The sequence below is a fragment of the Ipomoea triloba genome, chromosome 5 (assembly GCF_003576645.1).
Source record: "Ipomoea triloba cultivar NCNSP0323 chromosome 5, ASM357664v1".
Taxonomy (NCBI): domain Eukaryota; kingdom Viridiplantae; phylum Streptophyta; class Magnoliopsida; order Solanales; family Convolvulaceae; genus Ipomoea; species Ipomoea triloba.
This window is the reverse complement of record NC_044920.1, coordinates 22,509,360-22,581,448: the sequence shown is the minus strand read 5'-3', so window position 1 is coordinate 22,581,448 and position 72,089 is coordinate 22,509,360. Positions and strand designations below refer to the sequence as shown.

The following is a 72,089-nucleotide window of genomic DNA, read 5'->3' as shown; positions in this document are numbered from 1 at the left end:
CCAGCAATAGTGATGATGCCTTCTACAGGTATAAGATGCCCAGAATGATTACCAACATGGTTGATATTGCAAAGGCTTTGGCAAGACCAGCTTCGTATACTACTAAGTATTTTGGTTGTGAGCTTGGGGCTCAATCCAAATTTGATGAGAAGAATGGAACTTCACTTGTGAATGGCGCTCATGAAACTGCCAAACTTGCTGGTCTTCTTGAGAACTTCATTAAGAAGTATGTTCAGTGCTACGGTTGTGGGAACCCTGAAACAGAGATTATTATTACTAAAAGCCAAATGCTGCAACTGAAATGTGCTGCCTGTGGTTTTATTTCTGATGTGGATATGAGAGACAAACTGACTACTTTTATTTTGAAGAACCCACCTGAGGCTAAAAAGAGCTCAAAGGATAAGAAGGCTATGAGGAGGGCAGAGAAGGAGAGGCTGAAGGAAGGTCAAGCTGCTGATGAGGAGCAGAAAAAACTGAAGAAAGAAACAAAAAAGAAGGGCCCTGCTAAGGATGCCAGCACAAAACCTAACTCTAAAAAGAAATCAAGCAGTTCGGATGAGGATCGTTCCTCACCACCTCGCACTTTTACTAATAAGAAAGATGAAGAAGATGATGACGACGATGACATTCAGTGGCAAACTGACACATCAATGGAAGCTGCACAACAACGTATTAAAGAGCAACTGAATGCTGTAACTGCTGACATGGTTATGCTTTCCACAGATGATACAGAGAAGAAGTCCAAGACTGCTAATAAAACACAAGGTAGTCCTAAAGCTCTTTCCCCAGCACGAGAGACGAATTCTAAGGCAGAAAATGGAAAGTCATCTCATGTGAGGCTTGTTGAGGAGATGAAAGACAATCTGCAAAAAGGGATCACTGCTAGCCAATTTCGTACAGTTCTTGGATCACTCTCTGGTACTCAACAGGAAGTCATGACTGCCTTATATGAGGCACTCTTGGATGGTGTTGACAAAGGGTTTGCTAAAGTTGTCATCAAGAAGAAGAGCTATGTTGCAGCTGCTATTTCTCTGCATGAGGGGTCACAGCTCCATTTGCTTCGCGCTATTGAGGAATTCTGCAGGAAATCCAATCCGGCAGCAGTGAAGGAAGTAGCTTTGGTTTTGAAAGCGTTATATGATGCTGATCTTCTGGATGATGAGGAATGTATAATGAAGTGGTACAGTGAGGGTCTTAGCGGAGTCAATAAAGACGCTCCAATTTGGAAGAACACCAAACCCTTTGTAGAATGGCTTCAGAGCGCTGAGTCTGAATCAGAGGAGGAATGATTTCTCTGGTTTCACAATATTTTAAGTGTCGTCATATTTCATTATAATGCTGCGTGTTTGTGGACAGTTTATTTGGTTAATTTCTTTGTGTCAGATCTTGGTTGTGTCTTGCCGTTATGGCAAAGTACTTTTAATAATATGCACTCGTCCTTTTCTTATTGTTGAGTGGCTTTATTTTCTTCTTTTGGAAATACTCATCTACATTGGAGGAAATGTCTTATGTTGTGTTATTACATACGAAGTATTAAAATGTAGGCGGTGCTAACTTAATCCACGTTTTTAAAACATTGCTTTGGTCTTATCCACTTTAATTTATAAGAAATATATTTAAATTTAATTTTTTAAAAAATTGAAGTATAAATTGCAATTTACACTTTTTGAATTTCATTTATTTAAAAATTATGCTCCGTAAAATTTTAATTTTATTAAACATTTGTGAAATCGTTAAATCGTAGGGGAAATTGCACTTTTCATCCCTAAATTAGGATGATTGCAGAATTTGTCCATTTAAGTGTTGGTCATACTCACTTTTCGTTTCTAAGTTATTATTGACGGAGGAAAAGTGAGCACGACCAACACTTAGGAACGAATTCTACAATTACCTTATAATTTAAGGACGAAAAGTGTAATTATCTCTAAATTGTATATTACATATATAATACATTTTTAAACTTTAAATTTATATTTCAAGTTAATGAAGAAACTTAATACTCGCTTATTCAAGTTAATGGAGAAATGTAAAACTCGCTCCTTATTTAGCTAGTTAGCTTAATACTCTTTTAGTTGGGCGGAGGTCGCGCGATCAGACGGTTAGGGAACATGGGGCCGTGATTGAGATTTGAGAGTATTGATTCGTGACTGTGATGTTATTTTGACAAAATTATTTATGATTATGTCATGACGTGATGCATAATTTAATTATTTTAACTGATATTTACTTGAATGTTAGAAGTGAATCATATTATATATACTAGTTTATTGAAGCATAGAAGTTGTGATTTTTTTTATGATGATAACCTCTAAGAGCTTGAGCAAATGAATTTTGGAGACCATGAATGATCTCATCATCTATGCTCCTATTTGACATTTAACATCCTTATGATTGTTGAGCACTCTTATGATTTTGTTTACTATATATGCTTTCGTTATTTGATTATATATTTACTTTTATAAGATTTCATATACTATTAAATACTCGTTATGTTGTAATACTTTTTAAAATTTATAGATCTAAATTTGTCATGAATGATTGGACAAAATATGATGAGTTAGAATTTTACTAATTTTGTAAAACAATATATATATATATATATATATATATATATATATATATATATATATATATATTGAGGATCATATGAAAACACATCTCCACATGAGAACTGAGGACTAGTTTGGGTCTTTGATCTTGGGGTCGTGTAGGGTTATGATTTTTTTTTTTTTTTATAAATTTGTTAGATTATTTATTTACATATATTTATGGTGGGGTAAATTAGTAATTTTGTGTGTATTTAGAATCCTGCTATGTTATGCATGATTTTAGGAGTTATATTTTTGGTAAGATTGTATTTTCAATTCCATTACTGTGCACTCTAGTATAGATTCGTGTGCGTATGTAAAGGTGTGCATCTAGAGGCTTCCTGAGTTGTGTCGCTTCTATTTCAGTATGCACAATTAATCCAAGTACGTCGGTTGTAGTATGCACTGATTTGGGCATCATGTGCATTGATGATCTGTTAGTCTGTATGCCGTCATTTATGACAAATCGTCTGTTGTTCTTGTCTTTGGGTTTGTATGTGCAGACCTGTGCTATTATGTGTGCACTTACGTATTGTGCAGAGTTTTAAAGGTGTACATTCATGTTAGTTTTGTTTGTGCTTTGGTGTTGGGGATTGTGATTGGGGTGGCGGGCCGGGTTTGGAGTCAGTGCATCCTGTTAGTAAGTTGGTCATGCAAATCTAATACTGATCAACTGGTGTCATTCATCACTCCCTTGCACATGAAAATGAGGCCATGGTCTTCCAGTTGAGATCACCAACTTGTGTCCATATTATAAATTTTGGCACAGTTTGCGCTCAAAATGTGAATTCATATTACTTGGGATTTGATTTTGCCAATATATGTTTAATATGAGTTATTGATCTCTTGACTTTACAATTTTTTTTTTTTTTTTTTTTTTTGAAATGTTCTTTAAAACTTAAATTAGTTCTCATATTCTCATTTTAGGAGGAGTTCTCATAGAAGCATCACATACACATTTCTTATATAAAAGAGCAAGGGGGAAAAAAAAAAAGAACGAACATTTCTTTAATAAAATAGCTGAAAATAATTTTGGGCTCAAATAAGATTATTTAAAATTTCATAATTTCTAGTCTCACACAACAACAACAACAAATTATTATTATTATTATTATTATTATTATTATTAGCAAATTAAGACATTAATAGCATTATCCAAATTCTACCAGTTGCTTATAATTTATTTTCTTTATACCTATACCATTTATATAGAAAATAGTAATTTCTAATAAAAAACTAAATGCAAAATTCAATTGATTAAACTAAATTGATACTGTATTAAATAAAGATAAATAATATATATATATAAATATACTTATCAGTTAGTAAAATTAAAAGATCAAAATAAATAAAGACATTAACAACAACAATAATAATAATAATAATTATTATTATTATTATTAGCAAATTAAGACATTAATAGCATTATCCAAATTCTACCATTTGCTTATAATTTATTTTCTTTATACCTAATACCATTTATATAGAAAATAGTAATTTCTAATAAAAAAACTAAATGCAAAATCAATTGATTAAACTAAATTGATACTCTATTAAATAAAGATAAATAATATATATAAAAATATACTTATCAGTTAGTAAAATTAAATGATCAATATAAATAAAGAAACACACAAAGATTAGATATAATTAAATGATCAAAATAATTTTATAATTTTAATTTTTATGATAAAAATAGTATTATCTAGCATAAATTTGTAAAAAATGCATTGAACTTAGTAGAATAGTAGGTATTGTTTTTGCAAAAAGATTAGATTTAGAGTTTAGCAAATGCAATTAATTTTTCTTGATAATATTTTTTTTGTGAGGTTTTCTTGATACTATTCTATTATAATTAGATTTTAACATTTAATTTACTCCATAATAAGTAAAATGAAAATATTTTATTGGCAATAAGCCAATGATACATTGATACATATATTCCACAAAAAGCATAAATCTTTTAGATAAGACTTGTACCAAAAAAAAGTTGATTTTTTTTTAAAGTTTTAAAATAAATAAAAGGTTGAATACATGCATATTTCGAATCGAATTTTATTTGAATTCAAATACGAATCAAAATATATTTGATTCGACTATATTCACACACACACATATATATATAAACTTTTAAAAAATTAGTATATTAATAGAATATTATTATAATAGTATATTAACAGAATATTTTATGCTATTTAAATTTAAATTTTTATTACATTTTATTTTAATTTATTGGAGAACTTGTAAAAATATTAAGTTAAGCATTTTGAATTCGAATATTCGAGTCAAATTGAATATATACGAATAATGTAGCCGAATCGAATATGAATAAAATTTTAGATTCGAATATTTATCGAATACGAATACAAATAGTTCTCAAAATAGTCGAATTCGAATTGAATAGTAACATATTTCACTCAATCCGATTCGTTTACAACCTATACACAACAATGTGCACTCGAGGGCAACAATGCGCACTACAAGACACAAAAATGTGCAATCGAAACAACTATGATACCCAAAATGACAGTTATTCAACTGCGTCCAATGTTATTGAAGCAATTACACTAACAAATCCTTTATACATTTTGATCTATTCAACTCACAAATTTCATTAGAAATTTCGTTATTGAAAAGACTAAATTCAATCATCCAAGGCAAAAGATAATGTGTATAATTTCTTACCTTAATGGCATTTACAAATTAAATTTTTGTGTTGCTTGGTCTTTAATTTCTTACCAATACAAGATCTTCAACACAAATCATTGACGAACTTTGCATGAGAAGAATGAAAACTTAAAACATAATGTGTTCATGAAGTTTGCACTGGTCCAAAATTGTGCACTAGAAGTCACAGCAATTTGGACTGGAAGGCAACAATGTGCACTACAAGGCACAACAATGTGCACTCGAAAAGAAAAATTGTGCTCTAGAAGAAACAAAAATATGCACTCGAAGAATGACAAATGCGCACTAAAAGAAGGAAAAAATATGCACCAAAAGACAAAAGAATATAAATTTACACAAAATTACCATAATGTCGCTGTTTTTTATTTTTTTATTTTTTTTTATAAATATTCTTCATTCTAGATGGTTGATCTGGATTGCATCAATGACTGAGATTTAACCTTATTTTTCGCCTAAGCAACTCTTCACATTTGATCCATTATATATATATATATATATATATATATATATATATATATATATATATATATATATAAAATTCCTAAATATTAAACAATAATAATTTTTATATGTATTGGTGTAATAGGTGATGTTAATTTTTATTTATAATTTTAAGGATTTAAAATTTTAATTAAAAATTCCGGTTATTTGGTTAAACAACCAATTAACTGAAAAATATATGTAGTTTAGTTAATTCGGTAATATAAATTTTGGTTCGATTAAAGATTAAAGATTTAGAAATTTTGATTAATTTGGTTCGGTTAAACGAACAATTAACCCAATGCACACCCCTGCAAATGTGTACTAACTAAAATGTACAAATTTGGTTGAAGATAAAATTTACTTGACTTAAAGCATTGCATTTGTTCCACTTTAATTTATTACTAATATTTTCTTTGCTTTGATTAATCATTTTGAAAACATTAGCTTTAAGATTATTGTTATTCGTTAAGGAGTATTTAAATGAATTTACAGAGAAAACATAGTTACTATCGAATGCTATTGACTTAATTAAAATACAATTTTCACTTATTTTAGTATAATTGAGTGACTAAAATGGTCATCATTCTCCCATACTTAAATATGTTAGTAAAACATGTAAATGTCAATTCAAATTATTACAAGATGAATGCTGCTAATTAAAATGTGACACATGTTTATGATTCAATTATTACATTTAAAAACGATTATATTTTTAAAGAATCATTTGTTCAAAAAATTTTAATGGCGAACACTGTCCCTACTTACCAAATAAGAAAGGTGTGATGACGTTGAATATATAAGTATGAATTGAACACCTTTTGAAGGCCATGAAAGGTAACAACTTCAATGTCAATGTATAATATATATATATATATATATATATATATATATATATATATATACATATATATTTACCCTATTTTGACGGCTCTTTAATCTTTTCATTGCATACTATCATTAGGCTAAATCATATGTTCCATTGTTCCAACTGATCCGTCCAAATACTTTGAACCTCAATTTATATATTAAAAAAATATGTAACATATATCATATATCGTTTAAAAGTCAATATTAGATCATAAGATTAAGATTCGTCTTGATTCTATAATATATAATATAATATTTTGAAAATGTAAGTTAATACGTGATAAACAAAATCTCTCATCTTTATATACTTCTTATAAAATTTTTTTTTTTTGAAACTTATACCTTTTATTTTATTTTATTCTTGTTGAAATTATTGGATTTGTACAGTCGATTTTTTAGATGATTCCATTTTAGACAAGTTTTTGACTTTATAAACGTCTGTGAATTGAAAAGATTGGATCCGAGGATGAATTTTTACCAATTGTTATTATTGGTGAATTGAAAATGTTTGGACCCGAGGATCCGATCATATATTAATATTATTATTATTATTATAATTATAATAATAATAATTATTATTATTACTAAAAAATAAATTCATGTCCTCGAAAATGATTTTGTATGCTTTCAACTAAACTTAATAGCTAATTTTACCAAATACTTATCTACAAACAATTACGGTTAATTAAATCAGCTAATATAATTAGCTACCCACTAACAATATTTTAACCTAAATGCTATTTTAATTCTTTTTACGGAATCAAAATTGAAGTAAATGTAGCTAGATTCTTTTTTTTTTTCTTTTGTTTTGTTTTTTTTTTTTGAAAAGGAATTTTTTTTTCTTTTGTTCTTTTTGTTTTATTTATTTATTTTTTTTGTTTTGGCTCTTTTCCTTGAAAGAATCATTGGGTTGAATCATAAACTTGAAGCAATCCGTCTAAGGCAAAAACTTGTGTGAGACCGTTTTACGGGTCTCAATCCGTGAGACGGGTCGGATTTTTAATAATATGGGTAAACCCGCGCAGTCCAGCATCATTCATTGCATTTGGAAGATCTTTTTTGTTAGCAAATATAAGCAGCACAACATCATGGAGCTCATCTCCATTCAACATCAGGTGCAATTCATCTCTTGCCTCCACAATACGATCTCTATCATTGCTATCAACAACAAAGATGAGACCGTGCTTGTTCTGGAAATAGTGCATGGACGGATCTTGTCCTGGCCACCAACATCCCAACTTGAGCTTGTACAATATGGTTGTCTTACCAGATGCATCAAGACCAACCATCAGGATATGCATCTCCTTCTTGGCAAAAAGCTTACTGAAGAACTTGGTGAATGTGACTCCATTGCTCTTTCTTCCCGATGTTCCCTGAGAGAAACTTATGAAAGAGGGATCTAATGAGCGGAAACGAGAGAAACAGAGCCGAAAGGAGAAATGAAGCCTGCGAATCTGCATGCGATCAATGCATAATATCTCATAGATTTGTTTCTCTCTCTGTTTGCCAACCAATTCTTCTTCACTCTCAAGCTCTTCGCCTCCTACGACCTAGTCTTCCAAGCTTCTCCTCCTCCTATCTTCCACTCTTATCTAATCATCTTTTATTTTCTCAACACCATCTTCCACTCTTATCTCATCCTCATCTAAATTACACTTTGCGGAGGAAGAGGAAGATGAACCACCACCCCTTAGCTGTAAAGAAGGTGGTGGTGTTGATGATGAAGAAACTAACATTATCACTATGTTATTTATAGATCTCTAATGCACAGCTCGATCAACATGCTCAATAACCTCTACTACTAGTTGCAAGGTCAGATGAAGATGTTGAAAAGCTGCATCTACTACTACTGCACACTCTCCCTCACCCTCACCCTGCTGCGGGTTCCCACCAAATGAATTTCACCAGTTTGTACTCGATTTCATCTTGTGCTCTCATTGCAATATTTTTTATTCCAAAATGCAAAACCTTTTTTCCCTCTGATTCTTAAGCTTTTTGTAGATAGGCTTGCACGAGCCATAGCTTATCATATAAATTAAAGATCGAACAATTATTGTGTGCATCAGGAAGAAGAATTAAACAATGATGTGATTTTTCAACAAGTTGTTGCTCTAAATATATAATTAACACTTTAAGCCTTAAATACCCTACTTTATAGCATAAATTTAATACTTCATAACACAAATCTAAAAAATAGTTTATATCTAAATATATTAATACCTATAAGCATTAAACACAATACTTTATAGTCTAAATGTATTACTTCATAGCACTAATCTAGTACACATGCAGTTTAAGGTAGATATATTCAACACATTAAGTCTTAAACACTGTACAATACTTTATGGTCTAAATGTAATACTTCATAGCACTAATCTAGTACGCAATTTAAGATAGATATATTTAATACTTTAAGCCTTAAACATAATACTTTATAGCCTAAACNTAAATATATTTAATACTTTAAGGCTTAAACAAAATACTTTATAGTCTAAATGTAATACTTCATAGCACAAATCTTGTATACAGTTTAAGGTGAATATATTTACTACTTTAAGCTTAAACACAATACTTTATAGTCTAAATGTAATACTTCATAGCACTAATCTAGTGCATAATTTAAGGTGGATATATTTAATACTTTAAGCCTTAAACACAGCACTATATAGTCTAAATGTAATACTTCATAGTACTAATCTAGTATACAGTTTAAGTTGAATATATTTAGTACTTTAAGCCTTAAACACAATACTTTATAGCTTAAATTTAATACTTCATAGTACAAATCTTGTGTACAGTTTAAGGTGAATACATTTAGTACTTTAAGCCTTAAACACAATACTTTATAGTCTAAATGTAATACTTCATANAAGGAAAATTCAATTTAATACTTTAAGCCTTAAACACAATACTTTATGGTCTAAATGTAATACTTCATAGCACTAATCTAGTACATATATAGTTTAAGACTTTATAGATATATTTAATACTTTAAGCCTTAAACACAATACTTTATACTCTAAACACAATACTTTATAGCCTAAATGTAATACTTTATTATAGCTCAAATCTAGTATACAGTTTAAGATAGATATATTTAATACTTTAACCCTTAAACACAATACTTTGTTCTCTAAATGTAATACTTTATAGTACAAATCTAAAACAAATATATTTAATTCATACATGAATTACTATTTTAATTTCTTTTCTGATCGTAAACATATATGATTAATTTGATGATGTTATGTTGTTGGGAATTGAAAAGCATGAAATGCTAAGGTGAGATATGCCTAAAGCAATCTAGTACGTGTTATATGCATGGAAGGGGTGTTCATAAGAAAAATTATGGGAGTATATTAATGACTTGATTGCAGAAACGTGGAAGAAACTGAATGCATAATTACGGATGAGGATAGAGTGTCGTCCCCTTCTCAAGGAGTTTAGGAGAACAGTGGCGAATCATTTTGGTATTACTCAATTTATATATCAGCACGGAGACGCATTGATGTCTGCCCAGATGAGAACAAGAATCGCATTGTGGCTCTATTCTTTGAACTCATACACTACGACCCAAATTGTATAAACCCGACCCGTTTCACAAATTGTAACTCGTGAGACGGTCTCACACAAGTGTGACCCTCCGTCTAAATACTTCGAATGAATGGCGCCTCTGAAACGTGTTGACTAAAATTTACAAAATATGTTGAGCTATAACAAGTAATGGCGGTTTGAGTTTTATCCATAAAAGGTTACATTTAACTCTCTTCCACTATTTAGAACATATTATTAAGTTTCAACCCAAACTTTAAAAATTTTCACCACTTTTGTCATGTAATCTGACTATAAAGAAATAAAATTGTGTTTTTTATGTTTAGTTATACATTTTAGCATAGTAATAAGCGTTTAATCCTAATATATATTATTTGATCAATTTATTCAAATCAACTCTATTATATGTGTGTGTGTGTGTGTGTAAACTATTAGAAAAAGGGCCCCTTAATTGAGTTGACTCGGCGTGAACGGAGATTAATTAGTCTGATTATGGTACGAGTTTAAATATGTTTCTTACCGTTAGGACATACTTAAGACATCTCGCAATCATTATTCTATGGACCATGCTCCACACATTTGTGTGAACCATAAATAAAAAGTATATTTTTAATATACTAAAAATACATTATTTGTATAAGTAAAATACATTAATTGACAATACATGATTTTTTTATATATTATCAAATAATGTATATTCAGTACACAAATAATGTATTTTTAATATATTAAAAATGTATATTACATTCATGGTCCACACCATAATTTGCCAGACACCTCGTAGTCTGACCAATAAAAAAAAATAAATTCTTAACCCTGCTAAATATACTGTACTTACCACCTCTTAAAATGTTGACATTGGCAATGACTTATTCTAAACTATTTTTAATAAGTTCACACCTAATTAACTGTTTAAAATAAATTATCTGATACTATTCTTCTCCTCTCCCAAATACTACCTACTATTCTAAACGTATCAGTGGATGCATAAAATCACTCTTTATAAAGGAAACANTTTAAGGAAAATTCAATTTAATACTTTAAGCCTTAAACACAATACTTTATGGTCTAAATGTAATACTTCATAGCACTAATCTAGTACATATATAGTTTAAGACTTTATAGATATATTTAATACTTTAAGCCTTAAACACAATACTTTATACTCTAAACACAATACTTTATAGCCTAAATGTAATACTTTATTATAGCTCAAATCTAGTATACAGTTTAAGATAGATATATTTAATACTTTAACCCTTAAACACAATACTTTGTTCTCTAAATGTAATACTTTATAGTACAAATCTAAAACAAATATATTTAATTCATACATGAATTACTATTTTAATTTCTTTTCTGATCGTAAACATATATGATTAATTTGATGATGTTATGTTGTTGGGAATTGAAAAGCATGAAATGCTAAGGTGAGATATGCCTAAAGCAATCTAGTACGTGTTATATGCATGGAAGGGGTGTTCATAAGAAAAATTATGGGAGTATATTAATGACTTGATTGCAGAAACGTGGAAGAAACTGAATGCATAATTACGGATGAGGATAGAGTGTCGTCCCCTTCTCAAGGAGTTTAGGAGAACAGTGGCGAATCATTTTGGTATTACTCAATTTATATATCAGCACGGAGACGCATTGATGTCTGCCCAGATGAGAACAAGAATCGCATTGTGGCTCTATTCTTTGAACTCATACACTACGACCCAAATTGTATAAACCCGACCCGTTTCACAAATTGTAACTCGTGAGACGGTCTCACACAAGTGTGACCCTCCGTCTAAATACTTCGAATGAATGGCGCCTCTGAAACGTGTTGACTAAAATTTACAAAATATGTTGAGCTATAACAAGTAATGGCGGTTTGAGTTTTATCCATAAAAGGTTACATTTAACTCTCTTCCACTATTTAGAACATATTATTAAGTTTCAACCCAAACTTTAAAAATTTTCACCACTTTTGTCATGTAATCTGACTATAAAGAAATAAAATTGTGTTTTTTATGTTTAGTTATACATTTTAGCATAGTAATAAGCGTTTAATCCTAATATATATTATTTGATCAATTTATTCAAATCAACTCTATTATATGTGTGTGTGTGTGTGTGTAAACTATTAGAAAAAGGGCCCCTTAATTGAGTTGACTCGGCGTGAACGGAGATTAATTAGTCTGATTATGGTACGAGTTTAAATATGTTTCTTACCGTTAGGACATACTTAAGACATCTCGCAATCATTATTCTATGGACCATGCTCCACACATTTGTGTGAACCATAAATAAAAAGTATATTTTTAATATACTAAAAATACATTATTTGTATAAGTAAAATACATTAATTGACAATACATGATTTTTTTATATATTATCAAATAATGTATATTCAGTACACAAATAATGTATTTTTAATATATTAAAAATGTATATTACATTCATGGTCCACACCATAATTTGCCAGACACCTCGTAGTCTGACCAATAAAAAAAAATAAATTCTTAACCCTGCTAAATATACTGTACTTACCACCTCTTAAAATGTTGACATTGGCAATGACTTATTCTAAACTATTTTTAATAAGTTCACACCTAATTAACTGTTTAAAATAAATTATCTGATACTATTCTTCTCCTCTCCCAAATACTACCTACTATTCTAAACGTATCAGTGGATGCATAAAATCACTCTTTATAAAGGAAACATTTTCCCCAACCTTTTGTATTTGTTTTCTCTTAGTTCTTCACACTATTGAAAATTTGAAATCATACAAAAATCAAAGCAATGACAGTTGGCTGGATTGTAGGTGGACTACACAGTATAAATTATTGTAGTTTTAAAGAGAGTCAAATGTAGTTTTTAGTGCCTTTAATGTGTACAACAGTACAAATATATATATCCCAAGTTGGTATATATCTTACTAATGTATTTTAATATGTTGTTTTCCTCAAACTTCACATGTTTACTACAGCCGATAATTTTTGGGCGGCCAATCATTTTCGCCGACGTTTTTCAGCATAATACTCTTTATTATTTTGGAATAAATTTAAGAATTTTATATCCTATGTTAATTGTATCTAAAAGCTTTTAAAGTTTAACAGTTTAGTATTAAATATTTGTATTATGAATTATGATCTAATTATACTCTCTGACCCTATTGACATTATGAGTCCCGTACGTTGGCTGTTCATTGGCAGCTATTATATTCAAACTTAAGTTTATTTACGTGAAACCTTTTTTTGAAGATTTTAATTTTAAATTTGAAAACTTTATTTGTACGAAGTAGAGCAAAACAAAACTTATATTCATTATTTGAATAAAAGAAAAAAAAATATTGTCGAAATTGTCAACTACAAAATAAATAAATAAACTTGCTATAATTGTTATAATATTATTAGACCGGAATGTGGCGTGTGGATGTTAATATGCAATTTTAAAGTAAGTTAACTAATTAATGGTAAGTATTCTGTGAGATATGTGAGACGGGTTGAGTTTAGATAATAATGTAATATTTATTATGAAATATATATTATTAATTAGGGATAAATTGATTATTATTTATGAAGAAAATTGTAATACTTATAAGCAAATATGTGATGCTTTTTGAGAAAAAAATGTAATACTTTTAAATCAAAATGTAATTATTAAGGTCTATTGAATTCACCGTAATTTTATCCCTTTTTTTTGGTGGTGCACCACACATCAACACTTAGTGCATCACCGAAATAACATGGTGTATAAAATTACAAAAATATCACTATCTTTTTTCCTTTTGATTAATTTTCATCTCCTTGGTGGCATAGAGCATTATGTAATGCACCATATAGCACTCATAAGTGCACCAAACATCAGCACTTAATGCACCACCAAAACATACAATGTCGACAAAATTACACAATTGTCCATGTGTTTTTTCTCTTCTTCATTGATTTCAATCTGTCTTATCCGAGTTCATCTTATGGTTATGATATATCTGCATGACCACATGTGACAGCAGCGCCGCATTTGATCATATGTATAAGCTTAGGATCCCATGAGAACACACTCCTAGGAGAAAACTAAGAACAAATATTAACTTTACATATGAAAAAATTTGATGGATCCGACTAGATTAAAAAAAAAAAAAAAAGGATGTCGTAGTATTTTTGTAATTATCTTCAACTTCATCATGCAAACTTTAACACTTAAATATGCAATCTTTTACAACTAAATATGCAAATTAACGTTGTAAATTTTATAAAATCAATGAAAAAGCTAAATTTAAAATCTAAACCGTAAATGCTAGACCCTAAGTAGTAAAAAGTGAACTACTAAACCTAATAAAACAAAAAAAAAAAAAAACTCAGTCATAAACTCTAAAATCGAAACTCTAAGTGCAATGCACTTTCACATTTTTGCATGTGCAATCTTTTAATACTAAATATGCAAAATGTTAATACTAAATGTGAAAAATATTAATACTAAATGTGAAAAATGTTAATACGAAATGTGCAAATCTGAAAAAGTCTAAAAATTACAGATTTTTAAGTTTAAGTTGCATAGTAAATTGATAATAATTACGAAAATACCACCATATTTTTTTAAAAGTCTAATATGCTGGTTCAATTTTTCTAGATGTAAGGTTGAGATTGGTTCTTAGTTTTCTCCTATGAACTTGTTCTCATATTATCAATACCTATATATATATATATATATATATATATATATATAGAGAGAGAGAGAGATATAAAATGTAGAGGAGGTGTCCAGGTGAAACATGTGGGTGAATGATAACCATTGATCTTGCCAAAATTAATTGTCCATATTGAACACTCATTAAAAAAAATGCAATGGCATTTTGATAATTTTATGTATTGTTGAAACTTAAGGTATGCATTTTATGTGTTTAAGATGTAGTGTTTTAACACTTATGGTGCGCCATTTTAACGCTTAAGGTGCGTCAGGTCTAAACTTGAGAGGTTAAGATGCTTTATTGTTGAAACCTAATGTGTGTCATTCTAAAGTTTAAGGTGCGTCTTTTCAAAGTTTAATGTGTGTCCTTTTAACACTTAAGGTGTGTTATTTTAACATTTAAGGTGCGTCAGTTATACACTTAAGGTACATAAGTTTTCGACTTAAGGTGCATGATTTTAGCATTTAAGGTGCGTCTTTGTAACACTAAATGTGTGCCATTTTTAACACTAAAGGTGCGCCATTTTAACACACTAAATGTGCGTCATTTTAACACTTAAGGTGCGTCATTTTTACACTTAGCTTTTGCCTTCTGGAGCGTTTTTTTTTTAATTTTCATTGATTTGAACCGTTGATCTAGATTTAATCAATGGTGGCTCATATCTCACCGCATGTTTCACCTGGGGAATTCTTCTCACCATATCCCAATGATTATTTTTTAAATAAGAATTTCAAAGTATATCAATGCAAGATTATATAGGAAATGTTCATGCATACGCAATTGAGTGTTGAATTTGTTTATTTAAATTGGTAATTCAAAATATATGAATGCAAGATAATATAGGAGTTATTGATTATAATTGTCACTAAAATAAATGTTTGCAACTTTGTAATAACGTTGGTCTAAATACTTAGTCTAAAAATGATAGTCTAAATAAAAATACTACTTTTTGTTTGACTTTCTTTAAGTCCTGACGTCCTGTTAATTATCTTTTGGGTAGCATTGTCATTGTCTTTATCTTCAATACTTGTCTTCTTCTTCATAGAGAACTACAATGTCATGCAATGAGATTATGGTGTAGGAAGTTGTGGATTTGCCTTGTTGTGTATATAACTGGAATCTTAGTTGTACTATGAACTCTTAATTTTGTAAGCTTATGTTGATATTTGGCAGTGGTAGTTTTTTCATACATGTTTTATGTGTTGTGAGATGTGTGTCGTAGATTATCATGTGAAATATTGAATAAAATATTAATATTTATTATACTTGTATAAAATAATTGGTTAATAAATAAATAAATAAATAAATATATATATATATATATATATAACATTTTGTATTATAACTTTGATATTTAATTACAAGATAGTGTAAAATGAAGACAATTGAGAATATAGTGTATATAATTAATTAATGAAGGCTCTTATTAAATTTGTATGTAGATAGATAGATTATAGATGTAGATGTAGATGTATATTTTATATATATATATATATATATATATATATATATATATATATATATATAATTTGTTTGAAGAAGTAGAAAATTCCAATTGCTTTGAAGAAATAGAAATTGTCAATTTGTTTGAACTTCATGAGGTGTCAATTGCTTTGAAGAAATAGAAATTGCCAATTTGTTTGAACTTGATGAGGTTTCGGCAATTACCATTGAATTGATGAATTAACGAATCCGTTAAATGGAAAAAGTTTGGTAAAGTTATAAAAGATTAGGATAAATTAGGAATTTAATTGGAGGTTGCACAATATGAAAGAATACAAAGTACAATTTCTTATAACAGACTATTACACCAACATTTTTTTAGTTCCAGTTAGGGGTCTAAGCTCTTATTAAAAGTGTAGATATGGTGTGTGGGCGTTTCTCTAACCCCAACCTTTTTTTCATGATAAAATTTATTACTACCATATGGAAGCTAGCTAGCAATCCTAGTTCATTCACGCACCATACCAACTCTCATTTCAACAAAATTAAGATAAGATTGTATTCAATTAAGGTTAGGCAGTACTCAATCCCTTGGCGATACCCTCATTTAAAGAAAACTAAGATATGATTGTATTCAATTAAGGTGAGACTTACAGTTGTGATCACTTGGCCATTCTCTCATTTCAAGAAATTCAAACTAAGATCAGATAAGATTGTACTGTATCTCTTCAATTAAGGTGAGACAGCAATCCCTTGGCCATCTCCATGACATGCATGATTCCAACAAAAGTTGACAATGACACACTCCCAAGAACCACTGCCATCAACCCCAAACCTAACGCCGGCCTATTCTCCATCAAAAACCTCTGCAACAAACCTATGAATTCACAAATATCCTCGTTGTAATGTTTCACGTACTCCTTTTCCCATCCCATCCAATGCATCTCCGCCGTCCGATCCCCGTCGTCGCCCTCCAACGCCTTCATCTCCTTAATCCTCAGTCTTAGCACTATCATGTTCTCGTCCACGATCTTGTTGCGCCCACTGCACCGGTGATCTTGATCATTATCCCCCCTTCTCGCCGCCGCAATAATCCTCCTCGTCATTTTCTTGTCGCCGGTGGTACGAGGTGGAGTTCCCATAAAACGCCTGGCCGCAAGCGTGTTGGGACGGCGAGAGAACGAAGTTATTGCCTCCATTATTGTTAAGAAAAGAAAATAGATTTTGTTTGCAAATTAAGCTAGCAAAGTGCAAATGAATTGATGGAAGGGAATTATGTTATATTAGGGCATATATAATATATATATAAAGGAAAATGTACAGGTTTTAACGTGTTACACATCGATGAGCCACCAAGGAGTTTCTTAGACAGAATAAAGGGTCGTCGTATTACGCGGAGCCGCAAAAATGGTCGACAGCAATCATTGATATTCTCTCATTTCTCTTAGCTTCTTCGTGGGATAGGATACGATGTTGACCTGGCATGATGACACGTCGGTTGCATTGCTTTAAAGCTTTCTTCGACAATTCCACCAAGCAAAAGATGCTGGCCTGGTGGAAGAAGTTTCTCTCAACATATCACATACATTAAATTTATTACAAAATTATTATACGGATCGGATCGGAGTAACTTTTAATTAGCTTCAAAACTTGTTCATGAATGATGGGGTATATATAGGCTGATGTTCGGTACTAGAAGTTTGGTGTCAATGAAAAGCACAACTGATGAGAAGGGGAGAGATGCGGAGAGAAGAGGGCGAGCTTGAAGGACGCGGAGGAAGGTGTGATGGTACGTGAGGGTCGGTCGATCGAGGGTTTGTTATAGAGGTGACAAGGCAGCTGAAGACATTAGACTCAGAGTCATATATTGATCTATTGAAACAATTAATTATCATGGAAGAAAGGACAAGCTAAAGGGGATAAAGGAGAGGAGTCGGTCCGGACTGACCTAGGAGCCGTGGCTGAGGTAAAGAAGGCGGTCGGTCGAGGGTTTGTTATAGAAGTGACAAGGCAGCTGAAGATCTTAGACCCAGAGTCATATATTGAGCAGTGCTATTGAATTGAAACAACTAATTATCATGGAAGAAAGGACAAGCTAAAGGTGATAAAGGAGAGGAGTCGGTCCGGACTGACCTAGGAGCTATGGCTGAGGTAAAGAAGGCGGTGTGAGAAAGGCGATTATGAGAGTTTGCTAAAAGAGTCAGGCGACGGGAAGCGGAAGATATGGAAGGAAGATTAAAGTAGATTAGAAAAGTGTCCAAATGTAATTAGGAAAGAATTCCTAACTTGAGTATATATGGTAGTTTAGAGTTTCTAAAGGGAAAAATCTCTCCTAACTTGTATAGTTTAGAGTTTCTAAAGGGAAAAATCTCTCCTAACTTGTATAAATAGGGGTGTAAGGCCTTGAAAGGACGCAAATTATATGGTGGACCATGGTCCACAATGCATTGTGGACCGTGGTCATGGCTGATACTGCAATTGTGTTGAACGGATACTGCAGTTATGTTGAAAAGATACTGCGGTTGTGTTGAAAGGAAACTGCAGTTACGCGGAACAGAGGTCGTTCATCCATTCAACACAATTGCAGTATCCATTCAACACAACTGTAGTATCCGTTCAACACAACTGCAGTATCAGTTCAACACAACTACATTTACAGACGGATGAAATGGCCTCTGTTCCGCGTAACTACAGTTTCTTTTCAACACAACTGCAGTATCCATTCAACACAACTACAGTATCAATTCAACACAACTGCAGTATCAGCCATGACCTATGGTCCACAATGTATTGTGGACCATGGTCCACGATATAACAACTGTTGAAAGGGGCACGTGGACCATGGTCCACGATATAACAACTGTTGAAAGGGGCACAAGCAATTTTCCACACTCAATAGGCAATTTACGATACAAAGAAGGTTGAGAAGTCACTCTAATTTTCGATCAAACGGTAGTCGATTTTTCAGTAAGTCACTCTAATTTTCGATCAAACGGTAGTCGATTTTTCAGTAAGTCACTCTAATTTTCGATCAAACGGTAGTGGATTTTTCGGTAGTGTTGGGCTGCCATTTGACCATTCGTGGTTGATAAAACCAACATTGGTGCCGTCTGTGGGAATCGATCAAAATGTTGTGTGGTTCCAACTAACTGAGAATGTTGAAAGTATGTAGCAATGGTGACCACCAGGAGTCGTCAAGGTCAAGGTCAAGGTAGGACGCAACCTCAGGTGCAAGTGAATGGTGCTATGAGACAAACTATTTCTTAGGAAAGGGACCTGCGAGAGCAGCTACCCCGACCCCGTACTGGTGATTTGCGAGAGCAGCTTAGTCTCCAGAATTCTCGCGCTCAAAGTGAGCAAGTGCGAGTGGAGGACCCTGTTGCTGAGGGGGTCATCCGAGCTGGGGAGGTACCTCCGCCTCCTCCACCAGTCGCACCTGAGCGACCTGGAATTCTTGAGGCACTCACCCGAATGACAGATTTGTACGAGCGAGAGTTACGTATGCGTGAAAGGGGTATTATTAGGATTATTTATTCTTGTAGCTGCTGAAATAGTTTTTTTTAATTGATTGTAGAGAGTATTTTGTATCATTCATATATATATATATATATATATATATATATATATATATATATATAAACTTCTTATGCTATTTTCATACATCTCTATTTTTTGTTTTTACTTCTTGTTCTTCGTGTTCATCAAACGAGTTAAGGCCGGCAAACAAACCTACATCACAATATGATTCAATTATTACGTTTTAGAAAGATATATTTTTAAAGAATCATTTATTCAAAAAATTTTAGTGGCGAACACTGTCCGTCTGTCCGTACTTACCAATTTAGAAAGGCGTGATGACGTTGAATTTATAAGTATGAATTGAACACCTTTTGAAAGGTAAAAACTTCAATGTCAATTGCCCCAATTTGACGGCTCTGTAATATTTTCATTGCATAGTATCATTAGGCTAAATCATATGTTCCAACTGATCCGTCCAAATACTTTAAACCTCAATTTCTATATTTAAAAAAAAAAACATATATCGTAATATCGTATATCATTTAAAAGTCAAGATTAGATTATAAGATTAAGATTCGTCTTGATTCTATGATATATAATATAATATAATATTTTGAAAATGTAAGTTAATACGTGATAGAAAAATCTCTTATGTTTATATACTTTTTATTAAAAAGAAAATAAAACTTGTACCTTTTAATTTATTTTAATCTTGTTTTTTTTTTTTTGAAAACATTTATTTTAATCTTGTTGAAATTATTTGATTTGTACAGTCGATTTTTTTTAGATGATTTCATTTTAGACAAGTTTTTGACTTTATAAAAGTTGTGAATTGAAAATATTGGATCCGATGATGAATTTTTACATTAATAAATAAATATTAATTTTTTATTTTAAAATTAAAGCCACTTTACGGTTAGAATTATGGTAAATTATACCATGGATACGGGTCTACCTTGCATTGTAGACTCTGGTCAAAAAATAATCTTTAAATTTTGTATTGTAGTTGACAGATTTTGTACTTACAGTTGACATTTTCTGTACGTGTTGTTATCATATTATGTGTCAACAATTATCAAGTTATTTATTTATATGTACAGAAACGGTTAACTGTAGGTACAAAATGTGTTAACTGAAGGTACAATTTTTTTTTGTATTTAAGCTCACAATGTAATATAAACCCTGGTCGATGGTATAACAATTGGAATGGACAATTTAATTATGCTATGGACCTGGATCCACTTTGCAGTCTATATTCACAATTTTAGATCTCAGCATACAAAATTATATTACTCAATATTCACAATTTTTAACTCTATTCACAATTTTGTTATATAAATTTAAAAAATGTGTTATACTATTGAATATAGAGTTATGAAATTGTGAATATAGAAATATGAAATTATAAATATAGAGTTCTGTAATTGTGAATATAAAGTTTTAAAATTGTAAATATAAAAAAATTGTAAATATAAATCCGAATCTACAAGGTGGACCTGGGTCATTGGCATAACAAACGCTTCGAATGAAAAGCGTCTCTGAAATGTGTTGACTAAAATTTACAAAATATGCTAAGCTATAACAAAGTAATGGCGGTTTGAGTTTTATCCATACAAAGTTACATTTAACTCTCTTCCACTATTTAGAACATATTATTAAGTTTAAAACCAAACTTTAAAAATTTTCACCACTTTTAGCATGTAGTCCGGCTATATTATAAAGAAATAAAGTTGTATTTTTATGTTTAGTCATATCTTTTAATATAGTAGTAAACGTTTAATCCTAATATATATTATATGATCAATTTATTCAAATCAACTCTATTATATATATATATCTTTTAATATAGTAGTAAACGTTTAATCCTAATATATATTATATGATCAATTTATTCAAATCAACTCTATTATATATATATATGTGTGTGTAGAATCCTAATCATATTAGAATCAATCCCCAAGTGAGAACTTGTGAATAAATTCAAACTACTATTAATATGCAAGATCTTATGGATGGGAAATCAAGTAAAAATGAGCGGAGTAATTTTCATAAATATTACAAAGATTTGTTTATTTTCATCCGTATAGTTAAATCTACTAAATAAATGATTTGAATTTTTAAGCAAGTTTTCATCTAGAGCATAGTTCTGACCTGATTATAAATTATTAACCCTACTAAATATACTTACCAGCTGTTAAAATGTTGACGTTGGCAATCACTTATTCTAAACTACTTTTAATAAGTCCACACGTAATTAACTGTTTAAAATATATTATCTGATAGTGTTCTTTTCTCCTCCCAGATACTGCTTATAATATTCTAAACGTATCCATGCGTAAAATCACATTTTTTTATATATAAAAGAAAATACATTTTTTCTTTAATTTAGTTCTTCACACTATTGAAATCATACAAAAATCAAAGCAATGACAGTGGGATGGGCAGGATTGTAGGTGGACTACACAGTATAAATTATTGTAGTTTTAAAGAGAGTCAAATGTGTTTTTTAGTGCTTTTAATGTGTACAAAAATATATTAAAATATTGATTTGTACAGATATATTTGTCATATATATATATATATATATATAATTTTTTTTTAAAATATGCTTAAATTTTGATTTAATTTTAATGATTCTAACTTTTTCTGCGTATCAAAGAGTAAATTATTAATACATATACGGAGGTAAAAAGAATAATATATATCCCAAGTTTGTCTTTTCTTACTAATGTATTTTAATCTGTTGTTTTCGTCAAACTTCACATGTTTACAGCCGATAATTTTCAAGCGGCCACTCATTTTCTTAGACGTTTTCAGCGTGATACTCTGTTTTATTATTTTGGAATAAATTTAAGAATTTTATATCTTATGTTTTTTTTTTTAAATATATCTTATGTTAATTGTATCAAAAAGGTTTAAAAAATAACACTTTAATATTAAATATTTGTATTGATGAATATATTAGAAGTGGAGCAAATCGATCCGGAAAGACGAAGCAATGAGGACTCAAGCAGACCCAAGGCCACGAGGTTGAGCCCCGGACTCGGACCTCCCTAGGGCAAGTTCTTGGCTACAAGGGGTATCGCCCAGGAGGTCTCGGCTATGGGGTATCGAGCATGAGAGCTCGGTTAGGAGGCCTCGGTGATGAGACCTCGACCACGAGGTCTCGGCCATGGGGTATCGGCCTGGAGGCCTTGGTCGGTCAAACCGCGGCTCCAGATGCGGTCAAGAAGGGTTTTAACTGCTCCCACCGTATTAGGGGGTGGTTAGAGGGTTCCTTGTGTATAAAATGCTTCCTTATTGTCTCATTAAGACATATTCATATCTATCTTTGTCCTAATCTATTCTTGTAATAGCCATTACGCAAGATCTTAATTAATACAAGAATTGTCACTGTGACACACATTTATTGTCTTTTCATAATTGTAAGTCTCCAAATGATACACATTTGGACCACCTTTAATTAGCCTAATTATTAGCCAAAAACATAAGCTTTTTTATTAGGTGGTTTTTTCAGTTCGCTGGATCAGTTCTGGATCAAAGACAGAGTTTCCTTCACACAGTCTAGATCAGCGCTTGTGAGCAATCGAGTGGGCAGTTTTATTCAAACTAATTTTAGTCTTCATGATCCACTATTTTTGCTCAGATTTATATTGATGTTTGAAGCTTATTTTGTGGAGATCTCAGCTGCAAAAATTCAGGATTTAATGGTTAATGGTTCGACTATAAATAGAGTTCAAACTCATGGGATTTATTACACGAATTATTATGCTATTCTCGTCCAGATTTTCACGAGAGCTTTAAACAGTTTCCCTCTTATTATTTTTGAGTATTAACCAACGTATATGAGTGTTTGATGTTGTTGTATTGTCCGGCGAAACCAGAGCAGCGCACCCTTTCTTTCTTTTCTTCTTTTTTTTTTTTAAAAAAAAAAATTTAGCTCTGGTTTCCGGCTGGTCCTGCCGAAAACCAGAGCCGACGGAAATCATTTTCCTTTGCCTGGGACGTCCCTCTCTTAAACAGCCTGGGCGGAAAATGACTTCTGCCAAAATGGGTCTATTTTCCCCAGTCAACGGAAATCATTTTCCTTTGACTGGGTTTTCTAGTGGTTGCCAAACACTCCAAGCCCGGAAAATGATTTCCAGAAATTATTTTTCGAGCTTCCAAACACACCCTTAATTAATTTGGCTGATATGGCAATCCTGATAGGTTCAAGACTAGCAAGTAGTATCGAACAAGTTATAGGTTCGAATAACGTAACATTGAAGGGATGTTGTGTAGCTGAAGCTAGTAAGTGTTAGGACATAGAATTTAATTTTTAGATTAAGTCTTAACATCTTGCTATTGAAAATTGCTTACACCTACCATTCAAATATTTAAAAAAAATTAAAAATATTGTGTATTTATTATTAGTTATACATTGTTGTGGCGTAGTAGTAAACATTTTATTCAAATATAAACAAGTGGAATGGGTAATATTAATAAGAGTTAATTTCAAGAATAGTTTTTTTTTTTTTATCTGAAACGGAGGGGGGACCCCAGGAGCTCTAACATGAATTATGCTCCATCACTCTTCTAGCCCGGGTAATATTCAAGAATAGTTCTTTGACTGTTGACATTTATCAATTTTTATACTCAACTTTCAATTGGACCAAAGACCGTGTGGTCGAGTGACACCCGATTTACACTCTCACATAGAAGGGAGTGAGTTTATTTGAGCCTCAGTGGAGATGACTGTTGACTCCTTGTACTTCAGTAGGTTGAGAAAGTAGTTATGAACACAGTATCATAAATGATCCATTGACTATTTACATTTACCAATTTTCATCTTCAACTTTGAATTTGACCATAAATGGTCCATGGACTTTTGTACCAAATTTGGTCTCTAAGAACTTTTTCTCCCTAAATACATGAATAAAGCAAATTTTTCATCTATCACCATCAAATTTTACTATATGTTTCATCATATTCATATAAATACTTGTATATTTTGATTTTTATTCTTTTTATGTTTATATTCGTAATATATATATATATATATATATTAGCAACAAGCTACTATGAATAGCGAATTACCGCTCGCAACAGCAATTTGGGACTGCAAATAGTAGCACCTTATTGTTCATAATCCAAATTAAACTCGCTATTGCAAATAATTACTCTTTGCTTGATGCCTCAAGTATAATTTTTTTTATATTATTAATATTATATTATTAATTTTGTTATTATTTTATGCAACTAGTAATTATATTTTTAAATATGTTATTTGAACAATTCTATTATTATAAATTTTAGTGTTCGATATTGTTATGAATTTTTATGAAATAATTTTTTTTGTTGATGCTTATTAATACTATATAAGTAATTAGTATATAAGTCTCACCATATCATGGATAAAAATAATAATGTTGATGTGGGTGAATAACTATATAATAAGAAGAATTTTATGATATATTATAACATGTTCTGTAAGATAATTATAAATGATAAATGATTGAAAGTTTGTAACGATGTATTCAATTTAGAATTTCAATGATTTTTGTAGACTTGTTAAAATTAAAAAAAAAATTGATATACATCGCTTCACCAATGCACCACATCATCTCAACGGTGTGTGGGTTCACAGGTTCATGATAAAATTTTGTTAAATTTTATTACTTCCATATGGAAGCTAGCTAGCAATCCTAGTTCATTCACATATATACCAACTCTCATTTCAACAAAATTGAGATGAGATTCTTTTGAATTAAGGTGAGGTAGTACGCAATCCCTTGGCCATACTCTCATTTAAAGAAACTAAGATAAGATTCTATTCACTTAAGGTGAGACAGTTATCATCACTTGGCCATACTCTCATTTAAAGAAAACTAAGATAAGATTGTATTAAATTAAGGTGAGACGTACAGTTATGATCACTTGGCCATACTTTCATTTCAAGAAATTAAAACTAATATCAGATAAGATTGTACTGTATCTCTTCAATTAAGGTGAGACAGTACTCCATTGGCCATCTCCATGGCATGCATGATTGCAACAAAAGTTGACAATGACACACTGCCAAGAACCACTGCCATCAACCCCAAACCCAACGCCGGCCTATTCTCCATCAAAAACCTCTGCAACAAACCTACGAATTCACAAACATCCTCGTTGTAATGTTTCACGTACTCCTTTTCCCATCCCATCCAATGCATCTCCGCCGTCCGATCCCCGTCGTCGCCCTCCAACGCCTTCATCTCCTTAATCCTCAGTCTCAGCACTATCATGTTCTCGTCCACGATCTTGTTGCGCCCACCGCACCGGTGATCTTGATGGTTATTATCCCCCCTTCTCGCCGCCGCCGCAATCCTCGTCATTTTCTTTTCGCCGGTGGTACGAGGTGGAGGCGTCGCCAAAAAACGCCTGGCCGGAATTAGCGTGTTGGGGCGGCGAGAGAACGAAGTTATTGTTGCCTCCATTGTTAAGAAAAGAGATTTTAATTTGTTTGCAAATGAATTGATGGAAGGGAATGATGTTATATTAGGGTATATATATAATATATAGAAAGGATCGAAAACGTAGAGGTTTTAACGTGTACCACATCGAGCCACCAAGAGCAAGGAGTTTCTTAGACAGAAAGGGTCGTCGTATTACGCGGAGCCGCAAAAGTGGGCGACAGCAACCACTGATATTCTCTCATTTGTCTTCTTCGTTGGATTTGATGCTGACCTGGCATCATGACACGTCGGTTGCATTGCTTTAAAGCTTTCTTACACAATTCCACCAAGCAAAAGACGTTGGCCGGATTTCCTGGTGGAGGAAGTTTCTCTCAACATACATATCACAGTTGTTATAACGTGGATCAGGGGTCATGGTTGATATTGTAGTTATGTTGAACGCATACTATAATTGTGATGCACCTTAAACTAGAAAAGTGATACACCCAACTTTAAATATACGCATCTTTTTTTTTTTTTTTGAAAACAAATATACGCATCTTAAAAAGGAAAAAGGCGCACTTTAACCTAAGGAAAGACGCACCTAAAGTTTTAAACTGGCGCACTTAAAGCTTCAACAACAAACACACATTAGTTCTCAACTGAAGAACTAACGCACCTTAAGAATAAAAACCACGCACCTTAAGTTTAATCAATATGAAAAGTGACCAAATTGTTACCACGTTTTTTTTTTTTTTAAATCTTTGTTAATCTAGACATTGATTTTGGAAAGATCAATGACTCTCATATCACCGCATGTTTCACCTGGGCACATCATCCGCATTTGAACCTACACACACATATATATATAGAATATGGCTCATATGCGGCCTGGTCACCCCATGCGGTCGTGCGGCTGAATCTGTGCCATCCAATTGAATTAGTCTAATGGTGGCAATTGCAGTTCGCGCATGTTAAGTGAGGGTTTTTTGGTAATTTTAGTATCTATATTGAAATAGTGTATTTTAGTACATGGTGTGGTGCGTTTTAATACATGTTATGGTGCATTTTATTACGTATATTGGTACATTAACTGTATTGTGAAATTGTGTGTTTTAATTCATCCGCTGGTGCATTTTGATACATATATAGAATGATGTGTAACTGTGTTGTGGAATGGTGTGTTTTAATCCATGCCCGCGTACATGATTTTGGAATTTGATTTGCACCCCCTGCGCACAAGAGAGATCGTATATGTTATACAATTCAATAAGCCTTAAAAAGACTCTTGTATAAATAGTTATGCAAACCCATTTCACAAACTAATGTGGGGCAAAAGCTACTTTAAAGTGTTTTTCCTTCATTTTTCCAACTCAAGTGGGTCTACTTTGAGAATCAAATTTCTCATTCATCCATTATCCGTTTTGACCGTACAATATATCAATTTTTTCATCTCACTACGAATAACTTGAATCCACTTTGACCCGACCCAAATCAAAAGTACACTCCACTAATATTTGTACCACAAAATATTCACTTAAAATGTTATTTTATGCTATTTTTCCAGCACCACTTACCCCAAGTGAGTATGCAAAATCAATAGTCAAGGAACCTCTCAAGTGATGATGAGCTTCTATTTATAAATTCAGTATGCAAAAATATTACAAGTGTTAGTTTATTAATCTTTCTCTCCTTTCTTTTTTTAAAATTACAAATTTGTTATCTTTTTTGAAACACAAAAAAATCTTGTGTTAGACCATTTTATGTGAGGCACATCTCAATATGTAATATTTTTTCTATAAAAAAATGTTAGAGACTTTTTTTTACGAATCAATAAACATTATAGTTTTACCAAAAAACATGACTTGTTTCATGAAAAGTATTAATAAAAATGTAATATCGTTAATCAATAAAATTTTATATTTTTATTTTTTATTAAATATATTACTGATATAAATGGTTTCATATCATTTAGAAATGGGTTTTGAAATAGTTGTAACTGGCTTTAATTATAATGAATTTTCTATATTATCTTGAGTACTAACTCAAATTATATTTTGTATCTGTCTATAACTACTTTCTAAATCTATAGAAACACATTTCTCAACCTATGGCTCGAACACATATTCTCCTATTTGATTCGTACTACTAGACCACAAGGTCATTCGAAAACATCAAATTATATTTTGAAATTAAAGTTTCTAACTAAAATTAATTATCCATTGATTAAAATAAATAATAAAATACGCTATCAATTAACATAATACGCTATGCGATATGATGTCTATTAATGGTTAAAGGCCTTAAATTTTCAAAATTGTGCTCTGTATCTGACCAAGACAGACCATAATTGGACAAAATAATTAGTTTTCAATTCCCTTAAAAGGGAAAAGTAAAAGCGAAGACATTGTTTTTTATGGTTTCATTTTATTCGTTGTGTTCATTGCATATACTCAAATCTGTCCAAATACTTGGAACGATACTATTTGATTGACTCATGAATAAGTAAACATAACACCCGCCTATCTTAGCTCAAGAACTACTAAAAAGACTTACTATTTGATTTCGCTAGTAGATTTCATCACCGTCATCAACTATTAATTTTATATAATAAAATTTATACCTATGCATTTGTTACTTAGGTGTATTCAATTAACACTTTAAAGACTTTCAAAAACTTTTAAAGTGATTGATTTTAATTGACTTTTATAAAATTTCTGTAGGCTTTTTTATGATCTTTTAAACTTTTATCAACTTTGTAAGAGTGTATATATAAATATCATTAGGAGACTTTTAAAAACTTTTTCATATTAAAAAGTCAACAAAAGTAATTAAAACTCTAAATTGAATACACCCTCATAAACATTCCATAACTTTTATTAATATATTATTTATATTTTTCTTACAAAAATATTTTTTTATAAATCATAAAAAAAAATTAATGCATTGTAAAAAAATAAAAAATAAATATTGATCGTGACAAAAATAGAGTATATTATACATAAAGAAAATATAATCAATTTTCAGTAAATATAACCAATAAAAATAATAGAGGATCACGTTCAAATGAGAATCACTTGCACAGGAGAGAAATCAGAACGCATGTCATCTGTCTACATGCCTATATCTAATGGATCAGAAACATTTAAAAAAATGCGGTGGCATTTTCGTAAATAATTGAACATCGAAGTGCAAGTAAAGTGTATTACAAGTTCAAGTAGCAATTTCATACAGTGGACCAAGTGCAAGTAAAAATGTATTACAAGTGCATGTAAAATGTATTGCAGATGCAAGTAAAATTTACATTGAACATCAATACTAAGTGCACCTAACGTTATAACTAGTTGCACATAATGTTATAATTAGGTGCACTAGGTCCACTAATGTTAACAAGGTAATTACTTGCACTTGTAAGTGATTTTACTTGCACTTTTTACTTGCAAAGGTGCACCAGCTATTTGCATTTATAACATATTTACTTGCACCAAAGTTTGAGTTATTTACGAAAATGCCACCGAGTCTTTTTTTTTTAAATTACATTTTATTCGTTGATCTGGACACGTGTACAGTTGTAACTGGTTCCTTATTTCTCTCCTGGACACTTGTTCTCATTAGAGCGAGCTCATATATATATATATATATATATATATATATATAACGAAAATATGAGATTTATTTTATTGAAAAATAATCTCAACAAAAATTAGTACAAAACCAAGAACTCGAATTTATTGATACTAAATAAAAACGAAAACAAGAAGAGAGTTTTATAATATGAGATTGTAAACCTAACAGAGAAGAAAAATGAGGAAATTCAAGTCGTGTGTACTCACACTCTACTTAAAATCGATTTGCTGCCTCCCGAGAATGCTAGAAGCGTTGTAGCATAGTCTCCAAGATAAAATGGATTAGGACTTTAGTGTTTGAGCACCCAAACATAAAGTCCGGCGAACTAGAACCACAGGTGAGCATGCACTTCAATTATTTTCAGAATTGTTGGCAGATTTTTCGTAAGAAAAAAGGTTGAGAGGGGAAGAGATGAAAAATTAATTTTTCATGTTAAAAACCAAAAGTAAACCATCTGCCCAACACCCAGGCTTTTTATAGGAGAAGAAGGATACAATAGCATTTAACAATGCCACTAATATTTTCAAAAAAAAATAAAAAAATACCACTAATATGCAATAGGGTTAGTTGTATTAAAAAAAAAAAAACAAAACAATGCCACTAATATCTAAAATAAATTCAGATACGCAACCTCCATAACAACAACTTTAATCTGGAGTTTAACACTGCTATTAGTCTATCACGACCATTAATCCTTAAAACATAAATTTGAATTAATTTCAAATTAATTCCTACGAATAAGAATTAACGTTGTCCAGAACGATACTTCGAAAAGTACTTCGAGTAGTACCCACGAATAGTTGCCTGAAGGTTACATACGAATAGTCAACTATTCGGTCAAACCAAATAGTCAACCTATTCAATTAGTCAACAAAAATCCGAATGAGAAAATAGTTTACTCTTTGGATTTACTACACGAATAGTGGCTCTGAGTTGAAAAAATTATATGAAATATTGGCATAACTTAGCTCTCAAGGCCAACCAATTTTTGGATGACATTCGCGGCCATGTACACGAATCAAGCATTTTCAGACTCATTTCGGGATTTGATTTGCACCCCCACCCCTACAACTCACGAGATAGAGCCTCTATGATATACAATTCAACCTCCTTCTAAAAGACGCATGTATATATAGTGGTGCAAATTCAGTGCTCAAACCAATGTAAGACAAGTGCTTTTACAAAGTCTTTCCACCTTCATTTTCCAACTCAAATGAGCCTACTTTAATAATCAATTTTCTCATTCACTCAATATCCATTTTGCGCTTACAATATATCGATTTCTTCGTCTCACTACGAAGAGTGCGAATCCACTTTGACCCAATCCAAATCGAAAGTGAACCCCATATATATTTATACCACAAAATAGCCAATATGTCACTTTATGCTAAAAATTCTAAAACAATTCTCCACATGAATGTAAATTGATTTTTGGGACGTGAAAAACGTCACGAGTGTGCTCTGCTATCGATCCCTGCGTAGCATAAGTAGGTGTTACCCTTTGAAGCTTGCCTTTTGAAGATATATTTACTCTTCTGACTACACAGGTCAAGTAGAAGCTAAGTTTTGTTATTATGTTGCTAAGGAGATGATGACTTCACCGTAAACGAGAACAAAAAATGCAAAAGATGAGGAAAATGAGCTTTATTATTTAGTTTTGGAATGAGATCGAGAAGAGTAAATATGGTTAAAAATTGACAATTACAAGACCGCGGGTGGTGGTACGGCAACTAAATTCGGAGGACCATTCTTAGTAGGTAAAAGTTTGTGTGGACCATTCTTAGTAGGTAAAAGTTTGTGTGAGACCATCACACAGGTCTTAATCTATGAGACGGATCGAATATTGATCCTAAAGATTCGATCAATTAACCAAATATTTGACTCATTAATCAAATATTTGACCAATCACACAGTTTGAGACCCGTGAAACGGTCTCAAACAAGTTAGTATTGTCAAAGCAGGTTGGCCCACCCACTGCGGACCTAATTTCTGGCAGGCTATCGCGGGTCAGCCCATTAGGCCCGCGGGCTAGGATTCATGCAATCCTAGTCCGCCCCACGCGGGTTGACGAGCCCCGCGGGCTTTTCTTCCCCTTTTTTTCACTTATTCTTTTATTTTTTTTTATATACATTCACATTGTCCTGTGAATATATATATTCACAGTACTGTGAATATATATAGTGCGGGTTCACGGGCTGGCTCGCAACCTGCGAAGGTTAACCCGCGCAGGCCGCAGGGTTTAGTGGGTTAAGCCCGTTAGGCCTGCTTTTCTGCCAACCATCTTTTTTGTAGTTCTAACCCGCCTCACTGCGGGCTTCAGCCTATTTGGACAGTACTAACACAAGTGATACCTTACTACAGAATAAAAAATAAAAAATTGATGCAACCAGTGGTGCGTCCTCTCCATCATGGTTGACGATGCCCTAGGATCCATCTCAATGGCATGTCTCTTGGTAGATTTATGTGTTGCATGTGAAAAAAAAGAAAATAGTTTACCTTCGAGCAGTCTAATTCCATTTCGGCAAATTATGCTGTGGACTCAGGTCCACCTTGCACGTCGTTTTTGTCTTTCTTTTTTTTAAAAAAAAATTGGTAAACATATTGCTGAATATATAGTTGTCCAAAAATGTGTGAATGTAGAGTATAGAAATCGTGAATGTAGATTTATGATTGTGTGAATGTAGAGTTACCCAAAAATGTGTGAATGTGCAGGTTTCAAATTGTGAATATGCAGTATAGAAATCGTGAATGTAGAGTTATGCATGTGTGAATCTGTAATAGAGTTAAAGAAGTTCTAGCAACTTGTAGCCCTGTAATGTGCGAATGTGGTATGACCTGTGAATATAGAGTTTACAAATTGTGAATTTAGAGTATAGTGTATGTGAATGTAGAGTATAGTTATTAAACATATAATCCTATAATGTGTGAATGTGGAGTTTACAAATTGTGAATGTAGAGTATAATGTATGTGAATGTAGACCAAGGTGCTGCTTGCAAGGTAGATCTGGGTCCACGGCATAACATCCCTTGCATTTCTTGGGATAAATCAGTAACTAATTTAACCATTATTTCTTTTTTATTTTATATTTTAATCCCTATCTCCGTCCCCAAAACCAAACAAAATCGGTAACAACCCGAGCCCAGTAACAATATTTGTTGCTCCAATTGCAATGGCGATGCAAATAAATCCAAATTTTTCGATGCTAACGCCAAATTCTTCCGTCAATCATCGGATTGCAACCGGAATTCCTCAAATCACCCTCAAAAGCAAGCCGTCGTTGGGTCTTGAATTGGGAAAGCGGCGTGCCGGAATATTCTCCGTTCGGTGCTCGGAGAAAGCAGCTCAAACAACACTCAGGACGTGCAAGAATTGCAAGACTCAGTTCGACCCTCTGCTCAACCACCCCCGTGCTTGCCGTTACCACACTGCCCATTTTGGCGGTACCTTCTTCAACTCTCTGTTCTTATTTTGCTAATATCTATCTGGGTATATGTATTTATGGTGTTTGGAAAATCAAATTTTGTGCTTGTTTTGGTAAACATGCTTTATCTTTTGGGAAATTTTGGTTATATTTTAGCAAATTGGTACCATCTAAAGTGTTTCAATCTTATGAATTTGTGGTATGATCAACCAATTGGCTCACAAAGGTATTCTTAGCATTTTACTTTTATCTGAAACACATTTCCCCAAGCAAGTTGCTATTTCAAGAATATCCATTTGCTACTTGTTCTAGTTTCTATGATCATAGACTAGCATATACATTTTTAGTTGTAGTCTGTTAGTCTGTTTAAGAATTTCTTTGAAAGGATGAGTTGGGATGAGCAACATTCTGCTGACTGGAGTAGGGTTCCATCAAGGGCTTGAAATCCCCAGAATGGTGGTGTTTGGTAGTGCTTGTTGAATTTGACTAATGTGGTTATAAATTCTATAGTCTACTTCTATATATTTATTGAAGATTAAAAATTACCCATTTTACAAAGCTTTAGATTTATTTTGAATTCTTGCAATTCATAATCATTAAGCCATAATAATTACAATGCATAATCATAATATTTTTTCCAAATGGGATCCATGTGTAGTTTGCATGGTAATTTGATCAACAATTGTTTCACCCATATCATCCTATGTATAAGTTAATACCCAATTTCATCATCGACTATAATAGTCTTTCTCAATTTAGCCCAAATTTTTTTTGGGTGATTAATTGGGTCCTGAATTTCGATAATTTTACCTAATTGAGTCTTCTGTTAAGCCTTCCGTCTGTTGGTTGTTAGAATCAAAAGGACTAAATTGAGAAACACCATTATAGTTGATGACTAAATATAGTAAATTGTGTAAAATCGCTATAGTTGAGGACTAAATTAGGTATTAATAGAGAGAAATTACCAAGCTATCCTTGATTCTAACCGCCAACAAATGGAAGGTCTAACAGAGGACTCAACTAGGTAAACCGTCGAAGTTCAAGACCTAATTAAGCACAAAAAGACATTTATGACTAAATTGATAAAAATCACTATAGTCAAAGGACTAAATTGGGTATTAACTCTGAAGAAGAATATCAACAGGATAGTACCATTGCTCTAAGCCATTTTTCTGCACACCTCATTTCCTTAGCTTCAGATCACTAAAATTCCTGCTTCACTCAGGAGAAACAAAGAGGAAGTTTGAGAGTGTATACACTGGAGGCACCATGAATACCCCTGACTCTGGTAAAATTCTCGAATATTGGCATTGCTGTGGATCCGAAGATTCCTCAGACCCAGGATGTACCGCTGCACCTCATGCTTCTTACGACGATTGATGCATTCGTTTAGCAAATAGAACCAGATCTATGTTCTGAGTTACATACTTCAGGCTCTTGGGGCATTTCTAAATTTGAACTTCCTTTGAGCTCTGTAACTCTTTGTACATTTCCCTTGCATCTAGATGTATATTATGGCTTTACTTTTGGTAACTCCTTGGAAATTTTACTCTGAAAACAATATTGTGTTATTCATCAATCCCATTTCTTGATTCAACAACTTGATTGATGGTGACATAGCATGAATCTAATTTCGGAAAATTATACTATGGACCATGAATAAATGCTCTTTTTAATATACCGAAAATTCATTTTTTGTGTATTGAATGTTCAACTTTCAGTACATAAAAATGAACCTTCAAGAAATGAGCATTCAATGTATTAAAAATTATAGCTTTCAGTACATTAAAAATGAACATTATATCAGTATTTCACCTTACAAAGTGGACCATGATATAATGATTTCTAAGGAAGCCTTTAAGATCTGAAATGCCTAAGAAAGTAGTTCTTCACAATGAATTTAGCACAAAATCAAGAAAAGCACCCAAAAAAAAAAAAAAACAATGGTAAATAACAACTTTCAATTCAATATAGAGTAGTAAGGAATCAAGCACTATTTAATTTATATATTCAGAAATGTAGTTAAACAATTTTTTCTACTGAATGGCTAAGAGTTTGCAATCATGTAGAAGTGGATGCTTCATTGTTCTGTTCTTCACCATTACCTTGCTTGCTGAGATATCCATTTTGCAAGAGCTTCTCCTCTGAAGGCATATTCTGCATTGCTTTCTTGGCGCCCTCAGCTTTCCATGGACCCAAAATTCGGGGTTCTGGTGGAGGTGCTGCTTCTGCTATTGGTGCCACGAGTCCTGGTTTTCCATCATCGATAACTGCATCAACTAGCCCATACTCTAAAGCCTCCCAAGCACTCATAAAATTATCACGATCAGTATCCAGTTCAATCTTAAAGGGTAGGAAAAAAAAAAAAAAAAAAACATTAAATCATTATAAGCATATACAGAAACCACTCAATTTACATAAAATAGAGAACAAGAGACTGCTTGCGTACCTGTTCCTCACGCTTTCCTGTGGCTCGTGATAGAATTTTATTTAGTTTGACCTTGTGGTATGCCATTTCACGTACTCGTATCATCATATCTGTTATCTGGAATCGAAAGTCATATTACATATACCCCCAGTATTTAAGGTTGTATGCACATCTTACTGAACAAAAAAAAAAAAAAAAAAAAAAAAAGAAAGCAATATCCCTCTGTGAGACTACTGTAAAATGGAACAAATAATTGAAACCACAAATACCACAGGCTCCATCATATAAAACCCAAGGCACTACGTAAAGCTCAAGTCACTTAATGAAATGAAAACTTGTTTCAGATCATGTTCAAGTCAATTACTTAATCAAGAGAGCTACTGTTCCAACTGTTCAAATGAAAATAATATTTTTATTCTTTACTTTTATTTAAAAATTCAATATGAATATATTATTGTTTTTATAAACATACTATTTTATTCATTATATATATTTATATGGAATATTTATATTTATATATTACTACCTCCGTCATTTTGTGTTTTAGTTCGGTTAACAAGACTTGACTAAAGTTAATTACAATTTAATTACTCCGTAGCAAAAATGAAAGAATTAGTTGACCAATGCATATTAAACATAATAGGTAAAATGAAACAGAGAGTATATTTGTTATAATACTATGTTTACAGTTTATGTTTATATAGTACATAATATTATAACATTACATAAACACTTTAGGATGTTCAAACTGAGCTGGAGAAATGAAATGAACTCGAGCTTGTTAAATGAGCCGAGCAAGAGATTGTTCACAAACAGACTAGTCTCGTTGATAACCCTAGATCCAGGTTTGCTTAGTTTGTCAAATTGATTAGATGTATCAAGCCCAAATAGGAGAAACAAATATCAGTTTTTCTTCTGTTGGTTTGGAGCTAGAAATGAAGCTTTTTTTGAGAAAGGGTTCTACACACTAGGATTTTCATTGTCAATGGTGGACACATCTGATTTTTGAGACTGTTTAGCATCTCAACTCTGCAGCCTTCTCAAGGCCACAAAATTGGGAGATAGGGTAACACTTGTGTGAGACTGTCTCACGGGTCTCAATCTGTGAGACAGGTCGGATCTTTGATTAATGGGTCAAATCTTTGAACTCATTAATCAAAGATCCAACCCGCCTCACAGTTTGAGACCCATGAGACGGTCTCACACAAGTTTTTGCCTTGAACCAATTGTATCGCCTGAAGATTTGCTGCTGATTATGTCCTTAGTTGAGAAGAACCAACAAGCAAAAGAATGTCATTAGAGTTGTTCCAAGGTGTGGAAAACCCCCTATTGAAACTCAAGAGTCAAGAATATTCTTCATTACACAGTATTATGGCTACAAAGTCTATCTAGGAAATCTAGAAGAATCCTATTCAACATTTATATGTCAAGAGACATATCTTTTAGCTTTTAAGCAACATAGATATCACTGACAAGGTATATAGACTATCAAGAGACTGGAACCACCTCAGCCAAAATATATAGCAAAGGAAAACCGACCACAAGGATCCACCACAGAAAATCTTACCATGGGTATCTATATGCATCCTAGAAATTGGAGGAAGCATGGACAGTGCAAATTTAGGAGTTTGTGTCACCATAGGCTGCCAACGCTGTGGGATTGAACAGCTTTCTTCTTCCTACAATTTCCTACTGGTTCTCTCTAATAATTTCACAGAGACCCAAACCCAAGTCTGGTTTACTAGATGTCTACACTCTACATCTCAATAGATTGATCAAAACTAGTAAGGCATTGGGCTTAAGAAGCTCTTTCCCAAGTAAAATAAAATTTAGGCCTTGTTTGGTAACATAGTTAGCTTATTAGCCAATTTTGGCTTATTTGACCACTATTAGCTGTTTGACTTGGTTAAACAATCAATATGAGTGTTTAATTAATTAGCTTTATGTAATAGTTTATTGCTCCAAAATGCTAAAATTCAAAAAGTTGCTCAAAGCAGCTTTTTCTATTAGCTTTTTGAGAAAGTCAATTTGTATGTAATTAGCTAACAGCTAATTTACCAAACAATTTGCTACAATTAGCTAATACTATCAATTAGTTAAACCCACTAACCTAATCAGCTAACAGCTAACAACTATTTACCAAACACTATAAAATCCAAACAGTTGCTTCTATTTGGGCTAGAGTCCAATGGGCTGGCCAACTAAAATAAACTAGGCAGGAGAAGGTGCAACTTCCTCCTATATAGAAGATTAGAAGGGCTAACCAATCAGAAGAAAAATGCTCCTTTTCTACCAAAAATAAAGCACCTAGATTTTCTTCAATTTGGGTAGGTCCAATGGGCTCACCAACTATATAAACTTTCCATATGAAAAGGCCCAACTTCCTCCAATATGGAAGGGGGATAACCCAATGAGAAGAAAAATACATCTTAAAATAACCCATGCTTGGGTTCCAATGCTAGTTGATTGATTGCAGCAACTGACAGTGAAAGGGAAGAATGGTTTATATATTCTTGCTGTTGGATAGGCTGGTACAAATTTTTAGTCAAGTATCTTGTTTCCATTTAGGTTTTCTCTTCTACCTGCACTATCATTTCTGAAATTACAGTAAAAGTTCCAGTTTTTTCCTCCTCATTTACTTCTTAATATTCCTTTTAATTGTGGATGGTCATTAACAAATAACAACCAAAGATTCATGGACTGGTATTGCTATACCCCCAGATATAAACACAATTACACAAATCTTCTTCATTAGATCAACCTTTTCAAATTTCCAACTCAAGAAGCCAATTTATCCTTTGGAACACATAGATTGGAAAAGAACGCAAGAAGGAGATAACTGTAAGGTGTAAGGATGAAACATATTTTTGGACCTGTTTGTGAAAGCCAATGCAAATAACTCTTTGAATACCCCCAATAATTAATCAGCAAACCATCTTGAGATATAGAGATTGTTAATATCCACAAAAGTAAGAGAAAACTTACACTACCACCAGCAGATCCGAGTGGTTGATGGATCATGACCCTTGCATTTGGCATTATGTACCTCTTTCCTTTAGAGCCAGTCGCAAGAAGAAATGCACCCATTGATGCAGCAAGCCCCAGACAGATAGTAGAAACATCAGCCTTGCATTGTTTCATTGCATCATATATTCCCATTCCTATGTGCACAGTCAATAACTGAGTTCAATTTTTCATTCTAACAAAATCAAAGTGATAGAGGAGCCCTTGAGTCTTTGAAAGGGGGAAAAAAAAAGAAGAATATTCTGCATCTGCTAATACTATTTGATTTGAAATAAAAGTAACACTAAACGGTCCAAACTTATCCCCTTTTTTGCTTTAAAAAAAATAAAACAAAACAAATATAGTATTTAAAATAACTAGGTTTATGATACTAAGTTGAGAATTGAAAATATACCAACTATAAAATTTGAAAGATGTAATGGTTGGAAATGAACAAGGCAAACCAAATCAAGACAAGATAGCATTGATTGGACTATCATTAAAGAGCACCTAAGAATCATTATCTAAAACTTATAAGAATCATTATTAATAAAAAGTAATATATCATTGAGTTGAAAATAAAATCTTAGTAAAATGATCAATCACAACAGTTAAAGCTAAGAAGGTAACCACACAATAATTTCAACTAAGCATAAGACTGTTTAGAATTAAGCTTTATCATCTTCCAATGTGTTTGCATTTTTGCTCTAACATATTACAATTACCTGCAGGTTAGGAGTAAAGAATAACTCAGAATTAACGCAATCTAAAAAAGAAAACACTATAACATACCAGCAGTAACGGAACCACCAGGCGAGTTTATGAACAATTTGATGTCCTTTGTGGAGTCTTCAGCATCGAGAAGTAATAGCTGGCTTATAATAAGATCTGCTGTTGCATCATCGACCTGTCCACCACCAATCAATTTCCACAAATATTAGTCGAAACCTAATACTAGAACTCCAAGTCTCCAACATAAGATTGTCCCATCAAAAAATTATTCCAATAAAGAAAAAGATTATAGTCTCCATTATCATATCCAATAAGCCATAGCATAAGAAAGCTAGTGAGTATCCTAATACTTCACTTTCCTAGATTAGTTCAAGTCCAACTTTATTTCTGATTCTTTTACCAGTTTAGTTTCTTAGACTAATCAGTTTACAAGGTATATTAAGAGTATCTTAAGCCTATAAATACATCAGGCTATTGACGATGGGTCATCAATTGACATACGAATATTTTACCAGAAGGCCAAATTGCCAATATTACTAAACACTAATTACTAAATGTCTAAATCCCATATCAAAATATTTAAAGTTTTTATTAAACCACAAGTTTAAGAACTATTAAACCAGAGAAAAATGGAGGAAAAATAACAATTTTATACGAACCAATAGCAAGAATAAGTGTTGAGTGAATAAAAATAGTCACCATAACAAAACAAAACAAAAATAAATAAGCATTCATACAAAACCCATAAGCAAAATTGAAGATTTAATAAAAGGGGATAGAGAACCTGAGAGCCCAAGAAGACGATTCTCTGGCGAAGAAGCATATTGGTAGTGTCCAGTTCTTCAAATCTGGGCAGCTTAGCCGGAGCTGCGGTGTAGTTGAAAACATCCCAGTTGCTGGAAAGAGTCTGTCTTGCTGTAGAAAAGCTCTGCTTTCTTGCTTTTACTGACAAATCCCTTCTTCTACAGTCATGTCCGATTGTTGTCCTTGCGTTTCGTGATTGGAGAAATTGGGGATTCGTTTGAGAAATTGGGCAACTGGTATTCAAGAAATTTCTTGAAGTCGAAGAGGCTGTGCTGAACGTGAGATAAGCGCTCTCCATATCCACTTCACAATCCTTCCTCGTTTCTCTTTGCTCTGTAAAATTACTCGAGGCCAGGGGTTTTGGCTAAGACTCCCATTTTAGGCGGAAAATACTTATGTTGTTAATTTTTATTTTTTTTTATTTTAAAAAAATGGCATGTATATTAATTTTTCGGCGGTTCAATTATGATTTATTTTTAACATCTTAGTTATGAGCGAAGTGATCTATTTGATTCCTAACATTAAGAACGTCTTAATCTGACGAAAAATTCAAAAAGTCTATTTTATTGAAGAGATAAAGTAAGAATTTAACAAATTATTCTCCTTATAATATTAAAATCAATTTTACAACATTATTTTTCACTTCGAAAAGGCTAGCCTTGGTGTCAACCAATTTGTCAGCAACAGCCTCCTCACTCTTTACTTCAAGTTTGGAAGAAATTTCTTTAAAACCATCTTTTTGATGGGTTAGTCTACAAAGATGTAATTACTTGGTCATCAATCATATCGGGTTATATTCGAGTAGAAAAGCCCCAGCTTTTCACTTGCATTGTACAAGGAAATGTTGGATTTTGCAATTGAGCCGAATGTGTTTATTTTATCTACTTCAATTAGAGCACCATTATCTGTGAATTTTTCATGGGATCATGTCAGAATTTTGCCAACAAATCAGGTGAGAGAATGGGAGAGAGAATGCGCGCATGGGCACGTTTATTATTATTTTTTTTAAACTTATATTTGTTTTTTTTTTCTTTTTCCCCCATTTTTTCTTTTCTAATCACACCTACAAAAACTTCTCAAATACCGCGAAATAACTCTATTGATATGGATGCTCTTACAGGGCGTTTGGTTGGGAGGAGGGAATTAGGGACATTTGGTTGGGAGGAGGGAATTAGGGTGGAAAAGAATTGTAATTCGGTGAAATTGCAATTCAATGAATAAAGTAGGAATTGAAATGACAGTGTTTGGTATGCAGAAATAGGAGTATAGAGAATTGAAAGGTAAGTAGTGAAAAATGACTAAAATACCCTTATGTTGTGATAGATGTTGTAGTAGTAGTATTAATAATAATAATAATAATAATAATTCTTTCAAATAATAATAATAATAATAATAATAATAATAATAAGTATAATAATAATAATTCATTCAAAATAATAATAATAATAATAATTCTTTCAAAATAATAATAATAATAATTATTATTATTATTTCAAATTAAAAAAAAAAAAAGACAAGGGTATGGGAGGAAGGGCAAAATTGTCTTTACACCAACAAATTGCCCCTCCTCTCCACCGAATTGCAATTCATGGGGGTACCCCATGAATTGCAATTCATCATTTGGAGGGAATTGCAATTCTGCGAAATTGCAATTCCCTCCAACCAAACACTGTAATTTGAAAATTCACTGAATTGCAATTCCCCCCAAACTACATCCAACCAAACAGGCCATTAAGGCGTGTTCTAAGCTCCAGGAGTTGAGACTTAGGCAGTATAAAATATGTCAACTAATAACATATAATTTTTGAACCAAAATTTACAATACAAAATGGACCACAATATAATTTTTGAACCAAAATTTACAATACAAAATGTACCACAATATAACAATTGATCTAATAAGAACCTAGTCGCCATCTTTCTAGCAATCCTTCTGAGGAAAATAATTAAGAGGTGGTAAAGGCATTGGTATAGTGTTATTATCTTTTTTTTTATTTTTAATAAACAATTCTGGATATGCTACTTACTACATCAACCAACAAAAGAAGCCACACAAGAAAGAGAGTGCATTTTAAAGATTCCATAGCTGGCTGATTCAACAAACACAAATGTTCATCCAAGTTAATTCTGCTTTTTGAAAGAATGCACCAAAATCCTTACAATGTCTACATTCAACCATCTATACCTCTGCATTAGCCTACAGGTAATGCAACATCATTTTATACCTCTGGGCTATATTGAATCATCAGACTCTTCAGAGTCACTTCTCTCAGGCTCCCCACCAGTCGCCCCAGCCTCGGGAACATCGGGCTTCGTTGAAGGCTTGGGTGCTGCTTTCTTACTAGCACTTCGTGCATTTTCTTCGCCATCTTCCTCTTGTTCAGGCACTTCCGCATGTAATCACAGAATCAAGGACCAACAAATAACAATATGAAGGGTTGGCAAAATCTAGTAAACTAGAAAGAAGCATGCCTTCTTTCATTTCAGTCTAAAAAAAAGGTTGTTAGGAAAAGCATAAACTAAGTTCAAAAGCGAGTGGAAAACTGGAAACTGCATAATTTCCCATCAAGAATATAAATACTCCGTATAAAACTAATCTTTTATGTAACAAGAAAATAGAAATGGATAAACGCATAAATTACTCTTGTATTCATAATGACACCATTTCATAAAGTGTGAAAAATTATTTGAATTTTAAAGCCAAAGAGAAGATGTTCTTGAAATTTGAGTACCCCACTACCCCCAAATCCCAATACTAAATGGCAATAATAGAAGCTTTAACTGGATGATATAAAGCAAACCACTTGAAGGATATCTATATTCTCTGCAGTTCCACCAGCCATGATGTTCTGCAAATCTCTCTCAACACGCCTCACAAGCTCAGGCTTCAAAATACAATGCAAATGAATAAGAACATGCATTCAATTTAATATTCTTCAGTCATCTAGCTAATATCATTATCAAACTAAGAAAGAAGCTAAATTAGAAGTTCCAAGTCTTCAAGAAGTTTGCACAAACACCTCACCATTATTTCTTCTTTACGCCCCAAGGGAGAGTTCATTTTAAAAGTGCTTGCTTTCCAAAAAGAATAGTGTGACTAATATTTTTACCTATCAAAATAAATAAGGTCACTTACATTTAGATCTGGTTCCCTACGAAACCTTCGCCTCCGCGCATCTCTCATTGGTGGAGTGAGGCCATGTCTATACTCCACTGCATCAGGAGTAGGATCACCTTCTTCCCTCACCATAATCATCTGTCAAGATAAGTTTGAAACATGAGCAATAAAGCAATACCTACAACTGTATTCAGACAATCAGAAGAAAAGAGGGGTAAGAGGGTTTTAGATAAATGAAGGCAGTATTCCTTTGGCTACCTGACCAATATCTGCAGTTTTAATCAGCACACTATCATCATAAGTTTTGTAAGACTCCACTATGCAAGGAAGATCCAAGAGGGCTGCAGGGAAGTGCTCATTTCCTATGACAAATGTGCCACTCCTACCATCCTCTAGAAAACAAACTAACTTTTAACAAATCACGAACAAAAATAAACATGAGCATATATGGCATATTGCATTGGATAAGTAAAATATTTCTAGTAGCATCATAGCTTAAAGCAGACACTATATTCCTTACAACACAATTTCATATTGTTCTGTTCTAATTCAAGGGTAGGTCTCTGCAGACTAGCATCTAGCAGCTACCATGAAAACTTGTAGTACTGTTTAAATGAATCAATTGACTAATTATTAAAATGCATACATCTAATTTGGATCAAAAATTCAAAAACTATTACAATGATACCATGATTTTGAGAGTAGAGAAGTAGGAAACTTCAAAAATATACCAGAAAATGACAAATCCAATCCTTTGTCTTCTGAAGAAGAAGCATTCTCACTCAGAAGGCGGTCAATTCGCTCAGCCACAGAAGGGGGAACCCTGAGTATGAATTGCTCCTCCATGCCTATACATTAGTCAACATGGAAATATTAAATTAATACTAATGTTTAATTCATTTAGATGAGGTGCTAAATAGGACAGCCTTGAAATTAAAGCAAAGACATGACAAAGGTAATCCACTGTGATCAACACTGAAACAAGAAACAAGATTGCATATTTTAAAAAAAAAAAAAAACAAAAAACAAAAAAAAAACAAAAAACAAAAAACAAAAAACCTCAATCATCAACAATGAATTCTGATTCAAAATTTAGACAGTGATTATTATAAAACTAAAAAAAGAAAACATAAAACAATTACTCCATATGTGTTTTGAAACGCCGATAACATTATCATATTTTAGTACAAACAGCTCTTTAAAAAGTCATGAACTCTTTTCATAAGCGTATACAAACTCAAAAACAAATCAGGATATGTGTTTAGAACAAGAGATAAGTAGAAAATAAGCTTATCGAAACTGGGCCTAAATTCCATATATTAAGCACTAAAATATGGGGAAAACAGTGTATAAAGCTAAGAATTGCAATTTTTTGTAAACACAGAAACTAATATGTGTATCAACTCCCCTTTCCCTCCCCCATCACCCTCCATCCTGCAAATACCACCATAAGCACAGATATCTACAGAGGAACCGCAACCATCCCTAACAAAGAATAATTCATAGAGTACAAGGTTTATAATTGATAAAAACTTCAATTCATTTGTCTGGTTCATTGTAATATGCAGTAAATGCAACACTAAGTAGAGGTGAGCATTGGAATAACAAAATAACTTTCCTAATCTCAATAACCGACCAATGAATATACCGAAACCGATGTCATTTAAACAGAGAGTAGCTACCGAAAAATTTCCCAGATTTTGCTATTCTAAACATGGATTCTACCTTGTTAAGTACTTAAAATTAATCAAAAAAATAACAAAGAAAAATGAAAATAATCAATTTTTTTTAAAAATGAAATACAGACGAATCCTCACAAAAATCACAGCATTCAATCTAGCCTCTGGTGTCAATTCTAACATCTAAGAAAATAAGAAAATCCAACGTCACTATCAATTATGTACAATATAATTACCTTGGAGCAAACTCTAACATCTACGAAATTGAGCCGAGGGAGAGAACGAGCTTTCGCACGGCTACAACCGACGTCAATTCTTAGTTCTTACAGCGCCACCATAACAGAGAGCACTGTTGACTGAGAGATTGAATTGTATCGAGAGAGAGAGCGACGACGGGGGAAGAGAGAGGGAGAGAGAAAGGGCAAGGATCGAGACTTCAAGAGAAGGCAATGCAAATAGGGATAGGAATTTAAGATTAGTGCTGTGTATGACTGTAGGGGTGGAAATGGTAAATTACACATTTATACTAGAGACCATGGTCCACATAGTAAGATAAAATATTACATAATGTATAATTTTAATATATTAAAGATACATTATTTATGTATTAAATGTATATATCAAATAATGTATATTTTATACATAAATAATGTATATTTAATATAATAAAAATGTACTTTATGTCAGTAGTCCATCTTACAATGTGAATCATAATCCATAACATAATGATTGGGTGGAAATAGGTCAAATCAAGCGAGAATTTTATTTGGCTCAAATTTGAACCTATAATTGGCCTAGTCTGAAACTTATTTAACATGGAGTTGTAGTTTCTGCTCATTAATTTGTTTATGAATAGATTCAATTCTATTGTTACTTATCATCCTATAACATCTCATAAATTATCAATGAAAATTAACAATAACTCAATAATATATGATATTTTTTGTTACTGTATAAATCGCTAACATGAAATTATATATGGTTACAGATTGTCAGGTTTGTAGGTATATGTACCAAAAGTAAAATATGAAAAACTTATTTGATCAGAAATGGATTTTAAAAAAAATATGATCTTGTAAACAAAATTTTTTGAGTAATCATCTAGGGCAGATTTTTCTTCTTCTTTCTTTTTAATAAAAAAAATTGTACTAAAATAAGATTTTTTTTATCGATCAAATTATATATGGTTACAGATTCACATATTGTAGGCCACAACCCGCACTAGCAATCACAATCCGAAGCCGCAGGCCTAACGTCGGCGTCGCCAATAGCCCAACACAGTGCACACCAATAAATAAACATTGAAAATTTCGTTATAAACACTAACGGAGTGTTTGGTTGGCATTATGAATTACATTTCAATGTCAATGCAATTCCATAAAAGGAGAAATTGCATTGTTTTGTTGGAAGGATTGCAATTCAATAGAATTGCAATTCATAAGCATACCATATGGATTGCAATCCATCCATACAAATAAATAAACATTGAAAATTTTGTTATAAGTGGTGACATCATATCCACGGGAAGACATACCTTTCACTGTAGAACTTGCAGCGTCGTAGCGTCGCATGGCAAGGGCGGCGGGAAGAAAACAGGAAATTTTAGAAATTAGATAATAGAATTTGGGATTTTGAGAGTTAGGGTTTGGTGTGAATATATATAAACATTGAAAATTTTGTTATAAGTGGTGACATCATATCCACGGGAAGACATACATTTCACTGTAGAACTTGCAGCGTCGTAGCGTCGCATGGCAAGGGCGGCGGCAAGATAACAGGAAATTTTAGAAATTAGATAATAGAATTTGGGATTTTGAGAGTTAGGGTTTGGTGTGAATATATATAAACATTGAAAATTTTTGTTATAAGTGGTGACATCATATCCACGGGAAGACATACCTTTCACTGTAGAACTTGCAGCGTCGCATGGCAAGGGCGGCGGCAAGAAAACAGGAAATTTTAGAAATTAGATAATAGAATTTGGGATTTTGAGAGTTAGGGTTTGGTGTAAATATATATCTAAAAACGTAATAAGTGTGAATGAAGGTTATACCCTTCATTTATGTCCGTTTTTTCCGTTAAGTTTTTTTGTACATTATGCTATAAAAGTTGTACTTTACAATATATTAGACAAACATACCCCTACCGTTAATAACTTCCGTTCTCTTTTCCACTATTGTTACCATGCTCATGCATCCACTATATATTTTCTTATTTTCTTCAATAATAATAATATATACTCCCTCCGTCCCATTTTACATGTCTTACTTTCCTTTTTAATCCGTCCCAAAATTCTGTCAACTTTCCTAAAATAAACATCATTACACTTCTAGTTTTCCTATTTTACCCTTTTAACTATCTGATATTCATCCACCCAAATATTCTCAAAAGACGTGCCCATTTAAAAAAAGGTGAATACATATCTCTACATTTATTTTCAGATTTGATTCTTCATTTCCACTTTTCACTTTTTTTTTTCTTCCTGCAACTTCTTCATTCCCACTTCACAACTGATAGAAGAAATCAAGAAGTGGGTTTCTTCATTTTTCTTCCTGCGTTTCTTCACTTTGTTTCTCCTCTCCGTCGGAAACAAGCCCCTACACCATTGTCGTGTAGCTCCTGCTGGCAGAAATAGAGATTCTGTGTAGCACGAAAGCATAGACGAACTTGGTGTTGGATACATGGATCTACATTTGATGAATGTTCAAATACATGGATCATAGAGTTTTGGCGTTGGATCTACATTTAGATACATGGATCTACATTTGATGAATGTTCAAATACATGGATCATAGAGTTTTGGCGTTGGATCTACATTTAGATACATGGATCTACATTTGATGAATGTTCAAATACATGGATCATAGAGTTTTGGCGTTGGATCTACATTTAGATACATGGATCTACATTTGATGAATGTTCAAATACATGGATCATAGAGTTTTGGCGTTGGATCTACATTTAGATACATGGATCTACACTTCTTATACTCAAATATTCTTATAATTCCTCTTTTTTTTTCTTCTTTTTTTTTTTTGATAAATGAGTCGCACCCAAAAAAAAGCTAATGAAAGATGATTCAATTGTTTGCAAATGAGATTGAAGAAATATACATATTAGAAAACTTCTCAAATGAGGTGAAGAAAGAAGAAGAAACGTACTGTACCAAAGCCAGAGAGTCCAGGGGCATAAATGGAAAAGAAGTCCACTTTCTTTACTTACCTTAAAATCCGTGCCAAACTTAAGTAGGACATTGATTTCGGGACAGAGGGAGTACATATTAAATATTAGAGTTATATGTTAGTTATTTTCTAAAATATAAATATAAAATTTATAAAAATATTTTACATTATTATTATTATTTACAATAATTTAAATATCTAAAATTTAAATAAATTTAAAATTTTGATATAAAATATTAATATTGGGCACATATTTCTTGCGCATCGCGCATATGAAATATTAGTATATATATATATAGAAAAAATGGTCAAATAAATTCCTGAACATTTTATGAAAAGTCATAGATCCTTAAATTTTTAAAAAGTACAATTAAACACATAAACTCATGATTTTAAAGCATCCCACCCCGTTAGTCGGTTAACCCTCCAGTAAAAACCTATGTGGCAAATGATTTGTCAATAATCTTAACATTTGGTTTGGCACATAAGCAAATGTAAAATAATATTAAAAAACGATAATCAAATTTTAATTTAAAAACAATTGAAATAATTTTATTTTTTTTTGGGTAAATTTACAGGGTCTTTCTCTCCGTCCGTTGAACGGTCCGGTCCGAGGTCCATCCACGTGCACTCCGAGAGGCAGAGGCATAACAACTGGCCCAAGGGGAATCGTCACCTGTGGAATTGAACCCGGGTTCTCCCAAAATTTCTCCCTACAAATAGAACTCACTTGCCACTTAAGCTACCCCGTTGGGTTAAAACAATTGAAATAATAGTAATAATAATAATAATAGTAATAGTAATAGTAATAGTAATAGTAATAGTAATAGTAATCCCAAATCAATTCCCTTTGCCCTAAATTCCCAAATCAATTCCCTTTGCCCTAAATTCCCAAATCAACTCCTGTTGTCTTCACCATTGTAAAATCCATCAGTATTCCTTCATTCCTCCATTGTTCCATCTTCTTCTAAAATCCATCAGCATTCCTTCATTCCTCCATTGTTCCATCTTCTTCTTCTTCTTCTAATTTGACATATAAGTTCCAAAAAAAAAAAACTCTAATGGCAGAATGTACCAAAAACAAACTACAAATTCCTACATATAAATGTTACGATATGCTCTGTCAGTTCATTGATGCTTGATTGTTTAAATTTGATCTAGGGTGAATGACTAGTTTCCATGATTGACCAAGCCACAACAAAGCAAAGTAGTATAAACAATTAATATAATAACAATTTCAACTAAAAAGAGAACAACACAGTAATTATTAGATCACTTACATATTCCTATTAAGGCATCTTGTTTTATAATGACCTGGGTTCTTACAAAGAGAACAACACATCTCTTTTCCCTTCTTTAATACTCTTGTCTTACCAGGGGTAGTGTTATTGGTAGTTAAAGTGCACTTGTCACGATGAGATGGACCTCCAATTGCCTCATGAGTTCTTTTTCTCTTTGGTCTCCCTACCATTTTTTTTTGTTGGTATTGGAGCAAGTATCTCCTCACATGGCATATTTGTCCAGAATAGTTCCCCATTCATTGATTGGCGAGCATACATGTACGTACATCCTTAGGTAAGTATCTTTTGAATAACATGAGTCAATGTACTCTTGAGGTTCTTTTCCAATATCAAAAGATGGCACATATTGCATGTGGACATGGTATACCAGAAAGATCACATGCGTTGCATGAGTAGCTTCTACATGAAAGTTTTACTTTGAATTGTGCTCTCCTTTCTTAATTTCATAGTCATGAGGGGTGGACAACCTAATAAAGTTGGTATGACCAACCAGGCACCACGCCCAAGCCAGTCATCCACAACGAAGTGGAGAGAGCATGAGCAGCCTTGTCTCGTCCCACTACGACACTTGACACCGCTTTACTCATCCGGTTAACGTGATTATAAGTCAAGCTGAGGAAATGTGAATCATGCAATTTCTGTCAGAATGCATGGTAGTTCCTCTAGACGTGGACCAGATTAAATACTGTCGGTTTCACCGACAGGTGGGCCACGACACTAACGAGTGTCACGTTTTAAAAGGACAAATAGAGGAACTAGTTCGGAACGGATATTTTACTCAATTTGTTAAGTATCTAGGGCAACAGCAGTGTCAACTGCAAGGCTAACCCGGAAATGTGTGGCGAAAGGAAGAGGACCCTAAGCCGTCCGCTTCCAACACCAAGAAGAGAAGGTATGACCAGGTCACGAAAGAAAGAGATACTGAGCTAGAGGAGGAGCCCGCGGAATGTAAAAAGCATGTTATTCGCTGAACATTTCGTTCAAGCAAAAATGTAACTAATGGTCATGGTTCGTCCTAATCAAATTTGTTCAAAAAAACAAAACAAAAAAAAAAACAAAAATTACCTCGGCACCAGGTGCCGGGGCACGCCTCCGAGGCGCAAGGCTGCCTTTGAGGCAACCTGTTGATAGGGTTCGAAAATAAAAAATTAAAGCATGAAGGAGAAAACGTACCAGACAAAGTGTGGAGACATGATTGAAGGAGGCGGTAAAAAAATAAAGAAGTGATGGAAAGAGTTTTATACATAAACAAAGACGTATAAAAGGAAGGAAAAATATCTAAAGAAATATTTTGAAAATATTGATATTTCCTTATAATATCAGGATTTGATCCTATTTGATCCTATTCAAAATTTATACCTAATACCAATTATTACTCCCAAGCTACGTCAATCACTCTCGCTATATAGGGAGTGGGGGACTGGTGATAGAGTAATTATGCAAGCAGCACCCGACCCGAACCACAGGTAACAAGCGGACACAGGGACCAAACGGCCACCCGTTATACCTGAGGAGAGAAATTATTACTAACGGCTCCAGATACTTAATGCTTGTCATCATGAGTCTGTTACAAGTGACAGGAGAAGAACTGTTGCACACATTGTATAAGTAATAGATCTGTGGTAAAAGTGGAGGGGGAAGATTCTTGTACACAAGCACTATTGTACTCAACTGTAATACTCACTTATATCAAATATATTCCGGTAACTTATTTACCGTCAGTCCTAAAGAAAGCCTTACACCAAAGTCTTGGAGGGTACCATAATCAAATATACACACATAAAACACATGTTCTAAGTCAGGTTCTGCCTATCTAAAGCACATGTTCTAAGACATATGCACAATCTATTTCTAATGAATTACCTTTCTAAGTCAACCTTTACCGTATGGTCCATATTTTCTAAAAATGTCTAACTCTTGAATCACATGTGTTAATCCCTACAAAATATAACAAACACAATAAGTAACTTAAGCAAACTATCATAAGTGAATTTTTTATTAATTTATTATTTACCTTCGTTGGTCACTAATTATATAGTTTAAGGAAAAGTATTAGTGATGTCCAAATCTACCTTCAATAGCCTTAGAAACCAACACCAAAATCAATGTTCTCTATCTCTATATCGCTCATGCTATAGGATACATTTGGTTGTTAGCATCTCTACTAACCGCACTTAATATTTCACATTTCAATGTTCCTTTTAAAAAACATCCATCCAACCCAATCACTTTCCTACATCCTTTTAAAGACCCATTATTTAAAACTCCAAAGCAAACATAAAATCATTGAAACACATATAAGGATTATCAAGGGTTGTTCTATTGGTTTTTACAACTATAGTGGTACTGGGATTAGAGTTGATACATTCAACAACATAATCCCTAATTCTACGAAATTGGTCCTGAAAACCAGCATCAATTTTCTTCAATACAATTTCGACTGCTCTCTTGATCATGCATATGCCCATATTTAGTTTTAGTTCAAGTTTAATGTTTTTTTTTTCAAATCTATTAGTCGAATTGAATGGTTATCTCTTATCTTATCCTCATACCTCTTTTCTATCCACCTTTGGCTCACTATTCTTTAAGTTGTATTTTTTTTTTATTGCACATGTGTTCTGTAGCTTAGAAAGTTTCATGTTATAATCCATGAGCTTGAAATGGCAAGGTTGTACACATGCTAAGAACACCCGCTTCAGCTCATTCCTCATAAAGTAGATATTCCTCTTTGAGTACATTACATAATTAGTCATTGTCTTCTTAAATTGTTTCGTATCATCATATAGGGTACCCACTTCAAGCTCAACTTACTCCACATTGGGATTGTAAGACATGTATCTAAATCTTCTTGTTGTATTGTTGGTATACTCAAATAATACTTCTACATCTTTTTGCAAATTGATAACTCAGGGGGTCTTTGGAGGCATAATACTCACTATGCACTTCTTCATTCTCACCCAAACATACATTTTAGTGTCAACCTTTGCCCTACCCCTTCTAATATCCTCATCATTATATGTAGTAGTATGGCACTCAACATCAACAAAATCATCTTCACTCCCTTCCAAATTAGCCTCTTCATCACTATATTAATCAGCACTAGATTCAAGAAAATCATCTTCAAGACTATTTTTCAACTTTAACTTGTTCATTCTCTAGTTGAGTAATCACACCGGGATAATCTTCAAATTGAACCTCTTCTTCAATATTTTGTGCACATTTAGATTTTGGTAATGCTAAATTCGGAACTAGTTCTACATCATCGTCAAGCCAAGTAAACAAGGTGCAGTGTACTTGTATCATTATTCAACAGTTGTAAGTTCTTCACACTCTCATGCAGTAATTTAAATGATAGTGACTTTATTTTACCATACATGTCCTCCTTAATAAATTTCAATAGGTAAGAAAGTTTGGTTTTGGTGTTCAAAAAAAAAAAATCACTAGGTGAGGATATGACAAATAATCAGGATCTATTATTGCTATTTCCACCTCACCATTTACATAGTCCATCACAAGTTTTTGGACAAAACTACCACCATGGTGAAATCTTATTTCAAAAATGGAATGCATTTTACAAAATAAATACAAGTTCAACTGCATTAAAAAATATTCTAACTAGAACACATGCACAATTACATAACATTAAAATTCAAATTTAGATACACCAAATACACTAAATCAAAATGCATTCAACAGGACCACATCATCCAAATTGTCTCTATTATTGACTATATAATGGGACCCAATCCTACCAACATATACAAATAGCCCATTCAAAAAACACTAAATTATATAGTTGAAGGGACCATTAAAAAAAAAAAGTTTAATTAGATATCTAATTACATAAATTAGATATGTCCCTTCAAACAAATATAAAGTAGATATTCTTTAATATCAAAAGACATGTTCACTGTACGGACCACAACAACCTAATCTATAAAATACACCAAGTACATTAAATGAAAAGGCATTCAACAGGATCACACCACCCAAATTATCTCGATTACTGCCCACATAATGGGACCCAATCCGAAAATCATATTGCCAACATATGAGATAAATAAATACTCATATCTAGACTATCAACTACAAGATACCCATAAACAAATACCCATATCTACTGCCAACATATCAAACAAATATTCATATCTACACTATTAACTATAGTGTAATAATTGACTAAATTTTGATGGGATCCTATGGTCTATAGGGCCATGATATTGAGCCCAGGTGAGGGAAGGCTTAGTGTGAGAAGAGCCAAGGAAAACAATTTTGGTTCATGGTTAGTGGGCTGGAAAAATGGTCTTTGGGCTAGGGCGAGAAGTAATGGACCTTTGGGGCTAGGAAATGGGACGAATGAATGCGCGACTAGTACTGGAGCGAGGGGAGGATGTATGGGCTGGGGGAGGTGATGTGGTTCTTTGGCCCATGTTCTGGCCTTTTTGGGCTTTGGGCCAGTTTAGCCATTTTTTTGCTTATTTATTTACTTTTTAAATAGTCCAACTTGTAAGTAGTTTAATGGGGAAGTGTTTATTTATAATTATTACAAGTAATATTTTTATTTTGTATTTCATGTACCAACCCGATTTTATGGTGGACTTAATCAACTAAAATAATATCCTGAAGTATGCGCAATTACAATTGACAAAGCAATTGCGCGTCCTGAAGTTATTTTACAATAATACCCTTCTCTGACTAAAGTACCTCAAGGATAAGACAATAATTTATTCTACAAGGAAGCCCTAGGAGATTACTTATCGCCCAAGAATCAGAGTACTATATATACTGGTCAGAGAGTTGTTTACAAAAGGGTGAAGAGAGAAAGAGGAAAAAAAAAAAAAGAGAAGATAGCTTTACAAGAAATATTCTTCAAGATTTAAATATTAAGAAACTCTCTCTATGTTCTACAAGAAAAAGAGGTTCTACAAAGCTTAATCTGCAGACTATATTTCATACAACTGTGGTGTAGTGGTGAGTGAGTCAGCTAGACGGACAATGACAACATGGATCTCCAAAGGGACTTTTTGAACGCTGAAGCACAGATCTCCGGCCTCAACAATCCTCTATAGCTTCAAAAGATATTGTGTACTACCGTGTGGTGTGTAGCACACATTGGGTGAGAAGGTATTCTCTAACATATGATGAGAGGTTTAATTTCATATATTATACAATCAAAATCGATATTATACTTTCGATTTGAAACAATATTAGAAAATTAGTTTAAAATGACGTGTTAAGTGTTTATTTTGAAACAATGTTTGGAAGTAGGATTCACTTTCGATTTGGGTCAGGTCAACTTAGATTCGAGTTCTCTTAAATGAGAGGTTTAATTTCATATATTATACAATCAAAACAGATGATTAGTGAATGAAAATTTGATTTTCAAAGTTGGAAAAAATAAAAATTTTGAAAGACTTTCAAGTAACCTTTATTTTATATTAAAAAAAGTATGTGTATTTATACTAATATAAATACAATTTAACTTTTTAAAGAGTTTAAATTGTATACTACAGAGGTTATGCATGCTTTTGGGGTTTTTTTTTTTTTTTTTGGAGTTCTATCAACTCTATTATAGCATCTGTTCAATATAGATTTTCTCAATTAGTTGTAGTCCAAAGAGTCAATATTCTACCACCGGAGTTCGATCCTGTGACGTTTTCCCAAAGAGAACCACAAAGGTACGCACAATGTGCTTGGCACTATTGAGGAATTTTTAATTCCAATTTTTTTGTAAAAAAAACTCCTACACAACTGTGATCCTCCACTGTATAACCAAACAAAATTAATTCCAAAATTTGCCTATATTACACAAGAGAAACATGTAATTGTACTTCCACAAAATCTCCCTATATTACAGTAAATACAAACTGTGATACCCTAAAAGCAGAGGATAGGAGCAAGTAAACTTCAAAATTCCATATAACCTTCAGTACAAAGAATAATGTTACAACTTACAACAGTGAACAGTCAAGCTCAAAAACTATACTTGTAAATGTTACGGAGTAAGATTTTTTTTTTTTTGGAAAGATTATTGACACTCAACCAGTCACCTGGTACCAATACAAGGGTCCTGGACCGGCATTCTTCACAATAACTATCTTATTTTCCTATGCCCATAAGTTGATCTCACATTAGGAGGGGGAAAAGGGAAAGAACTCAAGAAGTTGAGACTTTCCTCCTCCATACTAACTTGCACCATCTCAGCAAGCTTCTTCTCCTTCGCCTTTCCAGGCTGTTCCTCGGCATCCATCTCCAAAATAAGGTTGCTGACAATGTTCTGTAACGTGTCGGCCTGAAGCTCAGGCCTCGGGCAAGCAGAGTCTCTCAGCAGCCTCAAGAGTGTGTTTGCCTTGGCTTTACCCTTGGGAGTTCCTTGAATAGTCAGCTGCATAACCCCCGGGATAGCGCCTTCTCTGAGAATTGGCTCCCTATACTTAAACCGATCGCCCTGGCACATTGCCAACAGCGCTCCAACAGCGTGCTCTCGGCTTTTAAGAGATCCACATTCGAGCACTTCTACTACTGAAAGCACCCCGTCTTCTTCAGCTGTCAAGGCAGCCCTGCCCTCCTCGTACCCAACTAAAGATTCTATTAGAGCAGCACATTTCTCAGTCGTTTTCGAGGTCTTTTTACAGGACTTAAGCAAATTAAGTATATCAGGAAGGGGTTTAGTCTGAAGAATCGGGATTAAGTTGGTTCGATAAGTGGAGAGATTGTAAAGAGTCATTGCAGCATCGACCTTGGCCTGAGGGCTCCCGTGTCTCAGAACTTTCACAAGAAGCGGGATGATGACAGCAGAAGCACTAACGATGGGCTTCGTAACAGACGAAGCAGATAGCGTGAGCAACGCTGCAGTTGCATCCTCTTGCACAATCGCATTCTCGGACTGAAGAAAAGCTATGATAGGTTCCAGGGCTCCAGCACTAATGATGCTTGCCTTGTTTCTGCAAATAAAGAAAACAAAACTAAGTCTCAAAAGTATGTATGGTAGCATTTAATTACCATTGCACACTATGATACTATGAGAATATGAGACAAGCTTCACAAACAAGAAAGGGAAGCCCAAAAGGGAGACAATTGTGGAGGAAAGCTAATGAAATGAAAGGCAAGCAAAAGAATAATATATATGTTATCCACAAAGGTAATAGAGATATTTGGTAAATAGTTGTTAGCTGTTTGGATTTGTGGGTTTGACTTGTTGATAACATTAGCTGAGTGTAAAAAAGTGTTTGGTAAATTAGCTATTAGCGGATAGTTGATTACATACAAAATGACTCTCCTAAAACGCTGATCGAAAAAGTTGTTTTGAGCAGCTTTTTGAATGTTAACATTTTGAAACTATAAGCTGTTACGAAAAGTAATTCATGAAACACTCATATTGATTGTTTAACCAAGTCAAACAGCTAATAGTGGTTAAATAAGCTAAAATTGACTAATAAACTAACTATGTTACCAATCAGGCCAATAATAGATAAAATTACGATTTAAAAGAAAATAATTTTTTTAATACTAAAAGAAAATAATTTTGTTACCCAAAAAAGAGAAAATAAATTTACTTTTCAAAGAAAATAATTTTAAAATTTAAAAAAAAAACCAAAAAAAAAAAGATTGCCGACTTATCCTCGAAGGAGAAGCCGTCAATCCAGCTTCTCCGTCTAGTTGGACAAAGAAGCTTCCTGGCTTCTCCGTTGGACAAAGAAGCCTCCTGGAGAAGCCATGGCAAGCCTCTCCGGACGGAGAAGCCATGACTGTCAAAATTCTGGTTTTTTTTTTTTTAATTTGAAAAAAATATATACTTTTTAATTTTAAGTAATTTTTTAAATTTAAAAAAATTACCGGTTACCTAGAGGTAACCCGTTAATTAACTTAATTGCATAAAAATGAGAATTTACTGACTATGTCACAATGTACTATCTGTTCATAAACTACTTTCTCAACTACTACTTTCACAACCAATTGAAGCACTACTTTCTCAACTACTACTTTCACAACCAATTGAAGCACAAAGAGTTTTATAATGTACTATCTGTTCATAAACTATTTTCTCAACCAATTGAAGCACAAAGAGTTTTATAATGTACTATCTGTTCATAAACTATTTTCTCAACCAATTGAAGCACAATGAGACAACAGGGCCTCACTGAGGCTTGAACCCATCCCCTTCTACATGGAGAGTGCAACCGGATGCCACTAGACTACAAAATCATTTGCAATCCTGTTAAAAATATACTTTTTGTTACCATAAACAGAACACTATGTTTACTATGATCCACACAATAATTTGCCCAAGAAGGGAACCGTTGAGCTTGAATGAGTCCTTAAGTGGAAAAACACGGTTGGTTTTAATGAGTCAAAGTCAATTCAGTCAGAGTTCTGGTCCGCTGATTATTCTAGAAGAAAGAGGGAATATATCAAGAACAGTAGAATAAAAAAAAAAAATCTTCAACAACCAAAACATTGGAGCCTCGGAACGAGAAACGGAAATGAAAGGCAAGAATTATTCACAGAACGGCAAGGAGACATAGCATTTAAAAAAAAATGAAAATAAAAGAAAAATAGAGAGTTTGAGTATGATACTTACGCGTCGTCTTTAACAGCGAGATTGAGGAGGGCAAGGAGAGCCGCCTGGTTAGATTCAACGGCACTGGAACGGAGCATATCAACGAGGGGACCCACGGCGTTACAGAAGAGACGGCGGTACCGCTGGGAAGTCTTGGTGAGTCTCCGGATCTCCCGGGCCGCCCGGACTTTGTCATCCGGGTCGTCCGACTGGACGAGCCGGAGAGTTTGAGTCACAACACTAGAAGAGCCGGAGGACGACGGCAATGGCGACGAAGTGGTTGTTTCCGAAGGCGAATCGCCATCGGAATTTACATAGTCGGAGCTGGAAGGTGAAGACAACGACGAGGTTCTCATACTAGTCATAAACCGGTGGCTCTGGGTCTCTCCCTCCGAATGGACGGAGTGTATTGATTTCGGATATAAAAATGGAGGGCTAATGAAGAGGAGTTTCCAAGAACGACGGCTCCAGGTGATGAACTTTGAACAAGGTCAAGTCATATATATATATAAAATATTCAAAAGGCGCCAAAGGAAGGGTAGAGATGGAAAAAGCGAAACGTGGAATTGGAGGGCAGGCTGCGCAGCGTAGTGGCCTAGTGGGGCCTGAAGGACACATGAGACCTCTGGGAGGTCGGATTGTGGTCCTCCAAAGCCCACATGAAAGAATAATAAGGCAAAATTGTCTTACATATCTTTGTCCGTCAATCTTTATATCATGGATTACGATCTATAGTGCACTTTGAATTATACTATATGTGTATTTGTTTATGTCGTGAGTTTTTGTGTATCTAGCTTATAAAATTCTGTACTTTAAAAATATAAATTATGTACTTGAAACAAATTAATAATTATGTCTTATCATCATGTTATAAATTTCTATATATGTGTTGTGAAATATGTGCCTATAAATACAAATTATATACCTAAATTAGATTTGAAAAATAAGTAAATATATAACATGTGTATGTGTCTTGCGTTATGAAATTCTATACTTTACGAGTATGAATTTTGTACCTCGTCGTTTCGAACTAGGGTCCATAATGCTATGTGGACCCTAATCCATAATATAAATTGCCCTTGTCCGTGGAATGGGTCGGGTCAAGATACAACGCAATAATTATACTGAAAAATCTAATATTAAATCAGGAATAAAATGTTTATTACTTATGTAGGGGCGGAGCCAAGAACTCTGAGTTAGGGGGGCCGAATTTATAGAGAAAATTTATCATATTAGTCGACATTAGTATCAACCATACAATATCATTATATATATCATACATGATTGTGCCTATTATTATTGATAATTAATTTTAATTATACTATATGCAATAATATATGAAATATATAATTATATGAGTATGAATGTACGATCATTAAGGTTGTCAAACATTACGTTCTAATTTTCACATAACACAAAATATATACAATAGTAAAAAAATAATAATTACTTTTTGTCCCTAAATTATAGGGTAATTGTGGAATTCGTCTCTAATTGTTAATCGTGCTCACTTTTCATCCCTTAAGATATACTTTAATTGATGCTGCAGATAAGTCGCTTTTCTACCATTGTACTATAACTTAGAGATGAAAAGTGTAATTTTTTATAAAAATATTGACATTTATTTAAATATGCATTGTCACTCTTTTATCAAATAAAAAGTTGTCAATTGTTTGGTCGTCAACAACTTTTTCGATAATAAATTGATATTCGTTTTATTGATTAATTGAATATATATTTCAAAATTTAAGGGATGAAGACAAAAATAAGATTGTGGAATAAAGAATCATTATTAATTTTTGTAAATTTCAAAACTAATAATTTAACCTAGCAAATTTACATCCTAATTTTTAAAAATAATAGGATGGGCCAAAAATGTAAATTTTTCATATTCTAATAATATATACATATATGATGTATACCTAGTAAAAAAATGGGGGTGGGGTGGGGGGCCTCCCCAAGGCCCCCTACCCCAAGGGGTAGCTCCGCCCCTGTACTTATGTAATACTTTTAAAGAAAAATTTTCCTCAAATGTATTACATTTGCTTTTATAAGTAACAAACACTTCACTACAAGAAAAACAGCGACTCGTGACAAAAAATTTCCAAGGCGAAAATGCAAAATTCAGTCACAAATCACGTTTTGCCACAAAATTTTGCCACGGAATTTTACATTTTCGTGACGAAATCTATTCCGTAGTGTCAAGACTTGTCGTATTTCATTTCGTGACGGAAATAATTTGTCGCGAGATGTGGCGACGGAAAATGGTGAAGGAATTTTTCATCGCAAAGTAGGCGATGGAAATCATTTCATCGCGAGTCCGTCACAGTTTTCGCAACGGAAAAGTTTCTTTCTTGCGCCATCACGTGAAAAAATTTCCATCGCAAAACTCATATTCCGTTGCATATTTATGTCGTGAAATATAATGACGGAAATAATTATTGTTGCTCACCTCGTTGCAAATTTTGTATTCCGTCGTAAAAAACTACGAAACAAATTGTTGTCACTAGATATTTTTCCGTTGCAAATTTCATCTTCCTTTGCAAAAGTTTTTCGTAAGAAATGGTCTGTAGTGATTCCATTGCTAGATATTCCATCACAAAATTTTTTTTTCTGTCACAAAATTTTGTCGTTAAAAAATAACAAAACTAATCATTTTTTTGGATTATCGAGGTAAACCTACTCATGTGAGTAAACCCTCGCCCTGTGACCCTAGCCGGCAAAGGACCACAAGGAAGTAAACCGGCCTAGGTTACCCATAGCTGACCGGCTCAAACCCACGACCTCTCGGCTGTAGGCGCAACTCTCTTACCATCTTAACGAAACTAATCATTATCGTTATTCAGTCGCGTTTTGGGAGACAAAAATCTTTCCGTCACCAATTTCGTCGTCATAATGACAATGAATATTTCATCGCTAAAATTATATTTCGTCGCGATTCTACTAATTAAATTATTATTTTTAATATTATGATAGTTATCATTATTTTGTTAAAATTCTAATATTTGTATTTAAAATGTTAATATGCAAACTAAAATGCAATATAATTTGTAATATAAAAGTGATACTACTTCGTAGTTCAAAATATTAAATGGTGTACTTAATATCAAATTCATATCTAAACAACAATATAGTAATCCATAAAATAAAAATAATATCAAGTTGAATTCGGTTGTGATGAGGGTGATGATGAAGTACAAGTTCTCTCACTCTCAAGAGCATATATAACCTTTGCTGCATAAGAACCATAGAAGCCGTCAAATTCTCAATATCATCTTGCATCTCTGCATAATTATATTAGCTTTGTCTGATGGCTGCAAGGTTGATGTTATATTGTTTGATGTGTTAGCATTTATTGGACCACGAGTCCAAGAATGAAGGTACCATATGAGCAAAGCACATACACTCTTCTTTTCTTATCATGCAGGCCAACTGCGTCATAGTACAATTGACTCTCATCTACTTCCTCCCCATTTTGTGTTAATACCTCCCGTTGCAATGCAACTTGCTCCTAAAAATTAAAAAATTAGTACAATTTTTATCAAAATTCACATATATTTAAGAAAAATCAAGATAAATAAACTTGCATGGATTTGTTTGTCATTTTCAACCATGATCGAGTTGCTCTTCCTAAAAATCAGTTAAAACATAAACAAAATAAAACAAAAATTAAGACAAATAAGACTATAATATATAATACAAATATTTCAAAAATCAACTCCATAAGCATAATATAATATAATCACAATGTTTTTATAACCATAGTCTAAATAAAAGTTTCTACCAAATAATAATAATAATAATAATAATAATAATAATAATAGTTATATTAATATATTTTTAAAAATAAAATAAAATATATAAGTTAAAATAAATTCATAAAATTTATAGTTGTAGAATTTATATTTTTTAAAAAAGTATAGTTAATAGTTTTGGCAATAGTTATGATATGGTTAATAATTGTTAAAGTAAAAATGTTAAAATCATAAATGATTATATATATATATATATAACTGAGATCGTGTGCGACCTTAATCTCCCGTGCAGTCATGCGGATATATTAGAACCATAGGATGAGCTGAGATCAAATGGCTAGAAATTAATGAAGAAGAGAAATTATGTGGTGGCAATTTCATAATTTCATGCATCATGTATATTTCGGTGGTGCATTATGTGTTAGTGTGTGGTGCATTTTTAAGTACTCTGTGGTGCGTTTTTTAGTGATACATGGTGCATTGATCTGTATTGCACCACTCAACGTGGATGTCAAACCCGCCGACGCGTTCAATAGACCCATTATTATGGTGCATTACGTGGTAGTGTGTCGTGCATTTATAATTGCTCTATGGTGCATTTTTTAGTGTTCTATGGTGTATTTTGGAGTGATACGTAGTGCATTGATCTGTAGTACACTTAGTTTTGCACCACTCAACGAGAGTGTCAAACCCATCAACGAGTTCAATAGACCCATCATCGGGGTGCATTTCATGCTAGCTTGTGCCTTTGTGGTGCATTTTTGGGTGCTTTATGGTGCATTTTTGAGTGCTCTGTGGTGCATTTTTTAGTGATATGATGTGTGGTGTATTCAACGGGGGTGTCAAACCCGTCGACAGGTTTAATAGACCCGTCAACGAGATGTATTATGTGCTAGTGTGTGGTGCATTTATAAGTGCTCTGTAGTATTTTTAGTGTTCTGTGGTGCATTTTTGAGTGATTCGTGGTGTATTAAGCTGTTTGATGCGGTTGGATGGCAATAATTGAAAGACAGAGATTAGCCCACACAACCGCACACCAAACATTAATCGCATACGAGCAGAATTATATATATATATATATATAAAGTGGGTATGCGCAAGTGTGTAATAATTGCTATCCCTGGATCCACTATTCATACTGCCTCATGGAGTGGGTATAAGGGCATTGGTTGTGCAAAACACATGGAAAAGGTTTTTGACATTATGTTTATGAATGGACTACCACGTAGTGCGTACATTAGGTACACATACACACACACACACACATAGTATTGTAATACCAAATTTATTATTGTTAAAAAAAATCGCAGACCACATAAAAAACCTCTGAAATATGAATTATGTTGATTTTCGAGAAATAAAAAGTACCAAACTTATGTATCGCGTTCAACATGCATTTTTGGAGGATATATGCTGGTGAATTCTTTTATTTCAAATTTCTAATTGAAGTGTGCAATACTGTTGCTTTGTGTTGATATATAAGTGGTACTTTATTTACAATAGGTTGGCGCCGCACATTTAAGATTATGCTTCAATCCTTATCTCTTTCATTTATAAAGAAAATTTCACAATAACTGCTTAAATGTGAACTCCAGGTGATCTAGTGTGGCATGAAGAACATGAGACCTCTGGTGTGGAAGTGAGATCCAAATAAGGAAAGATTTTTGGAGGGTTACGTGATAAGGAAAACCACTTAGTGAGAGACGTGTTCTGCTACAACTACCGTATATTCACCAATGCTTTGAAGACCAAAACCTAACCCTATCCGCCTCATCACCCATTCTCTCTCAAAGGTCACTTTCATCCAAATAAAAATAGTTGTATGTGGTCCCTGGAGCCATAACAAAGTTTTTTAAAAATCCATCTGTCTCTGTGGTCCCAACTCGCGAGTTGCGGCGGACGGCGGTGAGTACGGCGTCAGCGGACGGCGTTAAGCGGCGGACGGTGGACGGCACGGCAGTTATCGGCGGGTGTTAGTTGACCAATTCTTTTTGAGGCAAAAGAAATTAGTTTTGATTTCTATTTTTGCTCCCCGTTGAACACCCTGAGGGCATGTTTGCTTTTATATACTCGGTATTACTTTGTGAGAATCATGTTTTTTTTTTCTCTTTGCATGGACTTTACCCATTTAAGTTACTTTTGTTCAGTGTAACACACTTCACTACTTCAGACATGTATTTTTAATAATTTTATTTTTCTTGATTGTGCTTACCGCAGCAAATTAAGTATGATACAAATTTTTTTTTCAAAAAAAAAGTATAATACAATTAATAATTGTTAAAGTAAAAATATTAAATATGATAAATGATTAAATATAATTATGATATATAAAAGTGGGTATGCACATGTTTAGGTACAAGTATAAAATACACATAAAAGTAAAGGAAAGATTAGTTAGTTAAGTAGGTATGACATGTTGTAGTTTATGAAAGGTCTTAGACGTTCATTATTCTCGTAAATTTAGCATTGGCAATGTGACATGGCAAGAGGGAGAATTTTTTTTTAAAGCTTATGTGTATTAACAAGGGAGTGGGTTCGAGTCTCAATGGAGGCGACTGTTGACTCTTTGTGCTTTAGTAGGTTGAGAAAGTAGCTATGAACATATATGGTTGAGAAAGTAGCTATGAAGAAATAAGAGAGAGAATTTGCTAATCTGCACTGCACTGCCAACCCACCTTTTATTTCCTTTTTTTATTTTGATTATTTCTTTTAATATGATTTTTTATTATATTTATAATTATAATTTATAATAGGAAAGTGAGACACATTATTTAAAGCGAGAGAGATTTGCAAATAGGGATGTAGAATTAAAATGTAGAATTTGCAAATTTGATAATGTGGAAGTGGACCCATTTAAAAAGTGAGAGAGATTTGTAGGATAAGGATAGCCTTAGGGTTCAAATCTGCACTTAATATGATTTAGTGTGTCAATTTAAGATGTGAATGTGTTTTATATTCGAATCATTTTAACAAAGTAATTATGTTTCGTATTCTGTTATGATAATTTTTTATAAAGTTTGGATGTATTTTATTTTTACGACCAAGACCACTCGAGACTGAAGTCTCGAAGGACAACGGAGATACAGGGAAGGAGCAGCACTAGAAGCGCGCTACGATCCAGAGAAGAAGGCAGGGCAAGTTGACTGGCCGGTCGGATTGACGATTGGCCGGACAGGAGAGAGAAGCGTTTAATTAGGGACGATAGTCCCCATTGTCAGCTTGCCGGCATGCAAGAGAAAATTGATCGTTTACAACAAGAGCTTCGCTAAAAGAACGACGTGGGTAAATAACCACCTGGCTCGCTAATCGCAACCCCCTTCACAGAAGATGGACCGCGATTCACTCCGTTGACAAAACCCCTAGTGGAAGTTTTGCAGTTTGCCGAGCAATGCAACCTGGTCTATCCGCCTGAACCAATACCTGAAGGAGCGGACAATAACAAGTACTTTGCTTTTCACAATACCAAAGGTCATGATACGACGAAGTGTGTAGCCCTACACCTGGTTATTGAGCAACTCATTAAGAATGGAGAATTAGAACAGTTTTGTGAAGAAAGATGAACGGGACAAAGGAAAACTGAAGAAGAACCTAAAAAAGGAATCCCAAGGAACAATCAAAGCCACCTAAATGGTCCCAGGAATTACGAATACGTACGTTGCGAACAAGTAATAAGCTAAGGGCGCTCGTAGGTCAGTTAGTTGGTCTACCAGGTTGATGGTTATAATGGATCACAAGTAATTATTTTCGTCGGGTTGATGTTATAATGGATCGGTCGGGTAACTCTTGACGGACCAGCTATACGGACTAGTCCTTGATGCGTATTTACCCATCACGAGTCCCACACTTCTTGAATCCACGATAATCGTCGGGTTCGAGAAGTGAAAATATTTTCCTTGTAACATTTTTCGATCGGCTTGTCGTGAATAAAACTCTATCTGGACAGCCTTTTGTATTCCTAATGGTTAACCGAGCGCTTTTTGATAATTTCAATATCCAATAGCTTATTGAAAATTTTGATCGGACGGTGCACATGTAAATGTAATGAAGGGATACGTGTCACATCGGCTCGATTGCGTGGAAGGCCCAGATTGAGACCCTGTCCCTTCATTACATGTGTATCGTCCAATCAAAATTCTCAACAAGCTACTGGCGATTCAAATTATCAAAAAGCGCTCGGTTAACCGGTAGGAATTCGGAAGGCCAACCGAGAAAAAGTTTTATTCGCGACAAGATGATCGGGAAATGTTACAAGAAAAATGTTTTCACTTCTCGAACCCGACGATTCTCATGGATTCAAGAAGTGGGGGACTCGTGATGGGTAAATACGCATCAAGGACTAGTCTGTATAGCATAGCCGATTCTTCAAGAGTTACCCGACATGTCCGTCATAACCATCAACCTGACGGAATTAAATCACTTGTGATCAATCGTACCGCTCGTATTGATGGACTCGTGACAAAATAAGATATTCTCAAATCATCCTTGGAATTGCCCTGACAGAAAGCCACCCGGCCGGTGTACCGTAGGTTTATCGGTCGGCCTACGTTGCATTGCACTCTGCAAAGCTAAGTTAGAAAACTTAACTTACATGACAAGTAATGAAGGCCAACTTGCGCGTGTAGAGCGGTGATTAACAACCTGTAGAAGTAACGGCTCTATCACCTCAGTCAGCCAACCTACACGTAGATGTAGGGCGACCGTTTGATCAAGCCAACGAGAGCATGACACGTCAAGGGCTCTTGCAACAGAGCATTAAATGCTTAAATCGACCTGTTTAGTATAAAATAGGAGGGTCGCTCCCCTCACTTGATATATTCATCACATTGTAACAACTACTCACTACTTGTAACTTTCACTCTGTAACATCTCTCAGCTTAAGATTCACTCTACACAAGCAATCTACCTCACTTGTAATTATTCGTTACTTGTAATACAACATACCCTCGGGCTGCTCAGTCGTCACCCGGTAGATCGACTAACCTGCGAATGCCCTTTTTACTTGTTCGCAACGTGCATATTCGTAACCCCCGGGACCTTTTACACTATCATCAACAATATTTATGGTTACGTTTCATAAGTGTTTTTTTTTTTAAATCTATCTCATTTATATTAATAATGAGATGTATGATTTATAACATGTTTTATATTCGAAACATCTTATCAAAGTAATTATGTTTCATATTTTGTTATGATTATATTTATAGAGTTTTGATGCATTTTATTTTTCGTTCATATTCAACAATATTTATGGCTATGTTTCCTATATCTCTCAGCTGCAAATTTTAATATATGCTTTATCTTATTGTGGATATTTACTTTAATATTAATAAGATATTGTAACAATAATAAATTAATTATAACTAATTATGTATTAAATTTAATAAAAATTTTATTCAAACATAATTAACAATATTATATATAATATTCTAAAACTGTAATCAAGTCTATTTTAACAAATTATGTTGAAAAAAGCTAAAGGGTGTGTTTGGTTCGTACATGAGAATCGGAATCGGTATGGGTATCAAATACTTGGTAAGGGTAATGAGTTTTCGTGAAAGTATTTTGCATGTTTGGTAGTAAGGTGGAATGGGAATGATTATTAATAGTTGGGGAAGAAATTGTAAGATTAAAACTGAATAATATAGGATCTAACCTCCAGCCATAGTTGGTGTTTGTTGTTGCCTGAATGAACTGCGCTGAGTGCTGCCTTTGCTTGAGTGAACTGTATTTTTCCCTCACTTTTACTCTATACTCTCTGGATGGTGTATGAGACTGAATGTTTGAGCAGTGAGAGGTTGAGGTCCTTAAATAGCTGCAGACCATCAATGCAGCAGAAATCCCAAATGTCTTCCTACAGTTGTTTGTACCACAAATGGTTTGTCTCCCAAATGAAAATGACAGGTTTGGACTTTTATTGGACAAAACCTTTCATCTCCTTATTAGACAAAACCTTTCAGAAATGAGCTGAGGAAGGGAAATGAAACCTTTATTTAATAATGGTATGAATTTTTCAATTAATGGGGTATTCCAAACCCATAGTAGTATTCTAAAAAACTGTCTATCAAATAATAACAATCACTTTAATTTGATACCCATACCTTATACTAAAATCTGCCAACCAAACCCACCCTAAATCAAACTATATAATTCTTCAATTACATTTACAATTTGTATTTCCAAGCATTCATATTATATTCATATTTGTTGATTTTATTAAGAATGACCAACATAAATTCTAAAATAATACATATATAAATAAATCGTAAAGTATAAATGGATATGAACAATTTTCATAGGGACATGTAAGAGTGAAAACCATTGGTCTATTTTGATGGTATCGGACCATATTTAGTGTTTACTAAAATGTTAGAGTGATTATATATGTATAGTCGCAGAGAGCTTGAAATACGAATACATTCATTGAATTTAGGAAAACGGAGAGACGCTTTGGTTGAACCTAAAGAAGCGAAATGTCCCCTCTCCGTTTGATACGAGGTAATGAATTAGATGGGAAAAGAATTATAATTTCATGGAAAATGAATAATGCACAAATAAAGTTGAATTTTAAATTTCAATATTTGGTTTGTAGAAAATTACTGAGAATTTCAATTCCAATGTTTGGTATACATGAAAATTGAGAGGGAATAATAAGTAGTATAAAGTCCAAAATGCTCATTGTTGTTGTTGTTATTGTTATTATTATTATTATTATTATTATTATTATTATTATTATAATTGACAAATTAATTCACAAATTGTTAGACTTGTTGCATATAAAGAATGTAAACTTTGAAGAGTTCTGCATATAAAGAATGCAAATTTTGAATATTTGTTGCATATAAAGATTTAAATTAAATAAACATATACAAAGGGAAGTCGAAGAATAATACATGCTATAATTTAGAAGGAAAAGTCATGTATCAGTTTTAGGTTAAAAAAAGAAAGGAGTAATTTTGTCTTAGAACTATCTTTTTTTCTTCTTAAAATCCATAGAATTAAAATTCTGGGTGGACATGGATTTAATCCCAATTGGTTACATGAACTCTCAAATCTTACTCCTTAAATTGTACTCCCCTATGTGGCGATTATTGATAAGGAGTTGTTATACAATGGACCAGGGTTCACCTTACGATGTGGACCCTGATCCTAAATTGTCTATTTTTAAGCATTGGAATTGTGAACTTCTAGAATATAAATTGTGTTTCTAAGTCAACAAATAAATTGTGTATGTTAACATTGTGTGTTTGTAGTATATAAATTGTGAATTTTTAAAAGGTAATTGTAAACATTTAGTATGTAAATTATGAACTTCACCAAAAATAAAAGTATGTAAATTATGAACATTCACATTGTGTGTTCATAGTATACACATTGTGAATTTTTAAAAGGTAAATTGTAAACATTTAGTATGTAAATTGTGAACATATATTCAAAACCTGGGTTCACAGAATAATTTGCCATTGATAAGCTACTTTTTTCATGTGCGTCTCAATACAAATGTCTACATTAACAACTTGTTTGGTACACTGTAATTTGGTTGTAATTGAATTGAAATACAATGAAAGCCATAATTACGTTGCTTGGTTGGAGAGAATTGCAATTCAGCCAAATTACAATTCCTTCCATGGGAAGAATTGTAATTCGTTGATTCTAGAAAAGAAAGAAAGGGATGAAATGACAAATGTGCCCTTTGTTATTATTATTATTAGTACATAAGGATATTTTAGTTTTTATACAACTTATTTTCCTTCTTATTCCCAATAATTCTTTTTCTCCCTACCCTGCCTTTTTTTTTTAGTACTATCGACTCTATTACAATGTAGTATCTCCAATATTACTTCCACGGAAGCTCGAACCCACCCTTTCCCATGTGGGGGTACAATCAGGTGTCACTAGACCACAAAGTCTGATCTAATTCCAACCTTATTTTTTTCCCATCTAATTACGTACAATTCATTTCCCTTCTAATTCCTTCCTTCCAACCAAACGCCTTACAAGAGTTTGTGTGTTTGAATAAAAGTTGAGGGTACACATATTAATATATTATTTTCCACAATTGGTATCCCTGGATCCACTATCCCCTCTATCTCATGGAGTGGGTATTGGTTGAGCATAACACATGGAAAAAGGTTTTTGCCATTACGTTTATGAATGGACTACCACGTACATTAGGTACACATATATATATATATAGGATTCGGGGATTTTTACTTGTAACACCAAATTTATTATTGTTAAAAACAAATTCGCCGACCACATAAAAAACCTCTTAAATATGAATTATGTTGATTTTGCAGAGATAAAAAGTAACAAACATGCATTATGCTATCACGTTCAACATGCATTTTTGGAGGATTCTTTTCTTTCCACGTTTCTAATAAATAAAGTGTGATTATTATGTATGGAGCAGTCATATTTTCGTCTAGCAATACTGTTGCGCTGCTTTGTGTTGATAAGTGGTAATTTATTTGCAATAGGTTGGCACCGCACATTTAAGATTATGCTTCAATCCTTATCTCTTTGCAATAGGTTGAACCTAATTTTATTAAATCTTGTCCGTTTTCAAGACCCCTAATGAGACGATCTCACAAGAAACCTGTCCATCTAATAAAATTAAAGGACTAAAAACAAAAATTCTTTGTGCTATAACTCTATAAGATTCTCTCTTGCTTCCACCAACTTCTATTAAGATGTTCCACCCCTTGTTACAAAATCCTTCATGTTAACAAGCATGAATTTGGTCACTACCGAAAGCATCAACAAATATGTTCATGAGCAAGTTTGAATGATAACCACCTCAAAGTATACTTCACTCTTTGATAGGTGTGAATCTACCTTGAGTTGGATGATTGGAATATAATAAGAATATTAGATGAATAAATGCTCCGATAAAAATGTTGACATATATGCTGCAAAATCCTTTTCAAGATTTTTTAAAAGAAAATTTGTAAAGATCTCGTTAGTTTCATGATTCTCATGTCATTTATGAATAACATGGTGCATGCCCCCAACTTTACAAGTATTTTTTTCTTGAAAGTCAATAAATTTATTGAAAGTGTAATAATTAATGATTGACTCTTGAATCTTTAATATAAAAATCATGTAACTTACCATCTAAATTATTATGCAGTTAAATATTTATTACCAATCAAACTATCCCAACATTCCATAGTGGATCAGAGTCCATCTAATCCATATTGACATCAATTCAAGTGAGTAGTTATGTTAATGGCATGGCCAACGTTTGGAATTAACTACAATTAATCCCACGTTAATTTATAATTGATGGTCTAAGCAATGGCTTCTTAAAGCCTATTAGTCATCGCCAAGAAGAATGGACCGATATATAAATTATACATAGAATGTTCTCTACTGAAAATTAAGTTTAGGTCATAGGTCATAGTTTAATTAATTGCACCTTATTTTATAATAACCTCAAGATTAGTCAATTAATTTAATCTTTGATTAATATAATTTTTATACTATTAAGAACATAAGAATGAAATCAAATTATTAATAATGTTGCTACATTTTCAAATAATTTATCTATAATTAAATTTTATGGAATATGACATTTTTATTCTTAATTGTGATTGTGAAGTAAAATTCAATTCTTTGTTGTAGACTTTATCTCTAAATTCGTTACAAAATAATAATTTTGACACAGCAAAATTAAGATTTCATTAAAAACTCTAAGAACCAAATCTACTTCATGCTATGAATTAATGAATAGTATCACGAGTGATGAAGATTACAAGTTGGTGTATTTGATCAGAAAATGGGAGACATTTGGATTATATTGAAATATTGCTAGTTTAAAAAGAGCATTCTATATATTGCTTAGAAATAAAATTTACACAATACACGCCAAAGACCTTGTGGTCTAGTGATACTCGATGTCCCGATTTACACTCCCACATGGATGATAGGAGTGGGTTCAAGTCTCAGTGGAGCCAATTGCCGACTCTGAGAAAGTAGCTATAAAATTTACACAACACATACTCTTAAGAGATAGTTTAGTGAATGAATTACACAATACATACTCTTAAGAGATAGTTTAGTGAATGAAGTTTGATTATAATACTTAAAAAGGTTAGAAGTTCAAAATTTGCCAACTTCCTCAAAAACAGTTTTTCTAATAGATTGGCTTTTATCTTTAATTTTACAAAATTTTATAATACATGAACTAAATTAACTAAAATTAAAGTAAATTAACTAAATTGATTTTAAAGAAAAAAAAT

General features: G+C 33.0%; 8 protein-coding genes across 10 annotated transcripts in view; 2 read left to right on the top strand and 6 right to left on the bottom strand.

The window, feature by feature from the left end:
- LOC116020100 (eukaryotic translation initiation factor 5-like) overlaps window positions 1–1,497 on the top strand; it is an 11,354-nt gene extending 9,857 nt beyond the window's left edge. For 2 of the 3 annotated variants that reach the window (XM_031260580.1, XM_031260581.1), the window contains exon 2: window positions 1–1,497. This exon is cut by the window's left edge. In XM_031260580.1, coding sequence (XP_031116440.1) covers window positions 1–1,289 — 1,289 coding nt within the window. In that variant the 3' untranslated portion in view covers window positions 1,290–1,497. The other variant, XM_031260579.1, reaches the window with a different exon arrangement.
- A 6,103-nt stretch (window positions 1,498–7,600) lies between these two features.
- Window positions 7,601–8,086, bottom strand: LOC116020407 (ADP-ribosylation factor-like). Its single transcript, XM_031260885.1, has one exon. The coding sequence runs from the start codon at window positions 8,084–8,086 to the stop codon at window positions 7,601–7,603; it is 486 nt and encodes a 161-aa protein (XP_031116745.1).
- An 8,541-nt stretch (window positions 8,087–16,627) lies between these two features.
- On the bottom strand, window positions 16,628–17,932 carry LOC116020992. The gene has a single exon (XM_031261580.1). It carries the CDS (start codon window positions 17,499–17,501, stop codon window positions 17,031–17,033), a length of 471 nt encoding a protein of 156 aa, XP_031117440.1. The 5' UTR covers window positions 17,502–17,932; the 3' UTR covers window positions 16,628–17,030.
- A 7,675-nt stretch (window positions 17,933–25,607) lies between these two features.
- On the bottom strand, window positions 25,608–26,335 carry LOC116020813. The gene has a single exon (XM_031261357.1). It carries the CDS (start codon window positions 26,277–26,279, stop codon window positions 25,800–25,802), a length of 480 nt encoding a protein of 159 aa, XP_031117217.1. The 5' UTR covers window positions 26,280–26,335; the 3' UTR covers window positions 25,608–25,799.
- Window positions 26,336–32,967: 6,632 nt separating this feature from the next.
- LOC116020751 lies at window positions 32,968–34,886 on the top strand. The gene is made up of 2 exons (XM_031261270.1): window positions 32,968–33,305; window positions 34,512–34,886. The coding sequence occupies exons 1-2, from the start codon at window positions 33,035–33,037 to the stop codon at window positions 34,664–34,666; spliced, it is 426 nt and encodes a 141-aa protein (XP_031117130.1). The 5' UTR covers window positions 32,968–33,034; the 3' UTR covers window positions 34,667–34,886.
- Window positions 34,887–35,218: 332 nt separating this feature from the next.
- LOC116021155 (ATP-dependent Clp protease proteolytic subunit 3, chloroplastic) lies at window positions 35,219–40,622 on the bottom strand. The gene is made up of 5 exons (XM_031261766.1): window positions 40,234–40,622; window positions 39,510–39,624; window positions 38,700–38,875; window positions 35,736–35,831; window positions 35,219–35,629 (listed from the first exon to the last, which is right to left on the bottom strand). Exons 1-5 carry the CDS (start codon window positions 40,549–40,551, stop codon window positions 35,348–35,350), a joined length of 987 nt encoding a protein of 328 aa, XP_031117626.1. The 5' UTR covers window positions 40,552–40,622; the 3' UTR covers window positions 35,219–35,347.
- Window positions 40,623–42,299: 1,677 nt separating this feature from the next.
- Window positions 42,300–45,486, bottom strand: LOC116019220 (transcription initiation factor TFIID subunit 7). Its single transcript, XM_031259367.1, has 6 exons — window positions 45,287–45,486; window positions 44,103–44,219; window positions 43,630–43,763; window positions 43,390–43,509; window positions 43,069–43,138; window positions 42,300–42,649 (listed from the first exon to the last, which is right to left on the bottom strand). The coding sequence occupies exons 2-6, from the start codon at window positions 44,215–44,217 to the stop codon at window positions 42,486–42,488; spliced, it is 603 nt and encodes a 200-aa protein (XP_031115227.1). The 5' UTR covers window positions 44,218–44,219; window positions 45,287–45,486; the 3' UTR covers window positions 42,300–42,485.
- Window positions 45,487–55,424: 9,938 nt separating this feature from the next.
- Window positions 55,425–58,554, bottom strand: LOC116019006 (U-box domain-containing protein 3-like). The gene is made up of 2 exons (XM_031259068.1): window positions 58,115–58,554; window positions 55,425–56,477 (listed from the first exon to the last, which is right to left on the bottom strand). Exons 1-2 carry the CDS (start codon window positions 58,456–58,458, stop codon window positions 55,628–55,630), a joined length of 1,194 nt encoding a protein of 397 aa, XP_031114928.1. The 5' UTR covers window positions 58,459–58,554; the 3' UTR covers window positions 55,425–55,627.
- Window positions 58,555–72,089: the final 13,535 nt, after the last annotated feature.

What these genes read in the sequence shown, in the direction of transcription:
- LOC116020813 (XM_031261357.1), bottom strand. Translation starts at nt 26,279, where the DNA reads ATGGAGGCAACAATAACTTCGTTCTCTCGCCGCCCCAACACGCTAATT.
- LOC116020751 (XM_031261270.1), top strand. Translation starts at nt 33,035, where the DNA reads ATGGCGATGCAAATAAATCCAAATTTTTCGATGCTAACGCCAAATTCT. An exon ending in CCACACTGCCCATTTTGGCG is followed by an intron (nt 33,306 to 34,511) that starts GTACCTTCTTCA and finishes TGCTTCACTCAG; the next exon opens with GAGAAACAAAGAGGAAGTTT.
- LOC116019006 (XM_031259068.1), bottom strand. Translation starts at nt 58,458, where the DNA reads ATGACTAGTATGAGAACCTCGTCGTTGTCTTCACCTTCCAGCTCCGAC. An exon ending in CTCGCTGTTAAAGACGACGC is followed by an intron (nt 56,478 to 58,114) that starts GTAAGTATCATA and finishes CTTTATTTGCAG; the next exon opens with AAACAAGGCAAGCATCATTA.
- LOC116020407 (XM_031260885.1), bottom strand. Translation starts at nt 8,086, where the DNA reads ATGCAGATTCGCAGGCTTCATTTCTCCTTTCGGCTCTGTTTCTCTCGT.
- LOC116021155 (XM_031261766.1), bottom strand. Translation starts at nt 40,551, where the DNA reads ATGGAGAGCGCTTATCTCACGTTCAGCACAGCCTCTTCGACTTCAAGA. An exon ending in TGGTGGTTCCGTTACTGCTG is followed by an intron (nt 38,876 to 39,509) that starts GTATGTTATAGT and finishes CTGTGCACATAG; the next exon opens with GAATGGGAATATATGATGCA. An exon ending in CAGGAAAGCGTGAGGAACAG is followed by an intron (nt 35,630 to 35,735) that starts GTACGCAAGCAG and finishes CTACCCTTTAAG; the next exon opens with ATTGAACTGGATACTGATCG.
- LOC116019220 (XM_031259367.1), bottom strand. Translation starts at nt 44,217, where the DNA reads ATGGAGGAGCAATTCATACTCAGGGTTCCCCCTTCTGTGGCTGAGCGA. An exon ending in GTAGGGAACCAGATCTAAAT is followed by an intron (nt 43,139 to 43,389) that starts GTAAGTGACCTT and finishes TGTATTTTGAAG; the next exon opens with CCTGAGCTTGTGAGGCGTGT. An exon ending in TGGAACTGCAGAGAATATAG is followed by an intron (nt 42,650 to 43,068) that starts ATATCCTTCAAG and finishes TTCTGTGATTAC; the next exon opens with ATGCGGAAGTGCCTGAACAA.
- LOC116020992 (XM_031261580.1), bottom strand. Translation starts at nt 17,501, where the DNA reads ATGGAGGCAATAACTTCGTTCTCTCGCCGTCCCAACACGCTTGCGGCC.